The sequence below is a fragment of the Anabrus simplex genome, chromosome 5 (assembly GCF_040414725.1).
Source record: "Anabrus simplex isolate iqAnaSimp1 chromosome 5, ASM4041472v1, whole genome shotgun sequence".
Taxonomy (NCBI): domain Eukaryota; kingdom Metazoa; phylum Arthropoda; class Insecta; order Orthoptera; family Tettigoniidae; genus Anabrus; species Anabrus simplex.
Window position 1 is genome coordinate 434,368,749 of NC_090269.1, and position 72,089 is coordinate 434,440,837.

The following is a 72,089-nucleotide window of genomic DNA, read 5'->3' on the forward strand; positions in this document are numbered from 1 at the left end:
GAGTCAGTCTATATACAGGAAGTCAGAGGAAAGAGACGCAAGGGACAAACAAGACAGCGAAGATCCAATAAAGTGCACAATGACCCGAAAGCTGTAAGACTACATACAGACATGGCCCAAGAATGAACTAATGGGACAACACAATGAATCACAACACAGGACCGCACCAGCAGGCAGGACAAATGCTAAAGAGGGAGAATAACAAGAAGCAGATTGATGAATATTCTATTGTAAAAAAGGGAAACAATGGATATTTTACACATCCTAGCATTCAAATTAATATGTTCAAATTCTCTGCCTTAAAGCCTGTGTCCAGTACCTATAAATGAGTTATTTTCACAAAATAGTGTTTCAATGACAGAACACATTTGTTGAATTTGTGTTCAATTCACTCCATTATATGCATTATTGAGAATATATATAACTCACCAAAAGAAACAATTCAGGATTACCTAGCTTAATTAGCAGTGACAGTTTGAATATCGAGTGAAATTCTATGAATAGCCACAAGAGCATAGTCTCTCAGTGTGTTCTAGGCTGAATGGAATTTTGCAACTCACATTTCTGCCTACACCATCGTAGATAGCAGACGATCAGATTCATTAGTGTGCTATATTCACCCAATCAAGTCTATAAATATGAAGACCATGGAGGAGTGGAAAAAATTGGTCAGCTCAGGGGCATGTGACAAACTACAAGTGGTAGGTAACCGCAGCACTAAGTGGCCAGCTCAGAACCATATGTCTCTCAACAACTAAGCTACTTAGAGAATGGACTGTCCACTGCCTTCTATGATGATGCTTGTTTTTTAAAGGGGCCTAACATCTAACGTCATCAGCCCTCTACCTTCTATACCAAGAAAAATGATTATATGCAGAGTCTTGTAGCTTTCCTCATTAGAGTGCCTCTCTACAATATATTATAGGAAGAAGAAAGCAAAATTAAACCCCATCCGAAAATAGAAATATGCAACATGGAACAATGATTTTCATAAGCAACATTTTTATTGGTGGTTATATTACAAGATTGTTTTCTAAATTAGCCTATTGTGTCCTGTCACACAAGAATTACAAAGAAACAGGAGAATTCGAACCTCGAGGAGTTGATACACTATTTTAGAGCATTCTCCAGAGAATGAGAGAATATCAGCTGGTACTGGACAGTTCTGAGGACTGAGGTCTGTCTTTCCACTAGTTGTGAATGTACAGTAGGAACAAGCCAATGCGCTACACAACAGGCGAGAAGATGCAAAAAACAAATAAACCTTTCAGAATTCATCATTTCCATCACGAATGTGAATTATGTCAAACATAGGCCATGACTAGCCATTGCAGAACCTGCCAATACAAGGCCATGGCTGAGAGTACAAGTCTGAGCTTATACAATCACATCCCAGGGAACACAGGAGTGACAATCAAAGATCATTTTATGCAGTAACCAGCAAAGGTATGACAGCAAAAACGTAACTAGCAAATAGCCCAAATGCACACCCACTGTTAAGAGGACACTACTGTGTTAAAAGTTTGATAACAGGATATATAGTGGTGCTACTCTGTTACATCACTGTTATAATAACAATTCTGAAATAAAATTATATCATTACATTATAACGTATTTACTTGTGTATTAGACCCCCCTGGCTTTTCGAAACAAAGAAAATGAAAAATAAATCTCGCATACATGACCCCCCAATGTAATTTGTCAGAGAAGAACAATGATTCTGCTTCAAAGCGGGTACAAGTCTTATTGCAGCTCTGATGACATCACACAAATATGTGAATAGTATCGTCTGTTTGACCTACACAATGAAAACACGTCGAATCCATGTGGTACATCTGTGTTTCGTAGTTAAGAAATGTCCTCCTCTATAGCATAGGTCTACTGCAGCTCTGGTGACATTGTGTGAATAGGCAAAGCTTCGTGTCCGACCCGCGCATTGCAAGCATGCATCAGTCATGCTACATGTCTGTATTTTTTAGTTAATAATGTCCTCCAGGGTAATGGTTAGCACAATTAGTTGCTGTTCTTGGGAGTGTGACTTTGATTCCCGGTACCATACTACCTGACATTTACGAATGGCAGGAAGGCTGATATACGGTAAAAGCAGTACATGTAACTCCCCTCCCCTGGGGAGTGTGTGTCTAGAAAGAATTGTACCACCTCAGGATAAGGAAATGAGTTTACTTTAGTTGAGAAATATTCACAGTTGTTGCTATTTATACAGCAGGCGAGATCATTAACAAAGTGGTTGTTTATTATCTCGTAACTCGGGCCAATATAGGCATATATTTGGAGAGAAGTAAGCTTAAAACGTGATAATAGCTATCCAATTGAAACGATTGTTTTAATTGCCAACATACCTAACAAATAATAATAATATTAATAATAATTTTATGTCCCCACATACTTTAAATGATTTTCGGAGACGCCAAACAAAACATATTATGGTATGTGTTAATAAAAAAAATGAGACAACGAACATACGAAATTAAACATTATGATAATAAAACACATTACTGCCACACCTGTAGATATCCATAAATGCAGTACATTTTCCTGTTACTTATTTTTATTCTTTCCGTCGAGGAACTTTTGGCACCATCAGGGTGATAATATACCTAATGCAAACAATGTGGTCTGTCTTATCTCATGGACAGCTGTTTATAAAATCCTGCTGTGATAAATGTAGAGAACACGCATGAAATGTACTTAAAAATAAGGGTCTGTGTTTCAACAGCTGCAGTTATCAAAAGAATGTTTCCAGTTACTATGTATCACATTCGGAAGTACAACTCGTAACATATGCAAGTTATCAGCTGATGGTTTGGAATGCCTTCTACAGCATGGCTTTATTCAAAAGGAATAGCTTCTGTTACATATACACCAACTTGGAATATAAGAGACCATCTCCAGAAACCATTTGGAAACAGATTAACACTGTTTAGACTCTAAACTTGGGAACAAAATTATTTTTAAAGGTTCAAAAAGACGGGACCTCGCATGCTCTCAATTGAAATGCATGGCTCAAACTGAATACGAATGAAGCATGGCTGAAGTGACTGACAAGATGGCAGTGAAGATGACGTCCCTTGGAATTCTGACAGGCCGGTAGCATGGCAGGGAAGTTCGCAGCTCAAGACGATAATTCAAGTGAACGCAGTGATCAGGTTTACTGTGTGCTAGGCCTATTGCTGAACTGACAGAAACAAATCACTGGCCAGTAAGTTATTTTGTATCAATATTTAATTGTATGATAACACAGTACCCTTATCCCTTTTTTCTACGGGGTCAAGTATGAAGTGAGACAAATCTTCATAGCAAGCTTTTACAGCCGTATGCCCTTCCTAACATAAACCTCATCACAGAAATTAATGAGATGTAACAAATGACGTGATATGAGTAACTAAAACAGAGCTTTCTGTGTACCGTAGGTATAAAAGTCGTGTTCACCATTTATTATCTTTTTACGTTTAAAAATACTGCCTTCCGACGAAAATAGCCAGTATAACTTAAATACATTCTAAGTTTGTTAAATAATAGTATAGAATGTTTACACATACAATTCATAGCTCTTTATAGCCTAGAAGTCATGTGTTCGCTGCACAAAATTTTGAGGTTATCGCATTCTGGACACTCCTTTATTATTTTTGGCTGTAAAAGTGGGGAAAAAAGGAGTCTAATATGCGAGTAAATACGGTATTTACTTACATTTATGAGATAGTAAATTTAATTACGTGAAGAATTCTGGCAAATTTATAGGCCACCTTAACAAATTTAGAACTTTCCTTGTAGCTGCCCATTTGATTACTTTATACTACCCATATATTAATTATACTAATTGTGTAAATATGCTGGCAATCAACACAGTACCAGCACTTGACTGACAATGAGGACTTATATGAAAAGTAGGAAATGGCAGCAATCAACCAGTATGACCATAACACTGGAACAAACTTCAAATCATCACCCCAATATCTTGTTATGCTTACAACAATTTGGAAATTTTACTTCAAAACTATGATATCTAAGACGTAGATCTACTGAACTGAATGTTTCATATCTACAAACCTTCTGCTTTGGCGTCTACAAATGGAGGAATTTGACTCAACACACAATAGAACTGGACAGATCATAAGAAATGAAATCTAACCACATTAATAATAATTGAGTAAATGACAATATTCTTTGTGTTACTGTACTACTGAATGGAACCATCAATATACTAATTAACGGAGCTAAATTACATAACTTGAAATAATTATATTGTTTTCAATGTCCATAAAAATTCAACAATTTTGAATTTGTAGATTTTGTTTATAATCTATAAACATGGCTTCATCTGTGAGTCTCTGTTGGCACACACACACAAAATTTCTGAGAATATTAGGAGATAATAGTCGCAGATGACATTTCAGATCACAAAAATATGATGAACAAATGATGCAATGACAGTGAAAGAAAGAATACATTTTTCATCATTGCTTAAATACACTTCACATAATTTTTGCAGATATAGATTCAATAAAACCACATTCAGGAACATTAATATAATCTTAAACTTTCTGAATACTTTAGATAATTTTAACAAATCGTTTTTTAATATCCTTGTAAAGAAAGGATAACACTGATGAAAATGGCCAGTTTTTGGAGAAAGATTATCTGCAACTGAACACAACAGTGAATAGAAACTACATATTCCTTCTTGTATAGGGTTTGTGGTGTACATACCTTGTTTCTTCTTTGATGTACAGAACATGCTGATCAACAGTGTGTTGTTCTATGAATATTTCCTCCTTTGTGTCTTCAGAATGCTATAAGTAAGAAATAAGAAAAGTAGAAAAAAAAGTGAGGAAAAAGATATAAACAACGGACAGCTGAGAAAATAATTTTCATATTGGCACAATTACAGTCTAAGTGTAAGCACTAGACAAGGTAGTAATGGAATAGGAGAAAGATGAAAGGACAAAGACTGTCTCCAAAACTTTACCCTCCCCTTTCGCTTTCTTTTGTTTCCTATTTCCACACTGACTACCTATTTTCTTTATCCTCTTACATTCATATTCCCCTGCTCACATCTTTCTACACATGACTTGACTTGTCACTTCTTTGTTCCTTTCCATGTTCCTATATAAGTTCAATCCCAAAACATCAATCAATATCAAATAATCCCACATTATTCATACCACTTTCCCAAAAAGTAGACAATGCTGAAATCATAAGACATATCCATCATCCATCCCAGCACATCACATTAAGACGAACAAGAATGAATGAAAAATAAATAACTAAATAAATAATCAATAATCAATCAACAATAAAATCCTTCAATCAACAGTGATCAGCATTTAGAGCTATCACATAGGTGGCAGATTGTTTATCAAATTCTTACATATAAAACAAATTTGGAAATTTATGAAAATAATCTCTTGGTAAATTATTTCTCTCGCTAAATCCCATTCCTATAAATGGACATTTGCCACACTTTGTCCCCTTGAATTTCAAATTATTCCCATGTTGTGATCTCTCCTACTTTTAAACAACACTGGCTTATTCCAAGTGATCTCTCCAATGACAGCTCACAATATACCACTTAGTCGTGCAACTTGTTTCCCCTTCTCCAAGTCTTCCCAGCCCAAACTCTGCAAAATCTCTGTAACACAACTTTTGTGTCAGAAATCATCCATAAGAAATGGAACTGCTTTCTGTGCATTATTTCCTGTTCTCTAATCAAGTAATACTACTCTAATTGTGGCCTTGTGGCCTTTCCTCTCATTTACAACCCCTAAATAATCTCACATAATAATTACAGGATCAAATTAAGCTTTCACCTACTCTAATGCTCTTAATTCTATATTCTAGAAATATAGCCACCCCTTTAGTCACTATTCTATCCAACTGAATTGCACTTATTTTATGCAGTATTCTCCCATGATCGGCCCCATCAAAAGCCTTAGGTAGGTCAATCAATCATGATACAGTCCATTTAACCTCCTGAATCAAAAATATCTGCTATAGCTTACTTGTACTTGAAGTACAGTAGAATGACATCTCCTAAACCTGAACTACCTTCTTTCAATCCAGTTAGTAATTTTGTAAATGTATATAATATAATCATAAAGAATACTATCCAAGAGCATGCATGCAACAACAGTCAAGATGACTAGACTATAATTATTGGCATTATGTTTATCACCTTTTATTTATACAACTCTTCATGTGTTTAGTATACTTGCTTCATACAAACAGTAATCAATTAAGCACTACAGATATGTACTCTGACTTTAGTATATCCCCAGAAATCTTATCAATCACAGCAGCATTTCTAATTTTAAAATTTTGTATCATATTATCATGGCATTGCTGACGAGACCTAGTGTTTACAGTACATTATGTCTTCTGGTATGTGCTAGAAAATTGTTGTTACCTTGAACGATCTGTCACAGTCTTATCCTTCGCTTTGACAATAGGAAAGTGACCGATGTATGAGTGATGGTAGTAGTGCCATTACTAATACAGCTAATCCCTGCTATAAATGGTGCAAAAATGTTGCTCATAGGGTTGGTTGTTCTATGCATTTCAAAGGGTTGGCAAAGTGATATGCAATGGCAACTTCTGGCTTAGTGAGGAAAGCAACGAGAAACTAGTTCAGTCTTCATTTCCCCAGTTTTCCTCTTTTATGATGCCTAGGTCATCTATGACAACTAGCAGTGGTGCTGCTGTTGATCAAACAAGCCTTCAGACTGAGGACTGAACAGATATCATATTGTCCATGTCCTTTTAATCACAGGCCCATGTGAAAATGGGTGAAACTGTCATCTGTGTCAGGTAACGCACAAGGACACGACAACACATTTCCTGTGCCTTCTCACTGATGGGTGCGATACTCATTTACTCATGAAAGGTGTTATTTTTTTACATGATACAGGAGTGCAATGCCCATCAACTGAGTATACATAATAGATGCAGGCTTGAACACCAATGACGTTAAAACCATTCCTGTTGGATGTACTCAGGTAGATTATTTTATAGACATCTCTGACGTCATGAGATTTCTGGTCATCTTATCGTACGCTTTGAACACAGGAATGTGACCGAGTTATGGGTGATGCTAGTAGTGCCATTACTAATGCAGCCAATCCCTGCTATAAATGGTGCAAAAATGTTGCTCATAAATTTTCTTCAATTATAAAACTCACTTAAACATATCCTAACTACAACAAGTTATCTGAAACAATATAAATTTAGTGAGAGCAATATTCCTACAATATAAAGATTATGTAATAATAAAGCATGCATAATATTTACTAATCAAATAACTACAATAATTCTAAACCACATTTAGATGTATCCTAATTATAATAGTTTAACTGAAACAACAATTGCAGTTAAAACTATGAACCTATGAAACTTATGAACATATAAATTTTCATTAATTACGTACACAACATTTAGTTTGATGATATTTCCTTGGTTTATGGTAAAGTCAAAAAGGTGAAAAGTTTGGATGTAATTAACAGTCAAAGAATAATGGTCAGTTGAATTACTAAGGAAGATTAATTAAACATAACCTAGGGCAAATTAGGGTCATATTTGAATATTTTTGCAGTTTCTCTTTAACCAAATAATAGTTTTTTAACAATCTGCTTTACATCACACCAACACACACGAGTCTTATGACAATAATGACATATAAAAGGGCTAATATTGGTGTGGAAATGTGCAACCATAGAAATCCTGCACTTCAGATCTGTCAACAGTGGGTTTGAATCCACCATCTACCAAATGTATACCAATAGCTACATGGCCAGTTGTTCATTGCCACAAAAAACAATTGCCTGAATTCCTCCTAATCATAACCTTATTGTTGGGAGCAGGTATAAGAAATATCTTCGCTGGCTGAGTGGCTCAGACGGTTGAGGCGCTGACCTTCTGAACACAACAAGGCAGGTTAGATCCTGGTTCAGTACAGTGGTATCTGAAGGGGCTCAAATATGTAAGCCTCATGTCATTAGATTTGCTGGCACATGAAAGAATTACTGTGGGAAAAAATTCCGGCACCTCGGTGTCTCCGCAAACCGAAAAAGTGGTTAGTGGGACTGTCTTTCAGGTTAATCACATTAAATATTTTGAGGCTAATGTGAAGAAAATTGCAGTAAAACACTAGTAATTGGATGGTATATGCTGTAAAAGGGAATCAAGTCCTAATTAACACTGCCCTCGGGAAAAGAAAAAAAAGGTATGGTGAATTCCAGAGGGCTTTAAAAATTCACAACAATGGCTCACAGAGCAACTGCATTTCACAACGTGTTGTTCCATGGCTGCAACCAAGAAGACAAGAAATATCTTAAAACTACAGGTATTTGAATATCTCACTTCGCAAGCGAACACAATCATCAAAGCAGAAGTTTATTCCGATTAGAGCAACCACAATTTCAACATTGACTGCATTGTCCTTTCTAAAATAACTGATAATCTCCTGTCCTACTGGAACATTCCTGCAGACATAATACTTGCTGATCCCATTTTCCACACTCCTCAAACTCACCTATTACCAAAATCTCAAGTTTTCATGCACCATTTAATAATGGAGCACAAAAATCATGAGAACTACCATTTTCTCCAAAACACAAAATTGGGATGAACTGATAATTATCTACAAACAAGAAAGGAGGATGAAAAAACTACACCTAATCAATCTCTATTCCTACATAACCTACAAAACAATATTCAACTATTTTGGAACATACAAGAGGAGGATACCAATAACAAAAACACTTGTTGTTTGCAACACTCAGTCAAGACTAACAATGGAATAAGTGTCAATGACATCCTGCTTGTAGGGCCATCTATTGAAGAACATCTCTTCTCTCTAATCATCTGCTTGTGGCCTAGCACATTGCATTAACAGCAGAAATAGGAAAATGTACCATCATGTGAAATTCAACCATAACATTTACAACTTTCAATGTATACTCCGGCATGATAGGCCAAAATAGCCAATCAAAACATACAGTCTCCCGACCGTAACCTACAGAATAGCATTCCCTGCCATAAGATGCACAAAGAAATTCAACGATGAAGAAGGTACAGGCTTCCCTTCTGCAGGAAACACCATATATTCAAGACTTCAGTGTAGACAGCTGTATTTCCTACATGGGTGAATAACAGGAAGCAATCGAAATTTCGGAAGAACTACCAAACCTGCTCAATCGTTGAGGCTTCAACTTATGGAAGTGGAACTCTACTGGCCCAGTCTAACTGAATTAAATTCCAGCTCATCACAGAGAGATGCAACCAAATTAACTCAAAGATGATGATCATGATGTATTAAAAATATTATAAGTAATCTGGGCACCATTTCAGAATCAATTTAATGTCATATGTAATGTGAGAAAAGAACACAAATATTATACAACTGCTTTGTCTAAAACACTGTTCAGTCAAGAAATGTATCTATCTTCAATTCGTTAGGACTTGTTGGTCCAACTGACACACTACGGAAGCCTGTGGTAAAAGTGTATATGTCAGATCATTTAGCAATGAAGCTTGAGTGATGACAATGCTGCAGTGTGTAAAATGCAAGGTAGTAGTGGTTAAAAGATCTCCCTTCAATGTCACAGATTTGCAGAGCCCTACACAAGGAGATATTAAAGTTTCTGAGTACGAACCTGTGTCATTATTATTAAAGGATTAAATGGTTAAATGGTTAGCGTGCTGGCCATTTGTCACAGGAGTCCCTGGTTCGATTCCCAGCAGGGTCAGGAATTAACATTGGTTAATTTCACTGTCACGGGGGCTGGGTGTATGTGTTGTCTTCATTATCATTTCATCCTCATCACGACGCACAGGTCGCCTACGGGAGTCAAATCGAAAGACCTGCACCTGGCGAGCCAAACATGTCCTCGGACACTCCTGGCACTAAAAGCCATATGTCATTTAATTTCATTAAAGGATATTATCGTTATGTTCCTTAAACTTTGTTTTAATTTCATTCAAATTTGCAACATTATTGTTAACTGAAGTTCTTAATTGTGTTTGGATTTAAATTTTAATACAAATATAGCCAGTCTTTTTTCATTGGATATTTTATGGCACATCACTGGATATAAACACTGCAACTGGTTGAATCTGCATGATTCATCAACTGTCTGTGTACTGCTCTCTATCGCCACCGTTTTGAACCCTGGGAGTCAAGCTGTGAGTCTCTCAATGACAAGATGCCTGTTGATTTAGCTCCTTCTAAGATCGCATATATTGGATCCTAGTGTATCTTTGAACCATCCCAGTATGATTAAGCAGCGCTTCTCGATGGTATTTTAAAATTAAAACCTAGAGGTGGGTTGTAATTCTGGCTATTTTGACCAAATTGTTAATTTAATCTCCCAATGTGACCACTACGTTTTCTGTGCAAGCCTGTTGCTAAGGCTGTATTGGAATTTTTAACAGTAAGCCATGTGAAGGATTTTCCTTTTACATCATCGCCATCTCATTTGGTAAGTCAAATTATGAATAAACTGTTTATTCCTCTGTGGGCCTTCAAGTTCACAGCTATGAGGAACCTTCATTAAATGTGCTAAACAAAATGTCAGATAGGTGCATGATATTATTGCTGTAATTCACTTGGAACTGCCATTCGCCTCGAAACATTGTAATAGGATTGTGGCACTATATATCTAACAATTTAAGGTTATCTCCTTCAATTACTGATCGGTACATTTTGCCAATGAAGGACAGACCTCTGAAGGAATTATAAAACCTTAATGGAACATCCATTGGTTGAAACTAGCTTGTTCAGACTTTTAAAATGTAAAATTTCTAGGCACAAGGTGCCTTTGAATGCAACAGTTGTTCTTCTTCTTCGTTTTGCCTCATGACTGAGGTGTCGTGACTATCATAATATTCAGCCCTCTAGCCGATGAACCATACTCCGCCATTCTTCCCTATCTAAAGCTTTGAATGTGGTTACTCTGAGAGAACACTGTAGGGGGCCGTTCACCATGTCAATCCATCGCGTTGGTATTCGTCCTCGTTGTCTGGTTCCCTGGACTTTGCCCTCAACAATCAGCTTTTGTAGACTACCATCTCGGCGCATTATATGTCCAAAGTAGCGTACAATTCGTTGAGAGATCTTACACGATAGACGAACTTTTATCTGAAGTTGGTTCAAGATTGATGTGTTCGTGCGATGAGCTGTCCAAGGAATCCTTAACATCTTCCTCCAGCACCACATTTCAAAGCTTTCTATCCGTTCACGATCACGTTTGAGGATGGTCCACGTCTCTGCGCCATACAAGAAGACTGAGAAGACTAGAGATTCAACGAGCTTCTTTTTTGTCTTAATGGTGATGTTGTTATCTTTCCAGATCTTCCGCAGACGGATCATTGCTACCTTTGCTATTTCAATTCTGCGCTTTATTTCATCCTTGGAACCACCAGAATTGGATAGTAAGGAGCCTAGGTATACATACTGATGTACAACTTCACACCCTCCAATCTGTTTGATATGTGGACTGTTGTTGTTCTTACGATCAACAATCATGACTTTGGTTTTCTGTCGATTTAGGCGTAATCCAATTTCTAGGCTTGCTTCCTCTACTCTCTTGATCAGCTCTGTCAACTCCTCTTCAGATGATGCTATCAAGGTGGTGTCATCAGCAAATCTCAAATTGTTGATCTTGCATCCCCCAATGGAAAATCCTTTGTCCCAGCCTTCTAATGCAGTTCTCATTGCATATTCACCATAGATATTGAAAAGTAACGGTGACAGGATACATCCCTGGCGAACTCCAGCCCTTGTACGAAACTGCTGAGACTGTTTGTTTTGAATCTTCACAGTGGCTGTATTTTCCTTATACAAGGACTTGAGGAGATCAATCAAATGGAGTGGCAAACCCATGTCATCCAAAATTTTCCAAAGATGGTTCCATTTGACAGTATCAAAGGCCTTTTGGTAGTCAATAAAGCACAGATATACCGGAACATTGAATTCTCTAGCCTTTTCTATGATTTGTCTTAGGCTTAAGATCTGTTCTCGAGTACCTTTTCCTTTCATAAATCCAGTCTGGACTTCAGGAATTTGATACTCTAGAAATGCCCGGAGTCGCTTGTGCAGGATATGAAGCATAACTTTACTGGCATGTGAAATCAAAGCAATTAAGCGATAATTTTCACATTTTTTCCTCGATCCTTTCTTGTGGATTGGGACAAAGATTGACTGTACCCATTCCTCGGGCCATCTTCTGGAATTCCATATTGCTTGGCAGATTTTCAACAGCATTTCAATTCCAGCACCGTCTGTAGCTTTCAAGACTTCTGCACTTATTCCATCAGGTCCACACGCTTTTCCAGTTCTCAGCATTTTCAAAGCCATTTCTACTTCATCTCGGAGGATGTCAGGTTCAGGATCTGACTGCTTGTCTATCTTCACTTGGTCTTGTGCATTACATTGTTCACTGTATAGATCCTGGCAGTATAATCTCCATGTTTCCAGAACATTCTCTATATCCACAACATCATCCCCCTTTGAGTTCTGTATATTCCAGGAATATGGCTTGAATTCTCGAGTGATTATTCTAATTTTGTCAAAAAGATCCTTGCTGTGGTTTTGATTTGCATGGTCTTCAATCTCAAAACAAATGTTACTAAGGAAATTATTTTTATCTCTTCTACAAGAAGACTGAATCCTTCTATCAAGATCAGACATTTGCTCTCTTTTCTCTTTAGTGTTAATGCCAGATTTTTTAAGGCACCTTCTTTCTTCTACAAGCTGAAGGCTCAAGTCAGAGATCCACTGTTGCCTTCTAGTATTTGGTACTCGAGATTCATTCAAAGAGGACTCTATCCAGTTTTTTGTCACATTCCACAGCCCTTCTGCAGTTGTTATTGGATCCTGTAATATGGAGGCTCTTCGCGCCAATGATTCCTTAAAAGATGACATATTAACTACTTGTGGTATCCTGTATGATCTTTTAACTGGTGTTTGAAGTTTTATTCTTATTTCTGTTCTAAGAAGCTGATGATCACTGCCACATACTGCACCTGGACAAGTTTTGGTGTCCATTACAGAAGACCTCCATCTTGAACTGATCAAGATGTAGTCAATCTGATTTTTATATTGACCATCAGGCGATGTCCATGTGTACATGTGCCGTATGTGATGCTTGAAGACTGTATTAGTTATAGTGAACCTGTTTTGAATTGCAAACTCAAGAAGCCTGTTCCCCCGTTCATTTCTTTCTCCAATTCCGTATCTTCCTATCGATGTTCTGACATGCTCATCATGTTGTGTTGAACCAATTTTGGCATTGAAGTCTCCCATAACAATAGTTATTTCTCTGCTTGGAAAAGCTGAAACAGTAGCATCAAGATCTTGATAGAAGCGGTCGATTATTTCATCAGATGCATCCGCTGTTGGGGCATAAACCTGAATGATGTTGATGGAAAGTGGCTTGCATTTGAGAGTTAGTGTTATAATGCGATCATTAACAGGTTTATATCCTTTCACTAGGTCATTCAGTTTGTCACTGATCACAATTGCGACCCCGTTACTGCTTTTTTCTTCATTTCCAGAAAAATAGACCCAATGATTACCACTCCTAAAATGGCCATTGTTTTTCCAGTGAGTTTCACTTAGCCCAGCCACTCCTATATTATACCTTTCCAGCTCTTGTATTATCAGGAGAAGTTTTCCTGAAGCTAAAAGTCCTCTCACATTCCAAGTACCCACATTCTGCTTTGTTCTTCCAGTCGCAAATTTCGCATATGCAGCCTGGTTGCCTACATGCACATGCCCAGTAGCACATTTCACACTTTGCAGCCTGGAACCGCAAAAGCGCCGGTTGTCAGCCGGGTCGCATGACGAATTAGATCCATTTAAAGCAGCTATCATGATAGTGTTCATGGGAATAATAGTGTAGTGAGGTCCCTCTCTCTTCCACACCGCAGTACCACAACCGAAAAACCAGTCATTCTGGTGACGCTTGAGGCTCTCCGCTCTTGACCCATCTCGAGCATGAATTGCTCTGTGCATCAAGTCGATACTGATGGCGCTGCTGCCCGACATCAGGTTTTCAGTGGATTCCAGTGGCATTTCCTCCACTGAGGGACCACCGCCCTTCCTCCCTCAAGGAGCTCATCCGCCCGAAGCCGTTGGCTCCCTGAGGGTGTCAGGTTATTTCTCGCCGCCTAACACTCGGCGTGGAGTCGCTGGCTGTTCTGTCTACTCTATACCGTCAAAAATACGTCCATTGTAATGGTGTCAACAGGTGTAGACTCTAGTTCCTTGGCAACGTCGATAAGAGCATGCATAGTTCCCGTCTTTGTCATAGTTTCCATGGCATTGATGGCAGATGGAACAAAATGGCCGACACTTAGGGCAATGCAAATATAGTAAATAATTATATCGAGTGTCTCTCATAGTAATGTTGTCTATGGATTAAGGGCAAAACAAGATGACTATCACCTATGGCATAAAAACACAATAGACTTACGTTAAAAATCAATATCAAATGATCACTAATTCACTAGACAACACTCACACACAATAAATATATGCCACAGTGTCATAAATACTGCCAAGAAGCCGCTAACAAAGCACAGTTCCCTTTATATATAGATATTTTATGCTCTTACACCACACTAGTTCTTGCATTTGGCAGCCATTCGCAACAGTTGTATTCCTCCATATATCGAGCAGTCTGCATTATATGCATCAATCAGTGAGGTCTTATTTATCAAAAATGATTTTTATATATCTAATGTCAAAGTTTTAAATACTGAACAGAAATATTTATTATAAATCACCTTACCTTTAGACATTATACGGTTGTAATAACATGGACAAAGTACAAAGAAAACCTACAACCTATTTTCCAGTCAGTGACTGGGTCAGGGATGGAATGAATGAAGCCCCCATCTTGAGGCAAGGACGGGAATTGTGCTGGCTACCGAAGCCTGTTGCACTCCTCTGCGGCAAAGATTAATAACTGATGGACGAAATGAAATGATAGTGGAGAATATTGCTGGAATGAAAGATGGCAGGAAAAAACGGAGTACCTGGAGGTAAACCTGTCCTGCCTCCACTTTGTCCTGCAAAAATCGCACATAGAGTGACCAGGGTTTGAACCACAGAACCCAGCAGTGGGAGGACGACGTGCTGCCACCTGAGCCACGAGTAAAACAGAATGATTCTTAAATATAAATCACAAAAGTAGAGGAGACTATATTATTACATACTAAAATATCCTGAAAAAAAAAAATCAATTTCTTATCTCTATCTGTCCACAGAGAGTGGAACATGTATTCAATCGTCTTTGTTTCTTTTATATCTCTCCAATTCTTCCTGGTACTCCTTTGATGATATTGTGTATATTTTCCAAAAATAAACTGATGAGGTTTGAGGAACTTTGAGAAAATCTTTGGAAGAATCCATTGTATTATTCTATTACTTGAGGTGGGTGAACAAGCAAGCAAGCAAGTTCCAAAGCAATTTCATGATCATTCAATATTTTTGGCTTGTGAACTTTTACCCTGATCTTCAAAATGACAGCACCAGGAAGATCTTCCTTGAGAGAAGGTACCTCTGAATGTTTACCATTCCACGTAAAATCATCTTTGCCCTGATCACCATCATCTTGCTCTGATGAACTATCTGTCATTGTTTCATTTTTATTAGCCATATTATTTCATGTGTTGCATTGTACCAAGTTATACACTTTTCCAATAAGTGTACAAATCTGATTCACCATCATTCTGTTTTTCTCCATCATGTCATTGAAGTGATCAAGAAAACGAGGAGGCAAGAATTCTTCCAGTTCATACTTAACTTCCTACTGGAAGTGAAAGGGGATGAAGGGCTGCCTTCGTCACTCTTTGCTGTTGCCTTCCTAGTGGAGTTTTCAAATAATCTGCAACACATTTTGTGTAGTCCACAGAATCATGATCTAGTGGAGAGAGACCACACTTAAGAAAGGCGCTTTTTACAAAATCTGGGCTAACAGCATCATCTTAAACTTTCTTTAACATGGGTGCAAAATTTATCTTGGTTTCTGATGCACTGAGAGTTTGTATATTCTCGTCTTAGAAGGCATTTACTCACAATCTGTTTAGAGGTGTAAATACACCGATATCTGCTCGTTGTAGAAGATCGGTGGCATTAGGGAATAGAGAGCACAATATTATTCCATGGTCATGAAAATATTCACTGACTTGAAGGGATGAATAACTGCTGTGTCCGTCAAGAAATAGGATAGCACGAAGTGTAATTTTCTCTACCCCTAGCCATGACCTAAAGTTCTGAAGGTAGTACAGAAACATTGGGGCCTTCATCCAGTCACCTTCAGCTTTCTCGTAGATCTACGGCAGTCTGAATCTTCTGATGCCCAGATAGACTGACATTTAACGTTGTTAAAGGGATCTGGTATGTTTCGGATGCTTGCCTTTTGGACATCATACTGGACTTAACCTGCTGAACAGCTTCAGTCAAGGCAAAGAACGTATACTGACACCGTTTCATGTTTTCAACAAGTTTAAACTTTGGCTTTTTGGACATTTCCCCTGTCTGGCATCTTAATTTTGACCATTGCCAAAGGTCAGAAAACAGTTAAGGAAAATAAGCAAGAATTGCAAAAACGATCATTTTCTGTTTTCTGGTTTAAAATGGATAAAATGTAATAAAAATGTATATTTTCCAGAGAACTGGGGGCAACTGCCCCCACACATACCCTCTTGCTGACACCACTTCATTTGCCGATGATGAGAACCCTTGGAAAGATTGTTAAATAAAGCGATTAGAACAACGTGCCACATAGAACAGACACAAGGCATCATTATAGAAATCTAACTCTACCCGATGAGGGTTCAAAATCAGGCCCTCTCAAGTTACAGATAGACAGTTCAGCAGTTACGAGCACCAAAATGCAGACTTCAGTAACAAAGAAAACAGAACTACAAATGAAAATAATTTTCAGTGGTGTTCAATATTAAGGGTAGTTTTTGTATTGAATGAACCTCAGTTATCAAACGACCTTTCGATATTATAAAATGGAAGTTAAATATCAAACAGTATTTTACTTTAGAAATAAATATGGAGATGTGTGAAAACTCATAGCACAAAAAATTAATGAGCATTAATGTATGTTAATACAACCTGTCATTTAAAGGATACATTCTGAAGACACAATTTTACTGGCAAAAACAGATAATCACATTAGTAACACTACAACGATCTTACCAACACAGTAAGGAATTCGCTCTATTGATTGACATAAAGGTACGTTTAGAGGGGTGAATTTAGAAATTTCAGATATTACTCGATAGCTGTAGTCGCTTAATTGCGGCCAGTATCCAGTATTTGGGAGATGGTGGGTTCGAACCCCACTGTCGGCAGCCCTGAAGATGGTTTTCTGTGGTTTCCCATTTTCACACCAGGCAAATGCTGGGGCTGTACCTTAATTAAGGCCATGGCCGCTTCCTTCCCACTCCTAGCCCTTCCCTGTCCCATCGTCGCCGTAAGACCTATCTGTGTCGGTTGCGACGTAAAGCAAATAACAAAAAAAAAGATATTACGTAAACTTACTGGTATCTTTATTTTGCAATGAGATGTGTGAAGTGTTGAATATTTAAATGGCATTTGATATATAGTGTAATTACCTTACTTCAAGATGTGAATATTCTGTGCCGGAAGTAATTAACTAGTATTAAATCCAGCATGTCAACTGAAGGTATCTCCAACCTAATTATGTGAAATTTGTTATTAGGACCAAGAAATCAATGAATGACATGACGTACTGTCATAATAAGTGGCACATGAGAGTTCTTATGTGGCAGTATAATACTTATTTTGAAGAATTGGATATTCATTTAAAGTTCTCAGCAGTGTAATATTCAAAGCATAATATTTTTTTGAAACTGAGTGGTCTATTCATGAGGTTGACCACCTAGGGGTACATATGATATTCCTATTAGTTTTCTGCAAATATAATACTTGGAGCATTGTAATTCTGTTCCGAAGTGAATACCAAAATAATTTTATTTTTGTAGATTTATTTGGTAATTTGCCTTGCCATTTATTCTAAATTTAATTTAATTTTATTTCTCTTGTGTTATTTACGGTCCGGTTTCACCTCATTCTTTTCCTTGCCTGACACTACAATTTTCATTATTGTGAGATGTTGCCTTGTTGCCTTTCGATTAGATAATGCATGCCATACCATCGTATTGTTGTTGGTGGTGGTGATTATTGAACTTTTTGACCTGCAACATTGGTTATGATGTATGCTTGTGTTGTTGTATTTAAAGTATCAAAACTGGGTCATGCATGGTTATGATTTCACTTAATTTTGTTGAATTTTAGGTATTTAATTTTCTGCTTTCTGGTTAAAATTAATTTTGTTCCTGTTATTTTAAATTTCACTACATCATTTTCTATTTTCACCTTGTTTATCTTTATTTTATCTATTTGCATCGTACAATTTATTTTCTCGGTTCTCCCCTTGTGCGTATTTTATAATTTTGTTGGCTTGCAGATACCCTTATGTATTGACTCAAGTTCCTTTCTCGTTAAAACCAAGTATGTGATAAGATTTGGTCTACATAAATTCTTATCCAAGGCAATGTAAATTAATAGAGTAAAATATAGAGACACCCTAGGCCGGAAATTGTATACATGAGCGGTATAGTATATTGTGCACATGACACAAATATAACTCCTGTATATATGAAGACTACTCATAATTTTACAAATTACAATACCTAGTTTGGAAGATACAGAAATTTTAAACATGACATGTATTAATCGTCATTTCTATTGTTTACAACGCATCTAAATTTCTCTTACCATAACTGATAACTAAATAATGTCTGCGGCATGCCATTTTAAGAAGTCGGATAACCAAGGTGATATCGTATTAATTTGAAATCTTTCTAGATGCTGTTTATTTTAAATTCAAGAAATTTTAAATTTATTTTTATTTCTTATATTTATTCACCCACCGTTCTTATTATTGCTTGTTATTTCTGGTAATTGTTCTATTTCTTGTATTGTGTAAGATCAACTCCTCAGTTGCAGTCATTTGAACTTGGTACCTGCCCAGATATTCCATCGCTTCCAGTCCTGTCTTGTGCTTTTTGGCATCCCTCAGAAGTTGGTGTGATGTTTGCATTAGGATAACCAATGAACTTTCTTGTTCTTGTGCTCGCTATTGACACTGATGCTTGCTGTGTTGTGCTCTCACTTGTTTTGCTGTCATGGTGTTCAATTGTTGGTATGCCACAAAATGAGTGGTACTATAAATGCAGTCCGATGACAAACCCTCTGGCCTAGTGTCCAAACGACTACAAATGAACATAATCTTCAACGATTCACTTTGTTAGCATGGTCCCAAATGGCTGAAGTAAGATGCCTTGGGTTGGCCAAAATCAAAACGCGATGTTCAAATTTATCTCACAGAATAAAGAATGCCAACAATGCTTCTTACAGCCATGCACGATGATCTATTCACAACAAAAGTTTTGAGATTAAGCAAAGTACAAAGAGTAGTTGCTTATTGTTTGCAACTTGCCTCACATTGTTGTAAACAACACATGGAGTAAAATTAAAATTCACAGTTTGTATTGAATTTGAACACTGCAAAAGAATTCTGCATTAACCCTTACCCTTCGAATTAAAGTCCTCTGTGTTGTCTCTACTACTCATATTTTAAATGTACATTTTTATTATATGACCTGTATTCATCTTTCACGATTCTGGAGATAGCACTTGCTTATAAATTATGTAGTTAGGCTATACACGTTTACAGCAAGCAATACTGGAGAAAAATAAAAGCAATACGTGAAATTTAAGACAAATTATTTTGCATTTTTTATTATTATTATTATTATTATTATTATTATTATCATCATCATATACTGATCGGTTTCGTTAATACTTTCTGTGTACAAACTATCGCTAAAAATCAATTGAAAAAGTCTGTTCAACTCTGGTTCCATACCTCTTGGTAGTATGTAGGCTAAAACCACTGCAAAACGGCGATTTCATGAAATCCGGATCTCTTGATTTATAAGTGTGCACGCCGTCAGAATCTGGTACATGCTGGGTTACGGTACACAAACCAACCATCTTCAGTTCACTTTTAGGCATCATGAAATGCTATTATATTCAATAGGAGCAGAGGTGCAAAAATACTGTGGTTTCGTGTGTTGCCTGACATATACAACATATATACGACTAGAAGAGCACATGGCAACCATGTTTGTTAGCTATCAATTGAGCTTTCGTGTGCATGGGTGGACAGCTGACGGCTACACTGCCATCTAAATAATAGATTTTTGACTTACTGTCAAATAGCAACTGGATTCTACAAAGTTCCACACGGAACCAAAAGATGGCAGTACAGTACATCATCGTGTATTTTGTAGCCTAAGAGATGGCAGATGAGCGGTGGGTGATAAAATGTCATGTCGGGTCTCCCTCGACATGCAACCGGAATGGGAATATCGTAATGTCGGGCCTCACCCGACAAACAGGTGGTAAGGGTTAATGTTATGTAGGAAGCTATCAACTTATATTAAGACTATAAACCCGATCACACATCAAGAAGGCGATCCTCATGTCAGCAGAGGACTGAATAATGCCCAAGTTCTAGTAGAGTCAAAACACCACATATATCTGCATCCATACCATCATCTAACGAAGCTAATATAAGTTAATGCTCATGCAGAAAACCTTTCACAACTTCATCAAGACACTCCACCCTTAAACGCATCTCTAATTCAAAGAGAAAATTTTTGCATCCCATCAGCAAAGGCCAAACTCATGCACGCCACAGGTGTTGCAAGTTGAATGCTGATACTTCTGTACAATTAATGTGAAATACAACAAGGGTGCATGTAACTCCGGCTCACCCGTTTCTTAACACTGGAATAGACTATTCTGGACCAATGCTCATAAAAAATATAGTGAGGTCGAACAAGACCACAGTGCCTAGCTACCAAGGCTGTCTACGTAGACCTGATACTACATTTCTCACTGCTTTTCATCGACTTCATTCTCATGGAAGTCAACCCCTGAACATTTACAGCGATAACGGCAAGAACATCTTCAGAGCAGCTAAAGAAATCAAAGTAATTCTGTAAGAAAATCGTCAGAAAAAAACAATACTTCACTGCAACTGCAGACATTGGACTGACATGAGTCAAGAGTCTGATATATCACCTCATGTGTGATGGATACTTATTGCTTCACCTACAATGAACTGATCACTCTTGAAAAACATGTGCCCTCTCAACATAGTTAAATAATAACCCTTGTGACAATTCTTACCTTACTACCATATTTTCTCGCATAATTAACGCCCTTGCATAATTTACACATCCCAATATTTTTGCTCGACAGTAATAAAAGAATGTATCTTATAGCAAATTGGTGTTTGAAGATATTTACGTAGTCAAATGTATTAGTAGCTGTTATGACCATACACAAATGACATTTATAATTAAACACGAACAGCTTGCTTACACAAACACTGTATTGAAAAGTGTCTTGTGATACACTGGCATAAAGCAACCTCTACAAAGAATAACACAGTTTCTATATAAATGCTGTGGTCGACATGCGCGCATTCTACTGGGATATAACAGTCTCCCACGCTTAATTTTGAAGAAGAGAATTTGGTGATCATTTAAGTAACATAGTCCTTAAGGTACTGCGGCGGACGGCGTGTCCTATCTGATCGGCAGGTTAGGTTTGGGGGTGGAGGTCCGTTTTCTTCTGCTTCAAGTCTTCAATTTTGCATGTCTTCTTCTGCCTCGAGTCCTTGATTACTCCCAGGGATTGGCTCATTCATCCAGTCAGTGAAGATGAAAGGTTGTTTATATTCAGGATGTTGTTCTTGTTGACTTGGGCCTAATTGCTGATCAGTGATTATACCCGTCTTCTTCGGAACCTCCGTTCTAAGTATTTGGTCAATATGTCTCTTGAGGCTATAACCATTGTCTAGCTGAATCTGGTAATGTAAATGACAGAACTTTCCAATGACTACTCCATACTTCCATGACATTTTATTCCCTTCATAGAATTTCACTTGGACTCTGTCTCCCACGCATAGATTGCGATGTCCATGAGTCGCCTCTTGATTTCCTTCCTGTTTGATAGGGGTGAATAACGTCTAGTTTGATCCGTAATGGCCTGTTCGGGTACAGTTCAGCTGGTGATTTTCCACACTCTAGAGGGGTGGCACGATATTTCAGAGGGATCTCTTGCACTTTTCTGGATATAGACAAGGGCTCATTCGACATAGCTTTTAGTCGAGGTTTTGGCGTCTGGACGTTTCGTTCAGCCATTCCATTCGTTGCAGGATGTCCAGGAGCTGTGAATTTTTTAAATATACCGTGTTCCCTACAGAACGATTTGAATAGGTCACTTACAAATATTGTAGCGTTATCAGAGACTATCGCTATTGGGAATCCATGAAATGAAAATATTTTTCTTAATAGCTCAATTGTCTTCACAGATGTCGGAGTTTCTCGAATTACTTTGATTTCTGCCCACCTGGATTTTGCATCAATAATTAGAAGGAAGTAGAAACCTTGAAATGGACCCGCATAATCCATGTGGACGCGGCTCCAGTTGTCTGTAGGGACGTCTCAATGGTGAATCGGGGCTTTCACTGGAGAGGATCGAATGTCGGCGCAGGCCTGACAAGATTTTACCATTTTTTCAATATCCTTATCAATATTCTTCCAGTAGCAATAACGCCTTGCTAATTGTTTCATTTTTGTAATCCCTATGTGTGTGCTATGTAATTCCTTCAGGACTAATGGCTGGAGTTTTGACAGAATGACGACTCTTTGACCCTTGAATAAGATTCCATCATCTAGCGTGAATTCATTGTCTATGGATTCAGATGACATGAGCTCTGCTTTGATTTTTGATAACAATTCATCGTGTTCTGTTGAAATTCAAATACTGTCAGGATTTAATTCCGTGGTTGCTATTTCAGCGATGGTTGAATAACAGAGTTGATGAACTTCGTCATTGAAGACTATATCCTTTGAAATCTGTGACTGAGTGATCACTGCTCTTGACAAGCAGTCAACGTTGGTATGTTCTGAACCTTTTTTATATTCAACTTCATAGTCAAATCCCGAAAGAAATGAAGCATATCTTAATAATCTAGCAGAAGTCATAGCTGGTAATCTTGAATTCTGATGGAAGATTCTGGTAAGTGGGCTATTGTCTGTTATCAACTTAAACTTGCATCCAAATAGATACATATAAAAATAGTTGACAGCGAACATAATTGCTAGAGCCTCACGATCCAGCTGGTTGTAGTTACGTTCAGCTGAAGACAAGGACCTTGAAGCAAATGCGATAGGCTTTTCAACATCATCAACAATGTGTGACAGGACTCCAGCAATACCCGTTGGACTGGCGTCACGAGCTAGAACCAGTGGTAGATCTGCATTATAAGGTATCAACACTCGATCACTTGCAATCTCGTCCTTTAGTCTGGCAAATGCTGATTCACAAGAACTAGTCCAATGAGACTTCTTATTCATGAGGAGAAGCTGCCTCAAGGGGTAGGTCATAGTTGAAGTATTTGGAATGAATCTTGAATAATATGTTATCATTCCAAGAAATCTTCGAACATCGTCTGTATTGACCGGACGAGGCATTTCAAGTATTGCTTTAACTTTGGCTGGTGAATTCATGATTTTATTATAATCAATAACTTGGCCCAGATATTCGATGCTGGTTTCAAAGAAAGCACACTTCCTTTGATTTAGATGTAAGTCGAATTCTTTGAGCCTTTGAAGGCAGGCAAATAGGTTTTGTTGACATTCTGTTTTTGTAAAACCATGAATAATAATGTCATCAAAATATGAATGAGTTTTGGATAGTCCAGATAAAACTTCATCTACGATTCTATTAAATTCGGACGGAGCTGTTTTTATACCAAAGGAAAGACGATGCATGCGATATGTACCTCGATGTGTTGATATGGTTTGGATCTTGCTGCTCTCATCATCAACCTGGAGATGAAGATATCCTTTATATATGTCCAGGCGGCAAAAGTACCTCGAGTTCTTCAATGTATTTAGGAAGTCATCCACTTACCGAATTGGGTAGTTTGCTGCTACTAATTTGTCATTGACGCCTATCTTGTAATCAACGCAAAGTCGAACTCCGCCATCGGACTTTGGAATCACTACTAGTGGCGAACCCCAATCACTGTAATTGATTTTTGAGATTATCCCACCTGCTTCTAAATCGTCTAATTCTTTTTCTACTTTCTCCCGTAAGGCATATGGAACATCATGTTCTTTATGAAAGACTGGCTTGGCATCCTTTCGGAGCTGAAGAGACACTTTCAAATTTGGCACACACCCTACCTTTTCTTCGAAAATTTCTGGAAATCTCTTGATTATCTCAGTAATACTACCGACCGACTGTATATCGATATGACTAGTATTTGATTCCGTTTCACGGTCAATTTCTTGAAGATTAATACCAAGGTGACGGATCCAGACACGCCCCAGAAGCGGTTCGAAGTCGTCTGGTACTACATATAACTCTTCAGATGAAGTTCTATTCTGATAAGAAACAGTAACATTAACCCTGCCATCAGGTAAAAACACATTCTTAGTATAAGAAGGAAAGGCAACATCTGCTTTCTGGAGTTGTACACGTAAGTCAAGCGCTTTGAAACTAGAACGTGATAGCAAGGTAAAACCGGCTTCAGAATCTACTTCAAATCTCTGGAGTATTCCTTCTATAAGAACTGTAGCATAAAATTTCTTCGCATGTGGATATTCGTGATATTGAAAAATGTCTATTATACGGCTAACACCGAATGTTTGAGTAATATCTTCTTCCTGAAGAAAATGAGAGTCGATTTTGGAATTCCTTCTTGTTGCTAACAAAGTACGTATACACACTTTCTTAATGTGGCCGAATTTCCCACATGAACTGCATTTCAGATTGTTAAAATCAGACCTAAAGTCCTTCGCTAGATGATTGTCTCTACCACAATGTAAACACATATTTTGAATTCCCAATTCCTTGTAGTCAATTTTTGATCTGGCCTTGTATACCGGTGTTGCTTGGCTTTGATCATCATGAGATACATCCTGCCTTGATTTGTGATTGATTTTTTGAACAGAATCATTATAAGTACTCTTGTAAACAGCTGATGGTGATAGTTCCTTGCTGTCTAACTTACATGTTTCAAGAGCGATAGCTTTTGTTACAATTTTGTTAAATTCTTGAACATTTGCCTGCAGTAATTGTTCACGAATTGAACTGTCATAAATTCCCCGAATGAACTGTGCTCTTATAAATACATCTGCAATGCTTACCTTACATTCACATGTAGAATGGAAGTCACAGTCAATTGTAGCACGCCTTAATGTAGCAACATAGTCAGCAATAGGTTGATTTTCAAACTGGTAAGTGGATAAAAACCTATGTTGGGCTACCAGAACATTCTTCTTAGGACAAAGATGCTTTTCTAGGGTTTCAATTAAATTGTCATAATCAAAATCACTAGGTGCTTTTGGTGCCACTAATGCAGATAATGTGTTATAACTCGTGGATCCAATCGAATTAAGTAACATCTGAGTGGCGTATTTCTTGTTGGTGAACACATTTTTCAATTGTAGATAGTTTTCAAAACGTTGCCGGTAATTTCGAATGTTCTCTGCTTGTGGGTTGAAACATTCGGAGGGTGGAATTAGAAATGTATTGGAATTAATAATAGGCTGAGTAGATTGAACTGGTGCATGAGTTCTCAGTTGATCTAAGAGTGCCTGTTGATTGGCATGCATTACTGCCAAAAATTGCTTAAAATGGTCTGCATCCATGGCGAAATGTTTGAGTTACGTCTGCCACAAAAATACTTGAAGGTTAGGAATATGACATTTACGTAGTTGAGGTTATATACGTAACACGACAGTCGTATTCTCATTCAGTCACTAATCACAGAACATATTTGTATTCAGACACAATATTATCATTTTCTTCTGACGTTTTGAAAGTTTTCCTCATTGCCAATTGTTATGACCATACACGAATGACATTTTTAATTAATAATAATGTTATTTGTTTTACGTCTCACTAACTACTTTTTAAGGTCTTCGGAGACGCCGAGGTGCCGGAATTTAGTCCCGCAGGAGTTCTTTTTCGTGCCAGTAAATCTACCAACACGGGGCTGTCGTATTCGAGCACCTTCAAATACCACCGGACTGAGCCAGGATCGAACCTGTCAAGTTGGGGTTAGAAGGCCAGCGCCTTAACCGTCTGAGCCACTCAGCTCGGCAACACATTTATAATTAAACACGAACAGCTTGCTTAAACAAACACTGTATTGAAAAGTGTCTTGTGATACACTGACATAAAGCAACCTCTACAAAGAATAACACAGTTTCTATATAAATGCTGTGGTCGACATGCGCGCATTCTACTGCGATATAACAGTAGCAATAATTCCAGTTCCCAAATGATATGCATTAGAGGTCTTTGAGCCATCCCATCTGCTATGTCATACCTAATGCAAGATTTTGGAACAACTTGAACAAATTATGAAAATTAGGCAAGTAAACATTCAATCTTATTAAAAAAGGATATTTTCCATTGTACTATCAATCATACACATCAAATTGAAGGGTCAACCATTGATGTCTGTTGAGCCATGTTCTAACCATTTTCATTACATGACAATGGCTTATCAAATTATGTACATTACTTCAAATGAACAATCCTCCTTTTAACTCTGATTTGGCTTATTTTTTCAGAGTTATAATTTGTGTTACATGTTCAATATTTTCCTGTGGAAAAGAAGATATATTAAGTAAGCATGCAACACACTTGTACAAATACAGTCACCAACCAAAGAGCATGGTAATTTATTACCTGCAAGTTTTATAGTTAATTTTAATATTTCGCTAATGTTTGTGGAAGGTTTCTATTAGGAGACAATTCTTAAAACCAAAGTCTTTATTGAGATTGGTGTTACTATCTTTGCTCACATCTAATGTCATGGAAAGGACAAGAATGTTATCCAAATACAAACTGAGAAAAGTTTCATAGGCATACCAGAACATATATTGCATCCTACCAGAGATGGAGTTGGAGCCATTTTGAACAGAATTTTGGAAGTAAGCAGCCACAGACATAATCACTAAATCATATGAACTGTTTTTATAAGTCCAATCATATTAAAATAAAGTTAGAGGTTGCTTGAACCACTTAATAGGGTTAAAACTGTTCTAAATCTGTTGACATATAATGAGAGATATAAATCCTACATACTCAGCATAGAGTTTGTTTACAGTCACATTAAAATACCCTGAAAAACCTGACACACATTCTCTACTCTGGTTTTGCCGAGCTCAAAAGTGCCATTTCAATCAACATAATTCAATGCTGCCAAGTAAAAAAATGAAAAAACAAACATGAATAAGCAGCCTTATCAGTCATATTCCAGGGAAAGATGTGATGTGCGCCACACTCAAAGCAACTACAAATGAAATGTTTTATCATTACAAGGATGTTATGTAGTGTTCTATGAAGAACTGGAGGGATGAGAACAACATCAGTGCTGCGTCAGCAATGTTCGCAAGTACATCTGCTGTTTCAGAGCCCCTTTCATGATCTACTACGATGTGATGAAAGGAAGATGTTGTGAATATTTGGAGAGCTTTCATTTCTTATTATATGAAAGTCTTGAAAAGGTACAGGTCTTTTGACATTCAATGCATCATTTAGAACTCTCCACATTTGTGAAGAAAAAAGTTGTTTCCAATTTGGCACACATTTCTCTAACATAATTTTGATACTTTTTCCAAGAGGTGGCAGAATGATGCGCAGGAATTCAGTATAACTACAGACATGTGCAGGGATAATTCAGCTTCTTCAAATACCTCTAGACTGAACCCAAGTAACACTTGCCAACTGGAAATTAGCATGTCATCACTTTAACCTCTGAACTATCAGATGAAGGGGCACTGAACTGAAAGCCACACACTCAGAAAATTCACAATGGGCTGAGGTTAGAGTAGCAACAGACAGAACAAGGAAAGACGATGAAAATATATCACTTCTCATAAATCTTTGACTGCATTTCCACCTTCAATATAGTGTTTGCTTTAGACATGATACACTGAGACAGTATTTTACTATGTGCTCACCCAACATTAGTAACATTGTATAGAAGTATAAATGATAAACATCTTACCTTGAATGTCTTTCAGGCAAAAAATATGTTCACTATGATAGCCAGGTACCTCCCGGCCGTAACTTAATTAAATCTAGCACACACCATTCTCCATCAGATCAGCAGCCAGGAACATTGCACTGGCTGACATGAAATAAAATGATGTCAATCCCACAAAGATACCCTTAGCAAACCACGAAGAATAAAGACAACCACACAACCTTTTGAAAGCCATATCAATAACCAACAAGAGTAACAAAAACCAAAAGACAGTCAATCAATGCATACTTAGCACATGAAAGGCACTGAAGCCTCAATCTGGAGACACTGCCTACCATGACTTTATCACTAGCTGGACATAACGAAGGTTCCTTCACTATCAAGCACAAAACATTCATTCAGTTTTTTTTTTTTCACCAATCATTATATGCACTGCTGTGAAAATGAAAAACTATACCCTGTCTTGTCGTGAGGATATAAATTGTGCCCGCTGCCGAAGCTTGTCGCACCACTCTGGGGCAATGATTAATGACTGACAGATGGAAAGATATTGGAGTGTGTTGCTGGAATGAAAGATGACAGGAAAAACCGGAGTACCCGGACATTAACCTATCCTGCCTCCACTTTGTCCAGCACAAATCTCACATGGAGTGACCGGTATTTGAAACACGGAACTCAGCAGCGAGGGGCCGACGTACTGCGGCCTGAGCCACAGAGACATAGAATGCACTGCTCTCTTCCTAGTAAATGCTAGAGGCCAATTGGCCACTTTGTGGCCCTAATCTGGGGGCTTATGCCACCAGAACCCTTTTGCTTACCTATGAACAATGCTTTTGTCACTGACCAGACCCAAATATGAACATCTATACTGCTGTTTTTAGTTCCTAAGTGTTGGCAGCCTTGTGTAGCATGCTGTCACGCATTTCCCGATAAAGAAACGTAACAGAAACATACCACGCCTAAATGCTCATGCTGCAAGTGGTGACTGCTGGTGTTAATATTGGGTAAGCACATAGTAAATTGTCCTCCTGCCAAATTTATTCAGCTACTAAGGGTTAAATTGTGATTCCTGTAAAGTTATCTGGAATGAGACTTACAAGTGAAGCATTTCCTGTTCCTTCAAGCTGGGCTGGCTCCTCTTTGATCTTCATTTCCGGGTCCATTTCACACTGCAAGTGAACTACTTAGAAGGTACCGGGATTGTTGATTACTTCCAATGACCTTACACTGAAAAACAGGCCAGGAAAATATATTATCATTTTGCTGCAATTATTATCTAGGTTATTTGTCAACAGACTAAGCTACAAGCCTCTAATATTACATGATTGTCAATATCATGATTATAGCAAAAAGACTCAAATTTTACATTAATGTTGATATTGTCAACTATAGAGTCCACAAGTTCTCTACGACTGATACTACAATCAATGCCAGGGACCTCGAGTTTTAAATGACTGTCAAACTTTCCCTTCTTAGGATCAAATTCTCACAAACTGTTCTCCTCTCATGAAGCTGATTTACTATCCCTTGATCTGAGACATGTTCTATCCATCTGATCTTCAAGAACTTCCGATAACACTACATTTGAAAGGCTTCAACTCGTTTTTCTCAGCACCAGTTATTATCCATATTTCACTCCCACACAGTGCCATATTCTAAACTAAATGTTTTTTAATCTGACAGTGATCTAATTTTACATGACTGATGGTATCGTGGTCATAGCCATCAACACCCAGTTTTACATGACAGCTGATATTGCAATCGTATACTTCTAGATAGAAATGAAACCAGAGCAAGATGAGTTTTCAATTTAAAAATTAAAGGTAACTAACTGAAACTAACTGAACAATTCCCAGTGACTTGAGATTTGTTCTATCAAACTTTCCCTTCTTAGGATCAAATTCTCACAAACCGTTTTCCTCTCATGAAGCTGATTTACTATCCCTTGATCTGAGACATGTTCTATCCATCTGATCTTCAAGAACTTCCGATAACACTACATTTGAAAGGCTTCAACTCGTTTTTCTCAGCACCAGTTATTATCCATATTTCACTCCCACACAGTGCCATATTCTAAACTAAATGTTTTTTAATCTGCTGAATCTGGGGAAGGTAATGGAGAAAAGATTGTAGTTCAGGCAGGATTTAGTGACGATATTTATAGATATTGAGAAGACATATGACAGTGTACCATGGAAACTGGTCTTGGATGCATGGATAAAAATTAAAGACAGGCAGAGAAGAAAAAATTTATCAAAGCCATATACAAAAAGTGAGCAAATACTATGAAAACTACGATAGGAGAAACATACTGATTCAATTTAGAAACAGAACTTCAAAAAGGATGTGTATTATCCCCTCTACCTTTCAATAGAGTCATGGATAAATTCCACAAGAGTACACAACAAAAAATGGGAAGGAAGGAGACAAAGGCCTTACTATTTGCGTAACATTGTAATATGGGGAGAAGATGAAACGCAAGTAGAAGAACAAATTACTGTATTGAATAAGGAGGTAGAGGAATAGGGAATAAAATAAGTGCGGAGAAGTGTACGATAGTAGTGGTGACGAGAGGTAATAGAGAAGGAAGAGAGAATATTGAAGTAAATGGAAGACCATTAGAAGTTGTGTGTAGATTCAAGTATGTGGAGTATACTTGCAGAACATGAGAAAATTATATATAATCATAGATATTTGCTTTACAGCCCATGAACTACTTTTTTTTTAAGGATTTTGGAGACACCAAGGTGACAGAATTTTATCCTGCAGGAATTCTTATGTGCCAGTAAATCTACCTACATGAGGTTGACGTATATTTGCACCTTCAAATATGTACAGACTGAGCCACGTTCAAACTTGCCAAGTTGGAGTCAGAAGGCGAGTGCCTCAACCGTCTGATACACTCAGCCCATTGATGAGGGGAAAATAAACAGAGAAAGTGGAAAGAGAACTGAACAAGTTTTACCAACGTGTGAGATTTATAGTGTGCAAATGGACCATCCTACGGAAATGCAAGAAAATTCTGTACCCAATGTGTTGCTGTCCATTTTTGATATATGCGACAGCACATGGACAGGAAAGAAACAGAATGAAAGCAGAATCCAAGCAGCCACGGTGAAATTCCTTAGAAGAATAATTGGGAAGACATGAAGGGATAAAAGCAGAAACACAGAAATTAGGGAGAGAATTTGAATTCCTAAACTGCAGGACAAGGTAGAGAGAGTGTTTAGAAAGAAAATAATAGGAGAAAGGCGAGGTGGAATGCCCAGAAAAAAGTGGATGGATACAGTGAAGGAGAGTACAGAGAATATAGGAGTAAAAGTAGAAGAAATATTAGAGGAAGGGAGTGGTGGAGATATAGAAAACTGAGAAGGTCCTTTATTCACAACTCAACCCACAAGACTGGAAACAGAAAATGAACAAGAGAATCTTTTCAACGGATGACAAACACTGTCATCAGCTCACTTCCTTGAACAATGCTACCAACCTCTCTTTATTTGTATGTGCATGTCATGTCTAATGTCAGAATCGAGGGGTGCTTACCGCAGCACCTCTTGAAGGGAGTTCCGTGTCAGACAATTGCTTTAAATGTTAGCATTTTTTATGGTTCCCCTGGTGGTAAGAAAATTGCCTGTGTTGAATACCTCGAGTGGTGCCTCACCTAATTCATTTCATTCAATAGCAGTGTTTGTTAGTCAATGATATTTTACTGTAAAAGTACACAAACCACAATTTCTCACACATGTAATATGCGCTTTGTTCCTGTGGCCAACTGTGTTGATTCTTACTTATTGCCAGGGAACATATATCTATCTATCTATCTATCTATCTATATATCTATTCATGACCAAATGTATTTTGTATATTTTAACGTCAGGGACACTTCCTCAGTGTGCCATGTTTACTCATTCTGGCCATCAATGCTTATTCTGTTAATATATTATTGGTTATACTTGCTTAATAAGAAAATGGGAAACCACGAAAAACGACCTTGACGGCTGCGGGTGGTGGCATTCGAATCATGCAAACTCACAGCAACTTGCACCTAACTACGCAGCCAACTCACTCGGTCCTCAAGAAGTTCTTGAACACATCGCTATACATCAGGAAATATCTTACGAAAGAGAGGCAGGCTACTGTTAAGATAAAACATGAGGAATAAATACTAGATATCGCTGTTGTGGGGTAATGATGTGATACAGAATAATCTCCATAACAACACTGATATGCCAAGAATTCTACACACACAGATAATTTTACAGATATCCTAAATGGAACAACTCACAAGATTCCAACCCCTACTTTCATCTTCCGCAGCCTACAGTGTAAAAAAGAAGAAAAAAACAATCAATATTCACAGCGTCACTTATAGATCGCACACAGAGGTAAAATATACATCAACACAATAATTACAATTACACTCTAAACCTTATCATTTCTTTCTAAAATCACCATTTTTAAATTTCCAGGTGCGTAGCACTTCAGATAAATTATCCATACCATTAAATTCAGATATCCTAATAATAATAATAATAATAATAATAATAATAATAATAATAATAATAATAATAATAATAATAATAATAAACGTATGGCCTCAGCTACCGTGTGCAGACATTTCAATTTGACGCCATCTGGCTGTCTGCTCGTCAATTTCGACGTTTCGTATTACTTTAGGCTCACATGGCAGACCGAGTAAACCGAAACTCTCTTGGACATCTATGGCTGAGATTAATTTTGTCGGGTAAACACCAAACGTGTCACCAGAGATCTTTTACATGCCGACATCGTACGACATGGAGTGTCAAATGGACTTTTTCCAACCCTTCAAAGATCCGACTACCTCTGCCAGGTTTGAACCCGCTATCTAGGGAAATAAGAAAATTAAAAAAAAAATGTAGAATAGTAAACAGGAAAATCAAAGAAGGTAGGGAGAATAGAGAAACTAGAAAACAACTAATGAGGGAACTGAATAGAGTGAAAAAGGAAGCAAAAGAGAATTATATGAATGGCATTCTTCAAGAGGGTAATGACCACAAAGGGAAATGGAAAAAGCTGTATTCATATATTAGGAATCAAAAAGGAAAAGGAATCCAAATTCCTACAATGGTGGGAGAAGGGGGTGAACACTATTTAACAGATACTGAGAAAGCAAACCTCTTTAGTAGGGAATTCCGAGATTCAGTAGAAGATTGTCAGGACTTGGAAACCGTAACAGAAGATAGAGAGGGAGAGACACAGAGGGAAACAAGAAGCTTCTCATTCACAAATGAAGATATTTTCAGAGAAATCCAACTGCTTCAGCAAGGAAAAGCAGCAGGAAGTGATCAAATTACTGGGGAGGTATTAAAGACAATGGGGTGGTATATAGTGCCTTATTTAAAATTTCTCTTTGACTATGTCATAAATAATAGTGTGATACCAAAGGAATGGAAGGAATCTATAATAATACCAATTTATAAAGGAAAGGGTGATAAAAGGAAACCAGAGAACTACAGACCAATCAGCCTGACCAGTATAGTTTGTAAAATACTGGAGAGTTTAATAGCAAAGTACATCAGAGGGATATGTGATGATAAAAATTGGTTCATGAGGAGCCAGTATGGATTTAGAAAGAAATTTTCTTGCGAGGCACAACTGGTGGGATTTCAGCAGGACATATCAGATCAGTTAGATTCAGGAGGCCAGTTAGATTGCATAGCCATAGATCTTTCCAAAGCCTTAGATAGAGTGGAACATGGAATATTATTAAAGAAATTGGAGGGAATAGGATTGGACGTAAGGGTTATACGTTGGATAAGAACATTTCTAAATTCAAGGGTTCAGAAAGTCAAAGTAGGAAATAATATATCACAGGAAGAGAAAGTCTGGAAGGGAATTGCACAGGGTAGTATAATCGGTCCGTTACTTTTCTTAATATACGCAAATGACTTAGGGAACAATATAACATCGAAAATAAGATTGTATGCAGATGACATAATTGTTTATAGGGAAATAAATAACATTGAGGATTGTTCAGAATTACAAAGGGACCTTGACAGTATCCAGGAATGGGTTGAAGAAAATAATATGAAGATTAATGGAGCCAAATCAACTGTTACAACTTTTACAAACAGGAGCTTTAAAACTGAATTTGAATATACTTTGGATGAGGTAGTTATCCCAAAAGATGGCAAGTGCAAATACTTAGGTGTGAGATTTGAAAGTAATTTGCACTGGAAGGGTCATGTTGATGACGTTGTTGGGAAAGCATACAGATCGTTACATGTCATAATGAGGCTACTTAAAGGATGCAACAAAGAATTAAAAGAAAAATGTTACTTAAGTATGGTTCGTCCATTATTGGAATATGCAAACAGTGTTTGGGATCCTCACCAAGAATACCTAATAAAAGAACTAGATGGTGTGCAGAGGAAAGCAGCAAGGTTTGTAACAGGGGATTTCAGGAGAAAGAGTAGTGTATCAGAAATGTTAAAGGAACTTGGGTGGGAAACTTTAAGTAAGAGAAGGGAGAAAAGTAGACTTATAGGATTATATAGAGCCTATACAGGAGAAGAAGCATGGGGAGATATCCATGAGAGGCTTCGGTTGGAAAATAATTATATTGGTAGAACTGACCACAAGTACAAAATTAGAAGGAATTTTAGCAGAAGCGATTGGGGTAAATTTTCTTTCATTGGGAAGGGCGTGAAGGAGTGGAACAGTTTACCAGGGGTAGTGTTTGATCCTTTTCCAAAATCTGTACAGATATTCAAGAAGAGAATAAACAACAACAGAGATAATAAATTAAATGTTAGAGGGCATTCGACCAGTGCAGGATATTGTAAATAATAAATGTGTGTGATTAAATTAATTCCATCCCCTGGTCTAAGGAGTTTGGACAGCCCAAGTAGGGGACTGCCTGTAGGGGTGAAGTACAGTGGGGACTTCGAGGGCCCTGGGACCGCTACGGTAGCTGTGAAGGCCCTTCAGGAACTCTGAAAAGTAGTGGCAAAAGGGGCTCTGGTTAAGACGCAGCAGGTCGTTATGCTACTTAGGTTCCAAAATGGGTGAAATATAAATACGTAAATAAATTCAATGTTAATTTTAATCTTATACCAGTTGTATAGTATTATTAGAAGTAATTTCACATACCGTACTGTATATGAGTTGACTATGTTTGTAAGATATTATAAGTAGAATTTTGTAAACAATATAAATTTATTAAGGATGATGTGTGTTTTTAATAGAAAAAATTATTAGCGTAAATTGTATAATATTGTATTCTAGGAAAATTTTATTCGTCTCCTGTTAATTTAAAATTTAGTGCTTGACAATAATGTATTTTAGTGTACCATTTGCCACCGAGGTAGACACCTCATTTGCAAATAAAGAGATTTTGATACTGAGGCCGACACTACCACTGACCCACAGAGGTGAAACTGAGATACATACATTGTTACAGCAGACTTGCCAGGAATTGTAACGCACAGGCTAGGATTTTTCAAAAATAAGGCAAGTTATATAGATCATCATCATCATCGTCATCATCATCATCATCATCACTGCTGTTGTTGTACAGTTCCCCGGTACTGTTAATGAGCCTCTTCCACTTCTTCCTGTCCATATACAACTATAAGTATAAATTATTAATGCTTAAATAAAAATAGCATTTAAAAAAGTAAAAAAAAAAAATAGAGGTAGCTCGAAACATGTAGAAATCTGAAAGTGAGAAGGATAAGTATTTTACTTCTTAACAGTTCTCAACTGAGGTTCGGCAAAAGTAAATGACTGAGACTTGAACATTACCGACAATATATTAGAGCTTGTGGAAACAGCGTAAAATGATAGAAATCACAATTCCTCAATCAAGAAAATCTTAGAGAAGTAATACAAATAACGGAATAAGCTGTACGGTACTACTGGCTAATACGCATCTTATAAAACTACATACCTGTCACTTCGAAACCAAATCAGATATTGCGATGTACGGTAGCTTAATATTAGCACATTATAACCTTGTATCACTTGAAACAAATACTTGAAGGACAAATTTTATTTCTGTCAGCCAGTAGAACAGGCTGGGTCTAGAATGACAACTCCAGAGTATACGTACACTTCTTTTTCTTGATCGTTATTGGACTCCGCATAAATAGCGGCAGAAACAGGTTCAAAGGACATTCCAGGAATCATTAATGAACAAGGGGAGTGTGTATGCGAGGAACTTCAAAAGGCAGAAGTATTCAGTCATCAGTATGTAAATCAATCAATACTGATCTGCATTTAGGGCAGTCGCCCAGGTGGCAGATTCCCTATCTGTTGCTTTCCTAGCCTTTTCCGAAATGATTTCAAAGAAATTGGAAATTTATTGAACATCTCCCTTGGTAAGTTATTCCAATCCCTAACTCCCCTTCCTATAAATGAATATTTGCCCCAGTTTGTCCTCTTGAATTCCAACTTTATCTTCATATTGTGATCTTTCCTACTTTTATAGTCACAATTCAAACCTATTCGTCTACTAATGTCATTCCACGCCATCTCTCCGCTGACAGCTCGGAACATACCACTTAGTCGAGCAGCTCTTCTTCTTTCTCTCAATTCTTTCCAACCCAAACATTGCAACATTTTTGTAACGCTACTCTTTTGTCGGAAATCACCCAGGACAAATCGAGCTGCTTTTCTTTGGATTTTTTCCAGTTCTTGAATCAGGTAATCCTGGTGAGGGTCCCATGCACTGGAACCATACTCTAGTTGGGGTCTTACCAGAGACTTATATGCACTCTCCTTTACATCCTTACTACAACCCCTAAACACCCTCATAACCATGTGCAGAGATCGGTACCCTTTATTTACAATCCCATTTATGTGATTACCCCAGTGAAGATCTTTCCATATATTAACACCTAGATACTTACAATGATCCCCAAAAGGAACTTTCACCCCATCAACGCAGTAATTAAAACTGAGAGGACTTTTCCTATTTGTAAAACTCACAAACTGACTTTTAGCCCCGTTTATCAACATACCATTGCCTGCTGTCCATCTCACAATATTTTCGAGGTCACGTTGCAGTTGCTCACAATCTTGTAACTTATTTATCACTCTATAGAGAATAACATCATCCGCAAAAAGCCTTACCTCCGATTCCACTCCTTTACTCATATCATTTATATATATAAGAAAACATAAAGGTCCGATAACACTGCCCTCAGGAACTCCCCTCTCAACTATTACAGGGTCAGACAAAGCTTCACCTACTCTAACTCTCTGAGATCTATTTTCTAGAAATATAGCAACCCATTCAGTCACTTTTTTGTCTAGTCCAATTGCACTCATTTTTGCCAGTAGTCTCCCATGATCCACCCTATCAAATGCTTTAGACATGTCAATCGCGATACAGTCCATTTGACCTCCAGAATCCAAGATATCTGCTATATCTTGCTGGAATCCTACAAGTTTAGCTTCAGTGGAATAACCTTTCCTAAAACCGAATTGCCTTCTATCGAACCAGTTATTAATTTCACAAACATGTCTAATATAATCAGAAAGAATGCCTTCCCAAAGCTTACATACAATGCATGTCAAACTTACTGGCCTGTAATTTTCAGCTTTATGTCTATCACCCTTTCCTTTATACACAGGGGCTACTATAGCAACTCTCCATTCATCTGGTATAGCTCCTTCGGCCAAACAATAATCAAATAAGTACTTCAGATATGGTACTATATCCCAACCCATTGTCTTTAGTATATCCCCAGAAATCTGATCAATTCCAGCCGCTTTTCTAGTTTTCAACTTTTGTATCTTATTGTAAATGTCATTGTTATCATACGTAAATTTTATTACTTCTTTGGCCTTAGTCTCTTCCTCTATCTCGACATTATCCTTGTAACCAACAATCTTTACATACTGCTGACTGAATACTTCTGCCTTTTGAAGATCCTCACATACACACTCCCCTTGTTCATTAATTATTCCTGGAATGTCCTTCTTGGAACCTGTTTCTGCCTTAAAATACCTATACATACCCTTCCATTTTTCACTAAAATTTGTATGACTGCCAATTATGCTTGCCATCATGTTATCCTTAGCTGCCTTCTTTGCTAGATTCAATTTTCTAGTAAGTTCCTTCAATTTCTCCTTACTTCCACAGCCATTTCTAAATCTATTTCTTTCCAGTGTGCACCTCCTTCTTAGTCTCTTTATTTCTCTATTACAATAAGGTGGGTCTTTACCATTCCTTACCACCCTTAAAGGTACAAACCTGTTTTTGCATTCCTCAACAATTTCTTTAAACCCATCCCAGAGTCTGTTTACATTTTTATTTACCGTTTTCCACCGATCATAGTTACTTTTTAGAAACTGCCTCATACCTGCTTGATCAGCCATATGGTACTGCCTAACAGTCCTACTTTTAAGACCTTCCTTTCTATCACATTTATTTTTAACTACCACAAAAACAGCTTCATGATCACTAATACCATCTATTACTTCAGTTTCCCTATAGAGCTCATCTGGTTTTATCAGCACCACATCCAAAATATTTTTCCCTCTGGTTGGTTCCATCACTTTCTGAATCAGCTGTCCTTCCCATATTAACTTATTTGCCATTTGTTGGTCATGCTTCCTGTCGTTCGCATTTCCTTCCCAATTGACATCTGGCAAATTCAGATCTCCCGCTACAATCACATTTCTTTCCATGTCGTTTCCCACATAGCTGACTATCCTATCAAATAATTCTGAATCCGCATCAGTGCTACCCTTTCCCGATCTGTACACTCCAAATATATGGAGTTGCCTATTATCTTTAGAAATGAGCCTTACACCTAGAATTTCATGTGTCTCATCTTTAACTTTTTCGTAGCTTACAAATTCTTCTTTCACCAGAATGAAAACTCCCCCTCCCACCTTTCCTATCCTATCTCTATGATACACACTCCAGTGCCGTGAGAAAATTTCTGCATCCATTATATCATTTCTCAGCCATGATTCAACTCCTATTACAATATCTGGTAAATATATATCTATTAAATTACTTAATTCTATTCCTTTCTTTACAATACTTCTACAGTTCAACACTAACAATTTTATGTCATCCCTACTTGATTTCCAGTTCCCTGTTCCCTTATCACCGCTCCCTAGGCCATCCCGTTTCCCTGAATGTACCTCCCTATTACCCTTCCAAACAAATTTCCTAACTTATACGTACCACTGCGGTTTAAATGAAGGCCATCCGAGCGCAGATCCCTTTCTCCTACCCACCCATTAGGATCTAGAAATTTCACTCCCAGTTTCCCACATACCCACTCCATAGTCTCATTTAAATCCCCAATCACCCTCCAGTCAGTATCCCTCCTACAGAGTATTCCACTAATAACAATCTCCGCTTTCTTAAACTTCACCCGTGCTGCATTTACCAGATCCCACACATCTCCAACTATGTTGGTACTTATATCAGCTTGCCTTACGTTGTTGGTACCAACATGAAACACTACCACCTTCTCCTTCCCCTCCTCTCTCTCTCCTACTTTCCTCAACATCTGCATCAACCTAATTCCTGGATAACATTCTACCCTGGTTCCCTTTCCTCCACACACTTTCCCCACGTGTCTAACGATGGAATCCCCCATGACCAGAGCCTCAACCCTACCCACCTCATTTGATCCCCTCCCCTCCTGGTCAGCCCTATTTTTCCTGACAGCTGCAGAAGCTACTTCCTCCTCCCTTTTCTCCTTCCCATGACCCTGTTCCACCTGTCTTTTCCTATCCTCTACTCTACATTTCCCTTTCCTACCTTTTCCCTTCCTCCTACTTCCACGCATCTCAGCAACAGTTCCCTGTCCCTCATCTTCCCTCTGTTGTTCTACCTGGAGTGACTCGTACCGATTTCGCACAGACACCTGTCCTGAATTTTGATCCTGAATAGAGCCCTTGGCCTGCAATCTCGTTCCCCTTAGAACATTAGACCACCTGTCTTCTACAACTCCTCCCTTTCCTTCCCCTCCCTCTTGTACACCTACTGTAACCTGTACATTGTTTGAGGGAGTCCTATCTTCCTTCCCGTCTTCTGTGAGAATCCTAATTATCTCCCTCAAACTTTCCAACTCCTCCCTCATTCCCCTCAATGCCTCACCACACCCACAATAAGTATACTCGCGCTCCTCAGCCATTCTTTACGAGGGAAAAATTTTAAATTAAAAAAATAAAATAACTTATTTGCAAAAAAATAAATGAACGGAGGGATATATTGTCTGGGATAGTGCACAACAATAAGGTAATTAATATACGACTACCGGTACACTACAATACTACTTAGTCGTGCTCTATTATTTTTTTTATATTTTTTTATCCTACAACCCCTAACAGGATAAAAGCTGCTGTTAATTACTGAATATCGAAAGTAATACACAAGAACTACACAATTCCAAACTGCAATTAAGCCTATCCTAATTTCAACAATATTTTAGTAAGAGTTTCTACGGATACCTCTACCACACCAGTACTACACAAATATTTTACAATAATAAAATAAGCACACTAAATTCTAATAGGATATTACTCGTATACTACTGTACAGTACACTACAGTAATTTTTAAACTACCTTCAGACGTATCCTAATTACGATACCGGTACCGTACCGTATGTCACTACTAAGCACAACAGAAATGAAATTTGCAAGAACTACTGTACTCAAAGATTACCAACGAAGCTAAATGCTTAGACAAATTATTATTAGTATTACGGTCTAATAGATATACACGAAAGATAACACACGAATATAGCACGCAAGATACGGCACTATCTAAATGTACCGTCAACTGGGGATACTTTGTGCCATATATTTCACATCTTTTTTTTTGTCATAATTTTTGTACACCGAGATAAATGATAAGTTAACTTAATTTTATGTTAAAATATAGCTTAGATATTGTGCTTTCCATATCAAGTAATATCTGTCATCTAATTGTTAGAAATATCCCATTATGGTGGATTTTGATAGTGGCCTAATGTTACCCCGGATTCGGGTAACTTTAGGCCACCTATATAATTTCACTGTTTGAACAAAGTATACCAGAAAAGGGTTTAATTTGTGCCATTTTTATTTATGTAATAAATTTAAATGTGACTCCAGTTGTCAAATAAGATTTATTACAACATCTAAGGGAAACAAGGAGTAATAATAATAATAAATATAGACTTGCTAGCAATGTTCAGAAATGTGCTCCTTGAGACACTTTTGAAGTTCTTGCAATGACAATACATAATGGAACATAACAAAGGCCTATTCTCCCCACATGAACTCCAATTCCTTCACTCTGAAAATGCCCCTTTTGTTCACCATGACAGGATCATTAATTTTCATAACAATATCCTCTACAGGATATTCCTTAATTAAATCATCCACTCCTGGCCACTTCCAGTTTTTCTTACTCTTCTGCATGCACTTCACTTCTATTTCCTGTTGTGCTGTATTTACACTTAAAATCACTCCTGGAAACAATGCTCCTTCATAGTCTATTACAACATGGCACCCTACTGACAAATCCTCTGCTCGGAGATGGGATTTCCCAGCAGAGGCAGATCGTCTTTCATTTCCTTCATCACATTCTAATTGAGAAAGCCCATTGCATTCTTGCACCTTATCCGCTTTCCTCATGCTGCCAGAGAAATGGGCATCCTCTTCATTATCACCTTCAGTCAGCAAATCTTCTGGTGCCACACTTTTGCCTGGGGGAACATTGAGCCTCTTTTTTCTCTGTGCTTTTCCATGCTCTTCTGGATATCTCATCTTCTTAATGTGGTCTATAAACACCTGAGAAACTGAATTATTCATAACTTGCACATCATCACATGGCAATTTATCTAAAACATGTTTCTTGTCCATTGGAAAAATGCCTGTTGCTCTGAACCCTGACTTGAAGTTCTCAGTCAAATTACAAGAAATTTGTGTTATCAACTTCTTCAAAAGAGTTGGGAATTTAGATTTTGGAATGGATGATGAATGCCTACCCTCGCTTGTCATTTTCCATTCAGACAGAACCTTTCTCCATGCTTTTTTGAGTGGGCCAAAAACGGCTACATCCAGAGGTTGCAAGATATGGGTTGAATTGGGTGGCAGAAACACGAAATTGATGTTATTCTCCCGGCTCAGTACAAACACCTTCAACGAAACATGGCTGGTTAAATTATCTGCTATCAAAATTTTCTTCCCTTCCAACTTCCTCACTGCTGGAAGGAAAGTACTTTCGAACCAGTCCTCAAACATCCTGACATCAAACCAGCCAGATTTTGTAGCATTGTAGTGCACACCAGGTGGGCCACCAGCTGTCCATGTGTCAAATAGCCTTTCCGCCTTATACACCACATATGGTGGTAAACATTGGCCTGCAGCACTACCACAGAACATGACTGACACACTGCCCTTAGTCGAGTTCATGACTCTCTCGGGATATTTACATGTGCGTCTGACTATCACACTCTTTCTTCCAGGATCATCTGACAAATTGGTTTCATCAAGGTTCCATATATTAGTCGGAGGCACTTCTTCCACTTCTGCTTCCAAGTTGTCGAAATACTCACTTATGGTGACTTTTGACACCGCAGCACGGTTTCTCTTAATATTAGCGGCAAGTCGTTCTTTGAGGATTTCCGACTGCCTTGAAATGAACGATTTTGCTCAGTCTTCCCCTGGAAGATTATTCTTGAACCTGCTAACAGTTCTTCCCTCTCGATCAAGGTAACATTTGACAATACACCTCAAATCAAAGCGATCTAATGGATATCCCCACTCTGCCATGGTGATGCAGTAATCAGCAAATGCTTCTTCCTCAGCTTTGGTGAAAACTGGAGGACGACCTAAAAAGCAACATACCGTAATAGGTATTATTAATCACGTAAGTACTGGTACCTACAAATATGATTGTCAATAATACAAAAATACACCTTTTATAGGACAATATAGAGCAATATTTACCAGGTTCCAGGCCATGATTCATCTTAAGCTTGTTCATTATGGTATTTCGGTGAATTCCGAAAGCATTGGCAGCTTGCCGCTGTGTCATAGCACCCTCACGGACTAAATTGATGCATTTCTGTAATAATTCTGTTGAATAGTCTTTGTATTTTCTACTTCCAATCTTCCTTTTATGGATCCTTGCCATTTTAAACCAATATCTACGAAAAAACAAGATGGCACAAAGTTAGACCGACCTAACCTCTTTCATTTACAACAGAAAAATAAATTAAGGTACATACATTCAACCAAACTAACATCACCATGCGATTACAGACTAAATTATGATTAGGTTAACACTTACCTAAAGTTTACAGGTGATTACGGCTGTCTTCCCAGGCCTATAATATGTGATCAAAAATAAACACTTCTTGGCGCCTTTTTGAACCACAGAATTTCTCGCTCCAGAGAATGTACATCGTACATTTATATAAGTTCCTTGCTATCGTAAAAGAAATTTAGGAGTATAACGAGAATTTCGAGCATCCTACAATTCTCGGGAACTACTGCCTCGGTGAATACATTCGAAAAATGTACAAGTTGACACAGTGGCACAAAGTATACCTTGAAAGCACAAAGTATCCCCAGTTGACGGTACTGTATCTATACTACAATGTATCTACACTACACTACACTGCGTTTGGTTAAATGCTTAAGTATCAAAAGGATTTGCCGTACACGAAGAAAAACACGAATATAACTGGCAAGATACTATCTAATATATTATACCTTATCTTCACTACAATTCTACTGAAATGTGGTTATGTGATTATTACAGCTGGTGGATTACTATTATTTTCCCTACAAATATATGGTTACAAATTTAATGTCCAGACAGGGGATGTGAGTAATACTAAAGAAGTATTAAAATTTATATATGATAACAACGACATTTACAGTAAGATACAAAAGTTGAAAACTAGAAAATCAGCTGGAATTGCTAAGATTTCTGGGGATTTACTAAAGGCAATGGGTTGGGATATAGTACCGTTTCTGAAATACTTATTTGATTATTGTTTGGCTGAAGGAGCTATACCAAATGAATGGAGAGTTGCTATAGGGACCGTGCGTATAGCGAGTGCTGTCATCTGGTGGCTTAATCTGAAGTAACTGGTAGGAGCGGTAGGAGCATTTTTCACCATCGAGTTAGTGAATAGTGTCGTTTTATTTTACTAGCTGTAAGTCTTTGGCTGTTCACATTGCTTCCTGAGGTGGCCTACGTTTTGATTAGGTTCTTTCAGCATATTCTCTAAGCATGAACGAAACTCATAGTACCGTACCAATAAACGCAGTAAATGTCACGTGAACTGTTACGTGTACGGTTGTAATTACACCTACTAAAACAGCCTACCAGGAAAGAAATATTTTCCTTTTCCACCCGCAGCTGCCTATAAGATCAGAAGGGAAGCATTGATAGCATCTTTAAAACGTTCAGCACTTGATGGAAAACCGTGGGTTCCTGCCAGTAATTCCAAAATCTGCATGCGACACTTCATTGATGGAACACCTATCAGAGACCCTGATAGCCCTGGATATAAACCTACTTTGCATATATTACCAGGAAGAACTAATGAGGACGAAATACAGAAGAAACTGACAGTCAGGTACAAGAGGAGGAAAGGGAGACAAAGTGAAGTGCAAGAAAACATGAATTCTGTTCCTGAATCACAATCTCCCCAAACTGTTTGTAGTATAGGTATTCAGACTGATAATTAACCATTTTCATATGACCAGGGAGATGTAAATGTACTATTTTGTAATTTATATTTTGTCCAGTGATAATTCAAAATGTGATTCAGAAACTCTGACAATTTTACACACGAAAGTGTTAGACAGACAAAACACGTACGGAAGCGCTGCGACGTAGCAGAAAAAATAGTTGTAAGGTAGTAAAGTATGTATCCATATTATTATCTACAAGTTAAATATTTCGTACTTTTTCTTAATTTACCGCAAATTTTATACTTTATTTGAGTAAAATCAATATTATTAACTTCCATTTGGGACAAATAATACCGTGTCATTTCGTGGATCGGATTCGTTCACGTAACCATAGGATCTAAATTCAGATTTTTTTTAAATTCGTACCTTGATGTTAATATTATATGGGGTTTGACTAACATTTGTCTCTCTCAAACATACACCAATTACTTCTTTTGAAAGTTTTTCTTCCACCTGATATATGTGATGGCTATCGTTAAGCTCTCTTCCTTTCCACAAAGTAGAATTCCTAAAATACTGAGAATTCCACATGATTTCCTGAAAACCCACAAGAATAACAGCATTCGGCATAGCTGATTAATTCAAATTATACGTATTCACAACACGCTTCAATAAGTAAACAACGACAGCTGATGTTATTGTGGTTTTTCTCCTACCGATGAATAATCGTCTCTTCCGCTAGGGGCGCTGCGGTCGAAAATTTGTTGTTACGCACGGTCCCTATAGTAGCCCCTGTGTATAAAGGAAAGGGGGATAGACATAAAGCTGAAAATTACAGGCCAGTCAGTTTGACATTAGGGAAAGCATTCTTTCTGATTATATTACACATGTTTTCGAAATCAATAACTGGTTTGACAGAGGGCAGTTTGGGTTTAAGAAAGATTATTCAACTGAAGCTCAGCTTCTAGGATTTCAGCAAGATATGGTAGCAGATATCCTGGATTCAGGAGGCCAAATGGACTGTATTGCGATTGACCTGTCTAAGGCATTTGATACAAGCGTCTCGGTATAACACTGCGATAATACGACCTGGCCAATCACAACGCATTCTCAGAGTCTATGGCCCTGGCCGCTTTTTATTCCCATAATTCCTTGCTTTGGTGATGGCGACTTCGCGATTAGTTTGTTTACGATGATCAGCTGATCGTCAGTGATCGAATCCAGCCTATTTATGTCACTATATACGTTTGTCTGATAACCTAAAACAGAAGAATTAAATTTAACACACTAATAATTAAAACTCGAATACGAAAGGATACGATTCTTTTTTCGATTTACTATGAATGATTTCAGGTCGAGTTGCTCAGAAAACCGATGCAGTGTTTTTATAGACCTCGTTAATAATTATGGAATTATTTCAGGTTGTTACACAGAAATCCAAGTTTAGATTTACGTAACCGATAGTTTTGCATAAGGTATTCGACATTTCAAGCTATGTTAGCAGAAAAAAACGAGGTTAGGGGTGTTTCTTATACATGATAATATAACTGATGAATTATGAAGGGTTCTATTAAGCCCATGGTGAATGATCTGCATTTAGAGCTGTAGCGCGATTGGAAGATTCCCTATCATTTTACCTAGTATTTTCTTCAATGATTTCAAAGAACTCGGAAATCTATCAAACATTTCCCATGATAAATTGATCCAATCCGTAACTCGTCGTCTTATAAATTATTTGCCCTAATTTGTCCTCTTGAATTCCAACGTTATCCTCATATTATGATCTATCCTACCTTTAAAAGCTCCTCTCCAAGCTTATTTGTCTACTAATGCCATTACACTCCAGTAGCAGATCAACTTATGGGAGGGTGCTTAAAGTTGCAAAATTATGATAGAACATAATTAAGGTGCTTGGGCATGCTTGAGTGTCATCATAAAGACATTAATACAAATGAATTACGTTGATATTCAGATTGCAGTACACTACAGAATCTTACATTAAAATACAGAAAAAACAATACGATCAAGCTCAGCAGTTTTACAGCGAATGGCATGTTCAGTTTAAATCTAAAATCCAACTTTCGAGGCTTCTTAGAAGACATATTCAAGATATCTGTTGGTTTTACAATTATGTATCTATGATTGTTAAAAAGAGCCACCCCATTGAGTCGACTTTCATGTGTTTACAATCAGTTTCCGTTTATTTTCTTTTATAAAATTTCCATGGGGTTTCTAACCACCAGTAAACCCGTCCCATATGGCTACGCCCGTCACACGCCATCTCTCTGCTGACAGCTCAGAGCATGCCGCTTAGTCGAGCATCTCGTCTCCTTACTCCCAGGTCTTTTCTTTCCAACATATTCAAAAACTACTCCTTTGTCGGAAATCATCAGAAGAAATTATGCTGCTTTCCTTTGGATCTTCTCCAGTTTTTGTATCAAGTAATCCTGGTGGGAGTCTCACACAGTGAAACCATCCTCGGATTGGGGGTCTTACCAGAGACTTATTGTATATGCCCTCTGGTTTACCTCCTTACTATAACCCTTAAATACCCTCATGTGTAACCTTTATGTACTATCTCATTCATGAATGAAGATCTTTCCTTATATTAAGACCTAGACCGTGATCCCCATGAGGTACTGTCACCTGATCAACAGAGTAATTAAATCTGAGAGGACTTTTCCTCTTTGTGAAAATTACAACCAGACTTTTCATCCCATTTACCATCATACCCTTGTCTCCTGTCCATCTCACAACATTGTTGATCTCTTTTTGTAGTCGCTTACAAACCTGCAGCTTATTTAATACATACAGTGTAACGTCATTAGCAAAAAAAGCCTTATCTTTGATTCCAGATAACCATTTCAGGATCAGGTAATGCTTCAACTACTCTAATTCTGTGAGTTCTTTCTAGAAATTTAGCCACCCATTCAACCACTCTTTTGTCCATTAGCCATCATTTTCGTCAGTAATCTCTAATGATCTACCCTGTCAAAATCCTTGAATCAATACCTCCTGTGGGTGGGGGCAATAGAATGCACCCATGGCATCCCCTGTCAGCCATAAGTGGCAACTAAAAGGAGCCCAGGAATTCTAAACTTGCAAGCACGGGTTGACGACCGTGGTGACTTTGGCTGAGTCCTGGCATTGCTTCCCTTCACTTACACACCAAGTTCTTCACTTTCATTTATCCTATCTAATCTCCCTTGGTCATTTCTTGTTCTTTTCTGACCCAGTGGTATTAGGTTTTTGAGGTCTAGAGAGACTTTCACTTTACCAGTCTTCATGGCCCTCACCTTCCTTTGGCCGCTACCTTCTTTTTTCGAAGTGTCGAATCTCTTCCCTCTGATTCGTGTTAATAGAGGATGGTTGCCCAGTTCCTTTTAAAACAATAAACACCACGACCACGGATGGATACATATAGTCCATTCTACCTGAATCTAAATTATCTGCTATATCATGTTGGAATCCTACAAGTTGAGCCTCACTGGAATAACTTTTCCTAAACGTGTACAGCCTTCTATCAAACCAGAGCTTATATGCAACACATGTTAAGCAGGCCGGCCTGTAATTATCTGCCTTATGTTCATCACCCTTTTCTTTTATACAGTGGGGCCAGAGCTCCTTCTTACAAACAGTAAACAAATATTTCCGATCTGGCAGCATATTTCTAGTAATTACCCTGAATTCTTAATAAAGCCAGCTGCTTTTTTTTTTATAGCTTTTGTACCTTTTTGGAAAATGTCTTTATTATAATAGGTAAATTCCACTACTTTGCCTGTATTAGTCACCTCCTCAACCTGGAAATTAATCTTACATCCAACTATCTTTGCATATTGCTAATTGAATTCTTATGCTTTCTCCTAGTTCATTAATTTTCCCTGGAATGTCCATCCTGGAACTTGTGTCTGCCTTAAAGTACCTATACATACCCATCCATTACGGTACGGTACTCACTAAAATTCATATGGCTGTCAATTATGCTTGTCATCATATTAACCTTAGCTGACTTTTCTTGCTAAATTAAATTTCCTAGTAAGTTCTTTCAGTCTCTCCTTACTTCCTCATATATTCCTATTTCTTTCTAACCTGCACCTCTGTTATAATACAGTGTGTCTATACCATTACTTACCACTTTAGAAAAAAACCATACCTGTTTTCAAACTCCCCAACAATTAGTTAAACCCATCCCATAGTCCGTTTATATTTTCATTCACCATTTTTAACTAATCATAATTTTTTTTTTTAACTCCCCTCTGTCTCTCTTATCAACCTTATGATATTGCCTAATAGTCTTGCAGCATTCTATTCTCTCACATTTATTTTCAACTACAACAGAAATGATCTTCATGATCAGTTTTTCTATAGTGCTCATTTGGTTTTATTAGCACTATGTCTAGAATATTTTTCCCTCTATATGGTTTGTTACATCACTTTCTGATTCAGTTGTCCTTCTCAGATTAACTTATTCACCATTTGTCGGTCATGTTTTCTGTCATTCGCATCAGTCACCACTGATCTGCATTTAGGGCAGTTGCCCAGGTGGCAGATACTTTGTCTGTTGTTTACTCATCTTCTCTTCAAGAATTACAAAGAATTTTTAAATTTATTAAACATCTCCCATGGTAAATTATTCCAATCACTAACTCCTCTTCTTATAAAATAATATTTGTCCTAGTTTGTCCTCTTGAATTTCAACTTTATCTTCATATTTTGATCTCAAACTTATTCGATTACCAATGTCATTCCACACTATCTCTCCGCTGACAGCTCAGAAAGTACCACTTAGTCTCCTTACACCCAAGTCTTCCCATCCCAAATTCTGCAACATTTTTGTAATGCATCTCTTCTGTCAGAAATCACCCAGAAGAAACCGAGCTGCTTTTCTTTGGATTTCTTCCATTTCTCGAGTCGAGTAATCATGTTGAAGGTCCCATACACTGGAAACTTACTCTTAATTGGGGTAATACCAGACTTATATGCCCTCTCCTTTACATCCTTACTGCAACCCCTAAATACCCTCACAACCATGTGCAGAAATCCGTACCCTTTACTTACAATCACATTCATGTGATTACCCCAATGAAGATCTTTACTTATATCAACACGTACATACTTACAATGATCCCCATGAGGAACTTTCACCCCATCAATGCAGTAATGAAAACTGAGTGGACTTTTCCTATTAGTGAAACTCACAACCTGACTTCACACTGTTTATCATCATATCATTGCCTGCTGTCCATCTTGCAACATTTTCAGTCTTTTTGCACTAGCTTACAATCTTGTAACTTATTTATTACTCTATACAGTATGACATCATCTGCATCTCAGATTCCAGTTGTTTACTCATATTATTGAAGGTCCAATAATATTGCCTTGAGGAATTTCCCTTTTAATGATTGCAGGATCATTATCAGCATTGAAACACCAACTGCATTTTACAGTAATATGTAGGATTTATTTTTTCAATAAATGTCAACTCATTATTTTTATGTACATTCATTTATTAAAATATTAATACAATGGTACATGAGAAAACACATCAAAATGATACACTCCTCATCTTGCAGCCATTAAGAACTCATTGGTACTGTTTTACATTAAAGCTAAGCAGGGTATTTCGGAAGGCAAAGAAAGCTACAATGCTATTAAATAATTATGTAGAAGACACATTGAAAAATGAAAAACAATTGCCAACGACAAATTCATTAGTTCCAAAAATAAATGCATGGCAGCTTGTGCTGAAATAATGAAATAGCTAGGAAGGTAACAAAGGAGCCTGTAGCCATTGTGCCAAATATACTGAATGATTCATTTTAAAATACTGTAAAAAACATGTCTAAACTGGAAAATAATCTTGACTCACTCAAGGAGAATGAAGATACATTTACAGATATGTTGAGTAAACTATAAACTACCATGAAAAAGTGAAAAAAAATATACATGGCATGAAGTTGCACCTAGGGAAAATTTTCAAAATAATTAAAGAACTCAGGACAGATGAGTACAATAGGCTCTCCTCAAAACCAAATGAATATGTTTGCATATTGTAGCTGCAAAGAATAGTCACAGCATGTACATGGATACTGATGAATACATATTTTATATTCAGAGCAAATCAATGGACAGCAGAATGAATGACCTGTTACACATTCTTTCCTGACACTATAAAACTCATCTGTCCTCCTGCTTTCAACCTTACATGAAGTGGAACTTTCCACTGTCACATCATCAATACACATTTGTGGACTGTTTTTGTGTCTCTGCCTTATATGTTGCACAGCTTTGCTAAGTTTCCCTTTATTTACTTTCAGCAACCTATCAAACACTTTGTGTTTTACCACTGACATCACAGCATTTATGCTCTTATCCATCCTATTGACTCGAAGACCTTTCATTACCACTTGTTTCAGGACTTGGTGGAAGACTTCTAAATGCATACTGGTATTAATGTGCATTTCTAATTGGTAACAATAGGCCTACTAGTATATTCCTTTTCGAAGTACACACCAAACTCTCTACATGTGTCATTATTTTCACAAGCATCTAGGAAGTTGTTGAGCTCAGTGTGGAATTCAACTACGTTTTCACACTGCAACAACGTCCTTAGGTGTTTGTTACACAATTGCTTTGAATGCCTGTGTACCATGAATTTTAGAGGAAATTTTCTTTCTCTAAGCCCTATCCATATGCCACATGCATAGAAGTTTCTTCAAAGGGGCACCCGTGACTTCAACCCATGCATTAGAGAATGAAGCCTAATTATCAGTTATCAGTATCTGCACAGGAAAATCAATTGCAGATATTGATTATTTGACAACATACAAAAAAAAAAAAAAAATCCATTTCAGCACATTGCAGTCTGTTCGATTAGAGTAACAGAATGCAACAGAGAATCTCTCACTGTATTCATCTAACATCAATAATGTTGTAAGTGAGAAGTCACAAGCATTTGTCCCATGAGTACTGTCCATACAAATGATTTTTTTCCCAAACTCCACAAGCATTACTTTCTGCATATCAGTCATAATTATTAATACAAAATCATTCTCTGTCAATCCGTATTCTGGGTTGGAAATCCCTTGTAATTTACCAAACCGGACATACTCATTACCTTGTTCTTTTAACCTATCCATCCCAGTGCACACACTTTCTGACTCTGTTTATCACTATCTAATCTAAAATCACGAACAATATTACTCAGGTCATGTCTTTGCAGAAGGTGTAGCCTGGTAATCTGCTTAGTATCTAAATTGTCTGTGATATTTTTCAGAACAGTGTTAAAGGGAATATTCTGAGCCAACTGGCCAGCAATCTGCTCTTTCTCTCTCTTCTTTTGACAGCAGGATATGCCCAACTCCTCTGCAATGTCCAAAATGTACATTATTGTAAATAACATGCACACTCGATTTATTTATTTTACATGAACCCTGAAATTTCATATGCCGTATTCCCTTTCCTCTTCTTTTGACCAATCCACTGCGATGACAGAAATAAGTAGATCCTTCAAGGGCTGTAGTGTCGTGGGGTTTGGTTTGGTAGTTGTTGATGTCTCTTATGTCTTGGTGGACTAGTTAGAAAATATCTGGATATAGTGTCTTTTTTCCTTTGCTTTCCATACCTTAAAATCTTGAAAAGAATAGAAAAATTGAATTACTAGTTATTAACATTAAGATAATAATAAACTTATTGCACAGCTCAACTTGTATTATGGTAAGGGTCATTCCATAAAAACTCACAAACTAAGTTACAACAAATTAGACATTTACTTTTTTTTATTACTAAAGTTGTTTGTAGAGTACTCGTTCCCGCCTGGTGTCCATAATTGCTAAGGCGTTGAAGTCTGCATGGTCTAACACCGTGGTTAGCCGGTTCAAGTCCCCTTGATCGAAAACATTTTGGCCATCAGAATCTTTGGCCACCAGGGTAGAGGAAGTGGTGATATACAATTTCTAATCACTAGATTGCGTGCCAAAATCCTGGAATAAATTCCAAACCTCTCCGCAGTGCTCATATAGAGTGAGGGCATATGACGCTGTTGATGGTGATTCGTCCGTTGGTTGGAGATGTTAAGCCTTGAGCAGACCCCTTGGTGCTATTCGACAGGAATAGGCTATATGTTGGCACAGGGTTTCACCCTCTCCCTTTCTACTATCATATATCACGTCATTCATTTCATCTCATTAACTCCTCTGATGAGGCTGACGCCAGGAAGGGCATTCGGTCATAAAAACCCACCACGACTGATTCATCTCACCGTATTCCCGACCCCGTAGATAAAACGGAACAAGGTTTGGACATTGTTTGTAGAGTACTGTTTTGGTGATCTAATGTTTATTGTAGATAAAATGGAACAAGGTTTGGACATTGTTTGTAGAGTACTGTTTTGGTGATCTAATGTTTATTGTTGTTTGGCCAACCCTTGTCCCGTTTCTGTACAGGGTCGGGTATGAGGTGAGGTGAGATGAATCTGTCGTGGCGGGTGTTTATGACTGGATGGCCTTCCTGACGTCAACCTCATCAGAGGAGTTAACGAGATGAAATGAATGATGTGATATATGATACTAGGAAGGGAGAGGGTGAAACCCATGCCGGCACGTAGCCTACTCCTGTCGAATAGCACCAAGAGGTCTGCTCAATGCTTAACGTCTCCGTCTGACGGACAAATCACTATCAACAGCGTCATATGCCCTCACTCCATATGAGCATTGCAGAGAGGTTTGGAATTTAATCCAGGCTTTTGACAAGCAATCTAGTGGTTATAAATTGAATACCACCCCCTCCCCTACCCTGCCAGCCAACATTCTGATGCTGAATTTTTTTTTGACCAACAGGACTCGAACTGGCTAACCTCGGTGTCAGACAGTTTAGACTTCAACGCCTTAATGACCATGGCCACCAGGCAGGCTGATCTAATGTTCATTGTTGTATTTTAAAAATGACTATCTCAACATAAAAATGTGATTTCTGTGCATACTTCTATAAATAAACTTTGAACTTGAGAATTTTAAGTGAGCTTCAGATAATTTTGATAAATACCTCTGAGTATGGTCTGTCTGTTAAGTTGGATCCTCAAAAAGCACCATTAAATTCAAGTACCACTGGACTGGGCTAGCGGGCCGATGACCTTCGATGTTAGGCCCCTTTAAACAGCAAGCATCATCATCATCATGGACTGGGCTAGGACTGAACATACCAACTTGAGCTCAGAAAGCCAGTGCTCTACTGCCCTAGCTACCCAGCCCAGCCTGAACAGCTGATCAGTATATCCAAGCACTGAATTACTCAGAAAAAAAATACTGGAAATCACTCCCGAGTATGAATATCCACAGCCTGTTTCCAGTCATTCAACTGGGTCAGGAATGGAAGACATGAAGCCCCATCTAGTGGTGAGGATAGGACCTGTGCCAGCTGCCGAAGCCTGTTGCACTTCTCTGGGGCAATGATTAATAACTGACAGATGAAATGATACTGGAGAGTGTTGCTGGAATAAAAGATGACAGGGAAAACCGGAGTACCTGGAGAAAACCTCTCCTGCCTCCTTTTTTGTCCAACACAAATCTCTCATGGAGTGACTGGGATTTGAAACACGGAATCCAGCGGTGAGAGGCTGGCGCACTGCCGCCTGAGCCATGGAGGCTAGAAATCACTCTTCAAGTGCTACTATTGACTCCACTCACCAAGACTTGTGCAACTTGATCCAACAACAGGTTTATTTCTTTGGAAAAAAAAGTAGTGGTTATGTATTATTTTCTGGAAAACTATACTTCTATTCTTCAAAATGCAATTCTTTACATCTGGAACAAACCAGTCGCTATTTAATTTCCTTTTCCAGAGTTTCAAGTAAGCTTACTGTATGACAACATAGTAGACAAGATGCTGTATAGGCTTTTGGACTTATGCCGTGTCAAGAAAATAAGGTGAAATTCTTAACGTTTCGCAGAAAACTGTGCTCTGCATCCTCAGAAGAAATCTCGACTGATCACGAGAAAGACTTCTTAAACAATGACAATTTCTTTGCAGTTACCTCAAAAGATATTAAAGTATAAATTTTTTCAGAGAAAGTTCATGAATTACATGAGGATGTAACAAATATTATTTCATAAATTTAGGTAAATACCTCGCAGATTCTGGCAAAGAGATGAGCACTTTTCTTGCACTTCAGAAAGATAAAGATTTAATGGTATCGGTGGTGCTGTCAATGTTTTCTTTGAATCTTAAAGTTGATAAAACAGATCTTTAACTGTCACAGGAACCATATTTGTGGACAAAATAGATTATAGAAGATGTAGCCTAAACATCCAGTTTGTCAAGAACTGTGGAATGGAGAAAATAAGGACAGATTATAGACAAGATTAAGGAAAGTAGGTATTCAATCTTACTATGCAAACATTCCCATCTCTAAGTTATTCCTGAAAATTAAAAATAATTACTTTATCTAAGAATGAAAATAATGATGAAATATTACATAAAATGCAGGTTTCCGTTAGATCAATCGGTGTGACATCAACACACTGACTTCCTATGCTAATTCTAAAATGGAAATCAGAATTCACTCCGGCCACTTCAGCCTTGCAACAATTATATTTCACAGGGGAAAGTAATCATCATGCCTTTGCTGGCGAGATGTAGTGTTTACAGTGCACTATGTCTTCTGGTATGGGCTATATCAAAATTGTTACTTTCATTGACCTGTCTCAGTCTCATCCTTGGCTTTGACAATATGAAAGTGACTGAGGTATGGGTGATGCTAGTAATACCATTGTTCATGCAGCCAGTTCCTGTTATGAATGGTGTGAAAATATCACTCATAGGGTCGGTTGGTGCATGCATTTCAGTGGGCTTGGCAGACTGATATGTAATAGCAACGGCTGCCACGGTCAGGAAAGCAACGGGAAACTACCTCACTCCTCATTTCCCTAGTACGCCTTTTCAGTGACGCCTAGGCCATTTATGACAGCAGTTGGCAGAGCTGGAGAGGATCAAACCAGCCTTCGGGCTGAATACCCAACATACAAGTAATCATCCTGTATTCAAAACAGACATATAATTTAAAATGTAGGGTTGCATCATGGATTAATATGTTCGGAATTTTGTGCACATTCTTTCCATGGATATAATGCTGTAACTGCTAGAACTAGATAAGTCTTAACAAAATTTCTTAAAATAATACTTTAACGAATTCAGCAAGAACCATAGGTACCCTTCTTGAGATTTCAAAGAATGGTAAAATGTAGTTGTGCCAGTATAACAATTTTAACGAAATCTGAGATTTCACCCTCATGCAAATAACTTATTTCAAATAAATACTGAAAATATTAAGGAAAATCTTTCTGAAAGCATGAATTTTGGTTGCGAGTACATTTCGAGCATCATTAGGCCTAATGGAGCTATTACTAATTAGTAATAGGAACAGAAAATTATACTGATTTAAAGAATATTGGTACTGGTATTTAATGAACATGTGAGGAAAATACATTTTGTGAAGAGCTTGTAGCAGATTGTGATATTTCATGGAATAGGCCTACCCTTAATAAACTTTAATGAACATTTATGCATTCAACTATCTCCATACGGATTGCCTAACTAGATACAGTGAACAAAAATACGAATATGAAGATCCGTTGCATAACTGTTATGATACAATGGTTGAACATTCTTCCCACCTTTCATGTTACTGAAGACATTTCTGTGATAGAACATCCTTCAAGAATTAATTCACTGGGGTATGCAACACATGCTGACTCAACTCTTGGTGATTCGCAGTGATATACGGACAATTCACCACTGAAATGAAAAAAACAGGCTTTTGAGTAAGAACATACCAATCCATTACCTCTAACCTATTCAACTACTAATATGGAAATCGTCAGCACTTACCAGGACAGTCTATATGAATTTTGAATCTTCTCGCTGACTGTATGACGCTCATATGTCCCCGTAACTCTCGTTCGCTGGATGTATCCCATCTACAAAATTTACAAGTAAATCCAGTTCCATTAAGCCGCCCACGCTTTAGTGATTCAGATGACAACTTGTGTAGGCTACTTGTAATTTATGTCTCTTTAATTTTGCATCGTGTAGATAGCAGAAATTATCCGAATGAACGTATTAACCACATTAGAAATGATCCAAATGAACTTATTGACCATGTGTTGACGCAATTCAAACAAATATTAAAAATTATTCACCCGAACGTATTGACCACATGTTAAACACAATTCAAACAACAACTTTTCCCTCCACTGACGCAAAAAAAATTGCTAATCAATTTTCATATTTACTACGAATCATACCAGATGGCAGCACTTTCGTAAAAGGCTGAGGCCACCAGCGGCCATACTTTTCAAGAATGCATTCTGATTGGCCAGGTCGTATTATCGCAGTGTTATACCGAGACGCTTGTCATTTGATAGGGTTAGTGATGGGTAGTTCGCGAACGAACTAGTTCTCGGGAACTACTTCACTCCCACGAACTGTGAAGTGCTTACTCGTCTCTCGAGAACTACTTCGCGAACTGTAGAACTTCACGAGTGCGAAGGGAATGGGAAGGAACTTGTTCGCGGACGAACTACTTCAGCGGTTGTAGAGTGCTCTGGCGGGAAAGTTACATATTTTGAAGTAGTTCGTAAAGTAGTTCTTTCTTGGGAGTGAGAGTGATGGAGTCTGTTGATAAACTTAACCATGTTAGGTTAATATGGTTGTTTGATCCGTATTGACTAGTCTGAATGTATTACAGAACTATTTAAAGTAGTTTTACTTAAATCCGCCTTGACGTTTAGCGCCACCGGCGAGAAAAAGTTGACCAACGCTCAGATGTTATAAATTTATGTTTCAGTCAGGGGATGAAATCAACTCCAACTCTTGCGATAACAGGTCAGCGTTTAAAACATCTCATTTTCAAATCGACAATATTTAATAGAAATTTTGATTATCCTTGAAAAGAAATAGATATTTCCTACGTTTACATTCCTGAGGGGTTGGGGCAAATACAGTAGAGACAATACACGACACTTACGGATTTCGCCTTGCTAAAATGGGAGACAATTCGACGGTGGCGCTCCTAGTGACTTGACCTGAACAAATCGCGCTAAATTCAAATATCAATGGAAATGTATATACGGAAATGGATAAATAAATTACGTCTAGAAAGAAAGTGGTATTGAGATATTAACTTCGAACTTGCTAAAGCAATTCTGGATAAATGAATGAAGAATTATTTAAAAGGTTATTATTCAAAGACTGAAATTAGACATATAAACAAGGTGTGAAATGGACTGCTATGAAATGGCTTGATCTTTCATTTATGGATTACTTTTTTAGCTTTAGCATACCTGCCTGAAATCTTATGGTTGGATTTGTCTTTTTTCCTCATTTAAAAACAATGTATCATCACATTAAGACATTTGTCAATAAAAATATCGGCACATTCCTTACACATATGATGCAATGAATTAACATTTAATAGCTGGACAATTTTCCTCTTAACATGAAGCCTACTAACAGAAAGAAAATCTATAAAATCCCGGCTTTAACCTGAGAAGAGGGATAAAAGAAAGAAAAGTTTGAAAATGTTGTCGATAGTGATGCTTTGAGGAATATTTACGTACAATTAGAGTAAAAATGTAACATACCCTTGGCTGTATAGTCGAGGATTTTTAAAGTCGCTGGCCTGGAAATGATCTGAACAGATCTTATAATTCTTATACAAGCGTAACGTCCCTTCTTTCTTGTACACTTTATCCAAATTGCTTCTGTGACATTTCAAAACCCACAGATCACACCTACAACAACACATCGGTATTGAAGGTTAACTGCTGCACTATACAATAAAATATGCGTATTGTATTTTAAGCCCGTTAAAACATGGGTCGAGCAGGTCAGAAGATTATGAAGTACTATAAAAATCTATGTCACTGGAAGAATATATATGCAAACACAATATTACTTACATGTTCTTTTCACGAGGGAACCTGAAGAATGAGCGCGCATTTTTCTCTACTTCGTAATTACTGCAGCCAAACACAGCACATACCTTTCCCCTCATGTTGAGAGGAGATATCAAGGAATGACACACGCTACTATTTAATTATGTCAATTCACTGAAAACGCATAAATAACACCAAAAACTTCACACAAAAATACACGTGCTCTTATGACAGAATCAGTACCGTTCAGGTCTATCCGCTAGAGTGTGCTCCAATAGCTGTCCCTCGATATCTCGCTCAGTGTCGTGTATTGTCTCTACTGTATTTGGTTGGGGGCAGGAGAAGAGAGTGTGAACTGACATTACCGGTAATAGGAACGTTCATCTCTGTAGCATCTACGAATGTTATAGAGAAGTGCACCAGCGTGCTACCTGTTGTCCACTTTGTGTACTTCCTCGTTCTGGAAAGCTCGCGAAGCGATGAAGCCTTGTGTGAACGGAATGAGAAGGAACTTGTCCGCGGACGAACTACTTCAGCGATTGCAGAGTGCTCTGGCGGGAAAGTTACACATTTTGAAGTAGTTCTTTCTTGGGAGCGAGAGTGAATGAACTAGTTCCCACAGGTGAACTGCTTCTTCCCATTACTAGATAGGGTAGATCATGGAAGACTACTGGCAAAAATGAGTCCAATTGGACTAGGAAAAAAGAGTGACTGAATGGGTGGCTATATTCCTAGAAAATACAACTCAGAGAATTACAGTAGGCGAAGCTTTATCTGACCCTGTAATAATTAAGTGGGGAATTCTTCAAGGCAGTATTATTGGACCTTTATGTTTTCTTATATATATCAATGATATGTGTAAAGAAGTGGAATCAGAGATAGGCTGTTTGCAGATGATGTTATTCTGTACAGAGAAATAAATAAGTTACAAGATTGTGAGCGGCTGCAGGGTGACCTCGATAGTGTTGTGAGATGGACGGTGGACAATGGTATGATGATAAACGGGGTTAAAAGTCAGGTTGTGTGTTTCACAAATAGGAAAAGTCCTCTTATTTTTAATTACTGCATTGATGGGGTGAAAGTTCCCTTTGGGGATCATTGTAAGTACCTAGGTGTTAATATAAGAAAAGACCTTCATTGGGGTAATCACATAAATATGATTGTTAATAAAGGGTACAGATCTCTGCACATGGTTATGGGGGTATTTAGGGGTTGTAGTAAGGATGTACGGAGAGGGCATATAATTCGCTGGTAGGACCCCAACTAGAGTATAGTTCCAGTGTATGGGACCCTCACCAGGATTACCGTACTTGATTCAGGAACTGGAAAAAAATCCAAAGAAAAGCAGCTCGATTTGTTCTGGGTGATTTCCGACAAAAGAGTAGCGTTACAAAAATGTTGCAAAGTTTGGGCTGGGAAAATTTGGAAGAAAGGCGATGAGCTGCTCGATTAAGTGGTATGTTCCGAGCTGTCAGTGGGGAGATGGCGTGGGAGGACATCAGTAGACGAATAAGTCTGAGTGGTGCCTTTAAAAGTAGGAAAGATCACAATATGAAGATAAAGTTGGAATTCAAGAGGACAAATTGGGGCAAATATTCGTTTATAGGAAGGGGAGTTAGGGATTGGAATAACTTACCAAGGGAGATGTTCAATAATTTTCTAATTTCTTTGCGATCTTTTAAGAAAAGTCTAGGAAAACAACAGATAGGGAATCTGCCACCTGGGCGATTGCCCTAAATGCAGATCAGTAGTGATTGTTTGATAGCCTCAATCCAGCCACTGAAACGCTTTGTTGAATACAATGTTTAAATGAAAGGTCTTACACAATAAACTTTTCAACTAGGGAAACGAGACAACCGTTCAAAATCGGGTATAGATGACTGTCTAGATAGTAAAACATTAACGTAGGATCACAAGGCATTTCTGCATTTAACTACAAAACAGACAAGACGGAAACACATACAAAGGAGGTTGTTAGTCATATTAGTTAAATTATACTGTGAGTTTACTTTCCTGAAGGAAATGGGCTAGTGTCTCTGCTAGTTGAACTGTAGGGCTATATAATAGGCAAAAGACAGTCAGTCAATCAATCAATAATGATCTTCATTTAGGTCAGTCGCCCAGGTGGCTGATTCCCTATCTGTTGTTTTCCTAGCTTTTTCTCAAATGATTTCAGAGAAATTGGATATTTATTGAACGTCTCCCTTGATAATTTATTCCAATCCCTAACTCGCCTTCCTATAAGCGAATATTTGCCCCAGTTGGTCCTCTTGAATTCCAACTTTATCTTCATATTGTAACCTATCCTACTTTTAAAGACACAACCCAAACTCATTCGTGTACTAAAGCATTCCACGCCGTCTCTCCGTTGACAGCTCGGATCATACCACTTAGTCGAGCAGCTCGTCTTCTTTCTCCCAAGTCTTCCCAGCCCAAACTTGGCAACATTTTTATAACGCTACTCTTTTGTCAGAAATGACCCAGAACAAATCGAGCTGCTTTTCTTTGGATTTTTTCCAGTTCATGAATCAGCTTTTCTGACAATTTATAACACAGAACAAACAATATTAATTTGGAAGTAGATGAATACTTCGACTTGTCTACGAGATAAATATTTCTTTCGAGAAAGATTGTTTTTACTCACCTAATGGCGGAATACGAAGTCCATACGACGATCTTTCTTGCTGCAAAACTTGTCGATCACCTTCTGGTTAAAGTTCTTTATTTCCGATATAAGCGTTTTCTCGATTGATAGCATCGCTAATGCATTCAACCATTCCTGACACATAGTATTTCGAAGGAACGTTTTAATCCTTTTAAGACTCGAAAAGCATCTTTCCGGTTCTGAAGTAGTCATTGGATGCGTAATCAAAATTCTGAACAATTCTGTTATCTGGGCGAAGGTATCTTGAAGTTTGTTCTTCAGGCTTAGTTGAAGCAAAGGAACTGCACCGTCAATTTCTCTGAAATCAGTTCTTTCATACAGAACGCTGAGCTCAGTCATTAGTCTATTCTTGTCTGGGAGTCTGTATACGTCACACAGAGTGTTAACTCCTTTTACAGGGAATTGTTTTGAATATTCGCTAAAATTTATCGAATCTAATAAATTTGCAACCTCTAAATAAGTAACAGACTCAAATCTACGATCTAACTCTTCAGTGATTCGATCACAAACATCCTTAGCATCAGCCATCCTGTAGGATTCCGTTCTGCGTTGTTTGCTTTGTGGCATTTCTGAAGAAACTTCATTTGCTATTTTATCGACAGAATCCCTGACTGAAGCAACAGTCTTCTTAAAAATGCCAACAGCTTTACCTATTTGATTGCATCTGTCAATATTGCTTGTAGCTGGGAGTACAAAATATCCACATGCGGCATTATTCTGTGAAAGAAGGACAGACAAAATAATAACCCTTCGTCCTCCGAATTGTGTCCGAGCCCATATGATTCTTGAACTGTCCTTACAGATTTCGACTTTTCCAGGTCCTGAAAGCATTGCAACAAATCATCTTTGTTTTCATGCACGACATTGACGGTTCTAGACTTGAAGTTCCACCTTGTTGATGAACATCCTGGAATTCTTCGTGCTAAGGTACCACTTTCTGCAAAGCTGCCAGACGTTGAGGAGATCTGGAAAAGAATGCAGGAAATGCAGATAGGCTGTAGAAAAATACGCGCGCAGCTTGATTTTGAGAGGCCGCGTGTTCTAATACGAGGTTGAGCTGGTGGGCGTAGCAGTGAATGTAATTGGGTAGGGGATAGTGAGCTTTGGTTTTCCTTTGAACTGCACTTCTTTCCCCACTCATCACAGATGCTCCATCGTAAGTTTGGGCGATAATTTTATCTGGATTAAGCTGAAAAATGCTATTGACCTGCTGAAGTATGCACTCAAATATTGCATCTGCAGTTTGTCTATAGGGATTAAAGAATCCCCAAAATCTTTCAAGTGGTTGTTTATTTAATACATATCTGAACACAATTGCTAACTGTAGGGCGTCATATCCAGGTAGTACGGTGGATTCTCGAGAAGAGTTACGCGCTGTTAGTCAATAAATTGCGCACACGGATCGCAGAATGTGAGAGGGCGGACTCTTCAGAAACGTCAGTAGTTTCATCTGACATGATAGCAGTGTACCTACTTAGTGTTAGCACTTAGGTCCACTACATTATTGATGTGTTTTCTGTTCGACGAATGCTTCTTCATATACTCGTTTAAGTGCCCCACATCCTTCACACCTTTCGTACTCCAGATATTATTATTTCCAAATAAGACGCAGGGAAAACGAAACAAAACATTTCTTATATCACAGCCACATATCAAACTGTTGTTGTCATATACTTTGCAGTTGAAATGCCTGATATAATTGGAATTTTGCTCTGTCGAAGCCTTCTGAGTTAAATTTAAGACTGGAGTGGGACAACCTATAATTCTTATGTTCACGTTTTCTTGTAATGTTCTAGAAAATGGTTCTTTCATCGACCTGTCCACACTATTCATGCGTTTATTCACTTCCCAAATAGGATCATGGAAATATAGATCCTCATTAAGAACACTAGTTTAATTTCATTTGATATACACTGTAGTGGATAAATAACTGGTTAAATCTCCGTATGACCTTTAGCACTAACACAGTGATAGAAGAGCACGCACCAACAATATAACCGCGAGATCAAACACCGCACAAAGCCACTGAAATTGCTGCCAACTGAATCATTGAGACCTCTTCTTCTACCAGCATAAATTACATTCTAATGCGGGAGAACATTTAGGGTCAGTCCAAGATTCTTTGACTCACGTACGAATTCCTCATTTTTGAAACAAGAGGAAGATGGATATTTTAATAAGCATTGGTTGGTTACCTTTATAACAACGTTATGCTTGCGATAGATTGCTCCCAGTTAGCGCTTTACCTTTGAACCCGGACGATGCTACTCTCTGGTGGGAGAATCGCTTATCACGTTCAACAACAGGGTAGCAAGGGGCATCGAGCACTTCTACCCACTTGCGGGAGAAAAAGTAACTGTAGACGGGATCAGTGAAGGTTGATTCCGGTGATGGTATACTCCACCGGCTACGGGGAGTGTTGCAAGCTTGTCTGCGCCTGCGTATTGCATCCTTCAGGCTACACGCCAGAGCTCATATCATTTGAGCACAAGCCCGGTTCCCCGGGGGAACGGCGCTAGGTGTTCGACAGATCTCGTCCTGATTTTCACAAAAGAGAAATTCATACCGTACTCAGAACAAAGAAAAGGCACCAGGATAATTGAACTGAATATAATTAATTCCTTACAGTTCCAAGCTACGTGCTGGAGCCCGGTAGCACGTGATCCCATAGAGTTCATAAAGTTTCACCACATCAACACAGTAATTAAAACTGTGAGAACATTTCCTATTTGTGAAATTCATAACTTGACTTTTAACCCCGTTTATCATCATACCATTGCCTGCAGTCCTTCTCACAATATTCATGATATTTTGCAGTTGCTCACAATCATGTAACTTATTTATTATTCTATATAATATAACATCATATGCAGAAAGCATATAATACTGTCTTGAGGAATTCCCGCCTTAATTATTACAGGGTCAGATAAAGCTTTGCCTATTCTAATCCTCTGGGAACTATTATGTATAAATATAGCAACGCATTCAGTCACTCTTTTGTCTAGTCCAATTGCATCCTTTTTGCCATCAGTCTCCCATGTTCCACCCCATCAAATTCTTTAGACAGGTCAATCGCGATACGGTACATTTGACCTCCTGAATCCAAGATATCTGCTATATCTTGCTGGAATCCTACAAGTTGAGCTTCAGTGGAGTAACCTTTCCTAAACCCGAACTGCCTACTATCGAACCAGTCATTAATTTCGCAAACAAATCTAAAAAAATCAGAAGGAATGCGTTTCCAAAGCATACGTGCAATGTATTTCAAACTTACCGGCCTGTGATTTTCAGGTTTATGTCTATCATCCCTTCCCTTATACACAGGGGCTACTATAGCAACTCTCCATTCATTTGTTATAGCTCCTGCATGCAATCAATAATCAAATAAGTACTGTACTGTCCCAGTTAAAATTGGCGATATTACGAATATTTTAACAAGTGGAAAGTAAAATTTTTATTGTCTGCTTGGAACTGCAGCATATCATTTGGGGTGTAGTGGCGAGCTAAGAACGAGTTTTTTTTCGTCGTTCAGAGGGGTGACACACCGGCTAAGACTGTGCCAAGGTCAGAGCAAGCCACGTGATTGCCGATGCACGCGCGCAACTCAGGCTCTTTCTGGAATAGTCTGCGCCAATTAAATGAGACCATCAGCCAATTACCGTTCTCGTTGAAGATCACACCTCCCAGGCTGATAATATAAAAAGGCCTTGTTTCGAGTAAATCGCTCTCTTAATACTCTTACTCTGAAGCTCTGAATCTCTTATTCTGAATATCCTTCATCGTGTTGCTGTGCTGGGACACCACGTTATCGGACCACGTGGAGGAGTAATTTCAGTTCAAGTCGACGCCGTTCTGCTAGAGTTTAGAGAAACCATTAGTGAATTCCTATGGAATAAAAACTCTTTAAGAACCAAGTTAAGTGTGACTGTGTGGACGAGCTAACTATATTCGACGTGCGCTTGTGCAATATACTTAATTTTGTCATCTCAGTTACAGTTGTGACCGGCGTTCTACCGAAGTCGTCTTGGAAGTTGAACACCTCAAGATGGACAATTCCGCAACCACCGACTACACAATTTCATCGAGGGACACCTGCTACGGAGCCTCCATGGAGCTGTAAAAATGTGAGGCGTATCTGGTAATTGGAAGGAGCCTGACCGGAGGAAAATGCTGAAATAATTGACTGTCGACGGGAATCGAACTCCATCAAAACTTGAGTACCTTTTTAATTTAATTTATCTGTCTTACCTTTTGTACAACTAGAGGTCTTCCTTCTTTAAGTCGTAGATCTATTAGTTTGTTGTAGTTAGAAATATTTCATTTTTCCACTTCTTAAGGTGTCGTGGTAGACTAGGTGCGTGTGAATGAAATTTTGGAATCTATTAGAGTAGACATGTAGGTTGTCTTTGAATGACTTCCCATGCTTAGGAGCTTTATACTTAATAATCACTGACCACGCGATAAATCTACTTTCCTTGTAATGTTGAAAGTTACTGGACTGAAATTTACGTGTACATTTTGAGTGAATAGGGTCGAACCTAGTGTCTTTCAAGATCACTTGTCGTATTTATGATGAAGTCATCTAATTTTACGATATTCCACGAGGATCAGTAGATGTAATAATCACTTAAATAATAATAATATTGACTAAAGATCGGGTAAAGCAGAATTAAACGCTCGTGAGCCATAAAATTACTGTAGAGTCCTTATATGTGAGATTGAATGTGCTCTGTTCATGAAGGGTCTGGAATATGACCAATCCTGAGGAATACTTGTATAATTGTGCAATTGTTGATTTAATGGTGATATTTGACTTATTCTTGTGTATTGGGAACGCAAGACAGATTATAATTATTGGAGCACGTGTTGCGAGTGTATTTCACAAGTAGACGATGGTAGTGCTTATGGATTTTACTAGAATCTTCCATTATAATTTCATGAGTTAGATGAACTTACATTGATATGTGAAATGTGTTTCTACCAAGTGATACCCATGACTTCGATCACTAGCCACTATAAATGAAGGATAATTTCAGTACACAGATTATTTCTGCTAGATATTACGCGACCTGTCCAACTCTAAAAATCATGAATAAACTTGCCAAAACAGGATTCGATGTAAATAATGTACATAAAAGACGTGTTTCCTAGTGTGAATGTGTGTGTGCATGTAAATATGTATATTTCTCTTGTATCATGTTAACCCCATTTAATTTGATCTGGTCGTGCACCTGCGACGCAGATTACACTTCTCGTTGTGTGTTGCCTTAAGAAGTAATTTTCATGCCCTTAAGGGAAAGTTTGGTTAACTTAAGTCGAGGAAGACTAGGAAAGGATTTATTTTCTTCGTTATCGAGATTTAAAAGGAAAGATCATCTCGTTATTTTGCGAAGGCACTCGATTTGTAAATAAAATTTATTTAACTTGCTCACACGTTGGTAATGTAAATTTCTGACTCATTTATAGTTGAACTTTGAAATACTTTAAGATTAATTTGAATGGAAATGAAATACAAAGATCAGAAGTAGAAGTCGTTAGCCGCATGATTACTTGGAGTTATGATGAAAATAAGTCATTAAAAATTAATTGAAAGTAATTATTCTGAAATGCTAATGACGATCATTAGGTAAATGATGCAGTGGAAAATCAATGAGAACACGATCGTGTGACAATGGAACATAGGTGAATTAAATGATGAGAAAATAATAATAATAATAATCAGAATAATAATTAATTAATTTTGAGAATTTTGAAATCAATTTTCATTTTCTACTGAAGTTCATGTTGGTGTCATTGACTAATGTTAAATGCTGTAAATGATAAATTCAGTTGAGTACATCTTAAAACCACGTGTTGAGACTACTTTGAATTGGTAAAGCTTTGAACTCGTTATTGTAAAACCCTCGTTAGCAAGACAGCTGTTTATGAGTTTATGGACTTCTATGTTAACTTATTTAATTCTTTCAATCAAATATTTTGATTTGGAGAGGCAAGAGGCCTAATTTTTCTTTGGTTTTCATTACAGCACAGTAAGGCTGGAGATTAAGAGCACGTGTTACCATAAATGAAGAAATGCAATATTATGGAAGTTCTATTTTACAAAACATATCAGCAAGAGTATTTTATTTGGTGTTTGCTTATGTGAATAAATGTCAGAGTGTTGTTTTAATATTTCTTTTTATCCTGCTTGGTCATCAATCCTTAACATCCCTTAAATGCCTCTAGAAAGTGATAGACAACGATCGAACGGTCCACCTTGGGATCTCTCGCTCGATGGCTGGGCTTAGCTCGGGAAAAATGGGGGCAGTACTTCGGATATGGTACTATATTCCAATCCATTAACTTTATAATATCCCCCGAAATCTTATCAATTCCAGCTGCTTTTCTAGTTTTAAAGTTTTGTATCTTGCGGTACATGTCATTGTTATCATATGTAAATTTTAATACTTCTTTAGCATTAGTCACCTCCTCTCTCTGGACATTATCCTTGTAACCAACAATCTTTACATACTGCTAACTGAATACTTCTGCCTTCTGAAGATCCCCATATAAACACTCCCCTTGCTCACCAATGATTCCTGCAATGTCCTTTTTGGAACCCTCTTCTGCCTTAAAGAACCTATACAAACCCGTCCATTTTTCACTATAATTTGTGTGACTGCCAATTATGCTTGCCATCATGTTATCCTTAGCTACTTCATTGCCAGAATCAGTTTCCTAGTAAGTTTCTTCAATTTCTCTTTACCTCCACAGCCATTTCTAACTCTGTTTCTTTCCAGTCTGCACCACCGTCTTACTCTATTTCTCTATTATAATAAGGTGGTTCTTTACGATTCTTTACCACTTTTAAAGATACAAACCTGTTTTCACATCCCTCAACAATTGCTTGAAACACATCCCAGAGCCTTTTTACATTTTTATTTACTGTTTTCCACTGATCATGTTTACTTTTTTACACTCTCATGGCTGCTTTATCAGCCATACGGTACTGCCTAATAGTGCTATTTTTAAAACCTTCACTTCAATCACTTTTATTTTTAACTACCGTACGACAAAAAACAGCTTCATGATCGCTATTACCATATATTACTTCAGTTTCTGTATAGAGCTCATCTGGTTTTACCAGCACTTGGTCCAGGATATTCTTCCCTCTAGTTGGTCCCATCAGTTTCTGAATCAGGTGTCCTTCCCGTATTAACTTATTTGCCATTTGTTGGTCATTCTTCCTGTCGTTCGCATTACCCTCTAGTTGAAATTCGATAAATTCAGATCTCCCGCTACAATCACATTTCTTTACACCTTGTCAAATAATTCTGAATCAGCATCTGTGCTACCCTTTCCCGGTCCGTATACTCCAAAGACATCAAGTTGCTTATCATCTTTAGAAATGAGCCTTGCACATATAATTTCGTGTTTCTCATCTTTAACATTTTCGTAGCTTACAATTTCTTCTTTCACCAGAATAAATACTCCCCCTCCTACTATCCTATCTCTACGATATACACTCCAGTTTTGTGAGTAAATTTCCGCACCCATTGTATCATTTCTCAGCCATGATTCAACTCCTATCTGCTAAGTATATACCGTATCTATTAAATTAATTAATTCTCTTCCTTTATTTACACTACTCTTACAGTTCAACACTAACATTTTCATGTCATCCCTACTTGACTTCTAGATCCCTGTACCTTTACCACCGCTCCCTAGACTACCCGGTATCCCTGAGTGTACCTCCCTATAACCCAGTAACCCTTCCGAACAAATTTCCTAACTTATACGCACCACTGCGGTTTAAGTGAAGACCATCTGAGCGCAAATGCCTATCTCCTAACCAGGATCCAGAAATCACACTCCCAGTTTCCCACATACCCACTCTATAGTCTGATTTATATCCCCAATCACCCTACAATCAGTACCCCTCCTACATTGTATTCCACTGATAACAACCTCCGCTTCCTTAAACTCCACCCATGCTGCATTTACCAGATCCCACCCATCCCAACTATTTTGGCACTTATACCAGCTTGCCTTCGTGGTACCAATGTGAAATACTACAACCTTCGCCCTCCCCTCTTCCTTCTTCTTTCTGTAACATCTGCCTCAACTTATTTCCTGGATAACACTCTACCCTGGTTCCCTTTCCTGCACACACTTTCTCCACATGTCTAACTTGACAAGTAGTCCCGCCTGCTCTGAGGTCGTTTATGTTTTAAATGTTCGGTCGCCCCATACACACACTTTTGGGCTGATTGTAGGGAAAGGAGGGCAAACCGGCGTGTACACGCACAGAGGTGCTGCTGTCCCTTCCGTCAAACGCACTCTCAGTTGTGGTGTCGACTCGTCCAGATCCACCGAAGTGGAGCTCTTTTAGGGGACGCGTTCGAACGCTGTGCTCAGTTTTAGCAACAAAGCCTCAGCCAGGCGGGGTCCGAGGACGGAATGTGCGTTCGAAATGTTGACGTTCATGTAACCTGCAGTTCATATGTCGACGTTCTTCATCGACCCACGAAATTTGAACTGTAAGGCTCATATCTAAAATTAATAGGCAATTTGATATTTTTGGAGTGTATAGACCTAGAAAGGGTGACGTGGACGCTGATCCGGAACTATTTGATAAGGTATTCAGCTAAGTGAGAAACGATATGGAATGGAACGTGATTGTAGCAGGTGATCTCAATTTACCAAATGTCAACTTGGAAGGTGATGTGAATGACAGCAGGCATACCAACAAATGGCAAATAGGTTAATAGGGGAAGAGCAGCAGATTCAGGAAGTAATAGCGCCAACTACAGGGAAGAATATTCTAGATGTGTTGCTGGAAAACCTGTCGAGGTCTATGGAGAAACTGAAGTAATACATACCGGGTAGCATGACATACTTTCATGTCGAAGTGATAGAGTTTAACAAGGGCGAGGGAATGGATAAAAATAAATTCAAATCTATATATATATAAAAGTCATTGTATGTATGTGGGTGGGTTTGTACCACATCTCCTCCCAAACCATTGTAGCGATTTCAGGTATCAGGAGACAAACCGCGTGGGGGTAAGACATCCCAAACACCCCTGGGGGCGGGGGGGGGGGCGAGGGGGGTCATATATAAAAATAAATGAAAATAGTGTCGAATCCATACTTTACAGGGTCGCTGAGGTGAATAGTGACACTCTAATTTTTTTAAAGTCCAAGTTCAGCCCCCCTTTGGGGTGGGGGCGAGGGGGAATGATATATACAAATAATCGAAAATAATGTCGAATACATAGTTTTCGGGGTCGCCAAAGTGAATAGCGACACTCCGGATTTTTAGTATCAGGAGACAAACCACGTGGGGGTAAGACTCGCCAGGAACCCTTAGGGGCGGGGGGCGAGGGGGGTCACAAATAAAAATAAACGAAAATAGTGTCGAATCCACACTTTTAGGGGTCGCTGAGATGAATAGTGACACTCCGATATTTTTAAAAGTCCAAGTTCAGCCCCCTTTGGGGTGGGGGCGAAGGGTGAGTGATATATACAAACAATCGAAAATAGTGTCAAATACATAGTTTTCGGGGTCGCCAAAGTGAATAGCGACACTCCGGATTTTTGGTATCAGGAGACAAATCACGTGGGGGTAAGACACCCCAGTAACCCTTAGCGGCGGGGGGCGAGGGGGTTCATATATAAAAGTAAATGAAAATAGTGTCGAATCCATACTTTTCGGGGTCACTGAGATGAATAGTGACACTCCAATTTTTTTAAAGTCCAAGTTCAGCCCCCCTTGCCCCCTATTAGGTGGGGGCGAGGGTGGAGTGATATATACAAATAATCGAAAATAATGTCGAATACATAGTTTTCGGGTTCGCCAAAGTAAATAGCGACAATCCGGATTTTCAATATCAGGAGACAAACCACATGGGGGTAAGACACGCCAGGAACCCTTTGAGGCGGGGGGCGAGGGGGTCATAAATAAAAATAAACGAAAATAGTGTCGAATTCACACTTTTCGGGGTCGCTGAGGTGAATAGTGACACTCCGATTTTTTTAAAAGTCCAAGTTCAGCCCCCTTTTAGGATGGGGGCGAGGATATATACAAATAATCGAAAGTAGTGTCAAATACATTGTTTTCGGGGTCGCCAAAGTGAATAGCGACACTCCGGATTTTTGGTATCAGGAGATAAAATCACTTGGAGGTAAGACACCCCAGGAACCCTTAGCGGCGGGGGGCGAGGGGGTTCATATATAAAAGTAAATGAAAATAGTGTCGAATCCATACTTTTCGGGGTCACTGAGATGAATAGTGACACTCCAATTTTTTTAAAGTCCAAGTTCAGCCCCCTTGCCCCCTATTAGGTGGGGGCGAGGGTGGAGTGATATATACAAATAATCGAAAATAATGTCGAATACATAGTTTTCGGGTTCGCCAAAGTAAATAGCGACAATCCGGATTTTCAATATCAGGAGACAAACCACATGGGGGTAAGACACGCCAGGAACCCTTTGAGGCGGGGGGCGAGGGGGGTCACAAATAAAAATAAACGAAAATAGTGTCGAATCCACACTTTTAGGGGTCGCTGAGATGAATAGTGACACTCCGATTTTTTTAAAAGTCCAAGTTCAGCCCCCCTTTGGGGTGGGGGCGAGGGGGAATGATA

At 38.1% G+C, this 72,089-nt stretch overlaps 1 long non-coding RNA gene across 1 annotated transcript; it reads right to left on the reverse strand.

Annotated features, from left to right (window-relative positions):
• Window positions 1-4,698: 4,698 nt before the first annotated feature.
• LOC137501068 (uncharacterized) lies at window positions 4,699-36,063 on the reverse strand. The gene is made up of 3 exons (XR_011018330.1): window positions 36,000-36,063; window positions 29,309-29,438; window positions 4,699-4,811 (listed from the first exon to the last, which is right to left on the reverse strand). It is a non-coding gene; the product is annotated as an uncharacterized lncRNA (long non-coding RNA).
• Between the last annotated feature and the right edge of the window lie 36,026 nt (window positions 36,064-72,089).